Source organism: Meriones unguiculatus, chromosome 9 (assembly GCF_030254825.1).
Source record: "Meriones unguiculatus strain TT.TT164.6M chromosome 9, Bangor_MerUng_6.1, whole genome shotgun sequence".
NCBI lineage: Eukaryota > Metazoa > Chordata > Mammalia > Rodentia > Muridae > Meriones > Meriones unguiculatus.
In genome coordinates, this window is record NC_083357.1 from 69,621,412 (window position 1) to 69,693,500 (window position 72,089).

Genomic DNA, 72,089 nt, shown 5'->3' on the forward strand with positions numbered 1-72,089 from the left:
ATAACTAGGATATGATAAACCCTAAGAGAATCTACTGGTATTCTTTTGCTAGGTGGTCATGTTACTACTTCTTAATATTTATATTTATCCCCATAGATTTGTGCTGCTCTCGATCTTGGTCATAGAAACTACTTGTTGCAGTGTGTAGTGGTTAATATGAAGACTTCTATCTTGTCAAAGTTCTGAGAATCAGTGACTATGAGTGTTCATCCGTAGACAGAACTTCTGTATCAACTTCCCTCATTCAAGGCTCAGGAAACGTTGCAGAATAGTGGGTGGAAAGGATGTAAGAGCCCAGGAATGGGGGAGCTCTGAAATGTCTTCTGGGCACGACACAGATAATGCACACAGCAGCTCTTAGCGTCTATGGCTGTCTGTCTACACAGACCTGCAGGAGACCAAGCCAGCCAAAGTTGCCAAATGGATAGAGGTGGGGAGGGGGCTGTTCCCAACACCCTACCCTAGATGAGAAGCTGTTAGCCCTTGCTGGCCTCTGAGGAAAGAAGTCACTTTTCTCACTTAAGGGATGCGCCTATTTGTAGCTTCTCCATGCCTCAGTGGATGACTCGACACCCATATGCTTACGGGAAACATTAATTTCAGTCAGGACGCTATTGATAATAACAATAATTAAAAAAAAAAAGAAGAAGAAGAATGAAATCGGGAGGGACATAGGTTGGTAGGTCTCAAGGGGAGTTGGAAGGAGGTAGTTTGGGGGAGTCAAAATACATATACACATCTATCAAATTTTCAAAGAATAAATTTAAAATATTATTTTTAAAATACAGCAAAAAGGAGTATGAAGTACATTACAATTACCGAGAACATGAACTCTGGAAATTTAGATTTCAATAGTGGTTCTGTTGTTGGCAAATACAACCAAACGAGTTATTCCGTCTTAGTCTTTCTGTGATTCCTCAGTTTCCTCATCTGTAAAATATGTTTAACAATTTTTAAATTTTTATTCTTCTCGCATACATTACATTTCAACTGCAGTTTTCCCTTCTTCCCCTCTTCCCAGTCTTTCTTCCCACCCCACTTCTCCCCTAGATCAACTCCTCTTCAGTTTTCTTGAAGGAAGAAGAGGAGGAGGAGAAGGAGGGGGAGGAAGAGGCTCCCAGGGTTAATGACTGAATATGGTCTAATAAGACTGAGCACAAACCCTCCTATCACAGCTGGACATGGCAACCCAGTAGGAAGAAGTGGGTCCCAAGTGCAGGCAAAAGAGTCAGAAATACCCCCCACTCCCATTGCTGGGACTCCCACAAGAATGCCAAGCTACACAACCATAAGGTATGCAAAGGACCTAACTCAGACCCATTCAGGGTCCGTGTTTGTCACTTCAGTTTCTGTGAGCCCCTATGATGCCTGCTTGTGGCTTATGTGAGCTGCGTTTTAGCGGTGACCTCAACCCCTTTGTCTCCTTCAATCCTTTCTCCCCCTGGCTCCACCTGGCATTTGTCTGTGGGTCTCCACATGTGTTCCCATCAGATGCTGAATGATGCATCTCTGATGACAATGGGGCTAGGCATTGATCTATGAGCACAGCAGAATACCATTAAGGATCATTTCATTGACTTTTTGTCCAGTTGTCTTTGGTTCTATTCTGGGTCTCTGGGCTGTCCTGTCTCTGGTTCCTGGCCACCCAATCAGTGACAGGCCTCAAGCTGGACCAGTCATGGGCTGGCCACTCCCACAAGTTCTGCGCCACCATTGCCCCAGCACATCTTGCAGTCAGGACAGATTATAGGACAAAAATTTTGTGGCTGGGTTGATGACCGAGTCCACTGCTAGGGGCTCTGTATCCCCCATTACTACAAGACTTTGCTAGGGTAATTAACTCTCATAGATTACAGGGCATTTCCACTACCCTAGGTCTCTATATCATCCCCTAAATTCTCTCTCTCTCTCTCTCTCTCTCTCTCTCTCTCTCTGGTTTACAGTCTCAGAGGTGTAGTCCATTATTGTCATGTTGTCATGGTAGCATGCAGGCCGACATGGTGCTGTAGAAGGAGCTGAGAGTTCTTCATTTTGATCCACAGACACAGAAGTGACTGTGCATCAAACTGGGTGTAGCTTAAGCATGTGCTACCTCAAAGCCCACCCCCACAATGACTTGCAACCTCCAAAAGGCCACACATCCTAATAGAACCACTCCCTAAGGGCCATGCCCTCAAACACATGAGTCTATTGAGGCCAATTCTATTCAAACCACCTCACACAAAAGGCGACCATGAGAGTTAACATATACTGCTGGCATGGATTTTGTCTTGGTAAAAACCAGTTTGGAAAATAGTTGAGCAGTACTCAGAAATGTTATCATGAGCACATTCCTATGTTCAGGATCTGGAGACTACTTTTATTAAATGTGTGGGACTGAGACACGTATGGGAATATGTTCCTTAATACTGGCAGAGACCTAAGACTCAGAGCTTGGGATGTAGCTCAGTTGGTAGAGTGCTTGGTCAGCAGGCATAAAACAGGCATAATAGTACATGCCTGTAGCCTAGCACTTGGGAGGTAAAACCAGAAGATCACGAGTTTAACGTTAACCTTGGCTACACAGTGAATCCAAGGCTAGCCAAGGCTGAATGAGAACTTCTCAAAACAAAAGAAAATAAAAAATATATATATATAACAAAACCTTAAGTCCTCATTAACAAAATCATGAATGGTTAAATTGTATTAGTCATCCAAGAGGCAACGCCATGATTGGGTTTCAAACAAATGAATAACTAAATCAGAGTGAAAAAAACATTACTGTATCCTTCCATTTTCCAAAACAAAGTGCCCCACCATCTAAACAACGCAGTATTGCATGTGGGCATACATTTATGTGGTAAAATTATAAATAAAACCAAAAATAATATGAAATTGAGATTAATGATCTCTATGGCCATAGTCATCTGTCAATGACCATGGCAATACTAATAAAACCTTAGTCCTCATACTAAACAGTAAGAACAGAGGCCACTCACTACTTGATTCTTCTTTATCATATGTCTTTATTTGTGTGAAATACATTGTTAATAAAGAATGGGCGGAAGCTTATAGCTAAAATGCTCCATAAACTCAATTATAATTGAGTTTAAGGACAATTGTGGCTTATGTGAACTGTGTTCACATAATTAATAATTAATTAATTAATAATTAATAATTAAGGATCTACAGTTTAATTTACTGTAGATCCAAGCCCTTATTGCGCCAGTGGATGGGAAATTCAGTCTGGTCATTGGTGCCCTAGTGTGAAAGCTGGTGCATCCTAACTTGTGCAACTGAGGTATTCTGTGAGCCAGCTCTTCAGGGAGGCCTCTGTAGGCTTATGTTTTTCAACAAACCTACGTTATTTAGAGTTTTTAAACGCTTCTATTTCCCTTCCAACCCACGGGCCAGAGGTAGGGGAGAAGGAAGGTTATAGAAAAAGGGGGCCTTTTTAGATTCAGATGAGCCCACTCTTCTTTGTCTAGATACCAGCAGTCTCATCCAAAGGCCATCACCAAGCAGCAGCACGAATCAACATAACTCAGCAGAAACAGCAAGATTCCACTAAATCCTAAGGAGTAAGAGAAAGCCGCAAGACTCAGTTGGATTTCCCCACGAAGTTCTCTGTAGCATTTCTCTTTGTGAAGTGAAGTATCGAAAACTAAGACCAGTGCTGCAGTGATGTCGATCCTAAAAGGGTTGTCCTAATGTCTGTGGCCTTCTATATATCTCCTCTCCCCAAAGTCCACCCATGTTTTTGGCTGGCCAAAGTCACTCCCCTAGCTTGAGACAGCTCCCCTCAAAAACATCATGTTGTCTCTAACAAAACAGCTTCCAGCAAAAACATCACATGACACAACCAAGTCTTCAAAGGAACCAGAAACTTCCGCTTCAGGCCTCTCTGGTCATGGGTCGTCTGCTTCCCACGTAGCAGGTTGTCTTTATAGCCACCTCTGTGTCTACCCGTACTTGGAATGCAAAGGTACAGGGAGTTAGAGCTGGCCTTCCGTAGGCTGAGCTTTTTAGCTCCCCACAGAAATCATTCAGCTAACCCTCCAGAGACTTCTCCAACAAGACTAGCAGCTTGTGTCCAGGCTGTTTCTTTTCAGCTCTCTGTAGATGCTTACACTAGTGCTACTATGCTAGCAGAATGTTAAGATTCCTATCAGCATTATAACAATTTTTTTCTCGATGTACTGTCCTTGGTGACTTTCTTTAGCCTCTATCTAAGATGGAATGTTAGAATGAAGATTTCTCATCCCCATATTTCTTGGGCTCCCATTCTCCTCTGGCTCTCCTCTTCCAAATATTTTTCTAGGTAAAAAAGTGAACTCTGGATAGAAAGGGGCCATACTGGCCAGTCTCCTAACTCTTTGGGGTTTTTGTTTGTTTGTTTGTTTATTGGTTTGGTTTGGTTGGTTGTTTGTTTTTTGCTAGTTCAATATCATCTTTGCTTGAGAACAAACCGTGATCAAATCTAAAGCAGAGTTTTTATTACTCAACACAGATATAAAAGACAATGTCATCTAGTCCTGGCCCGGACTGAGAAAAGCGTTAGTACAACAAAAATCCTTTCTCCTGCTTGAAGAGTTTGCATGTTTCTTTGAAGAGACACCTAATGTCTCAAACAAAAAGATCTCTATCTGAAACCTCAGGGCACTTGGCCTTCACTTTGGCAAATAGAATGCTATTTTTGTCTTTTGCCTTAGAGACATTCTACCCTAAGTAAGAGGCTTTTTACTGCTAGCCTTTCTGTTACGCTTATTCTTGCTTCTTTAAAAACACAACATTGATTTAAAGGTTTCTATTTAATTTCACCTTAATCTTCACTTTATTCCAGTAGTACACATTCACAAATTATTCAGTTTGACATTTTTAAAAAATAAACGTACCCTCCCCCCAAAAAAAATAAATGTTCCACCTTCACCTCCTCTCCAGATGCAGTCTCCTCCAGGTCTTCTGGCTCCTTCTCTGGTTATTCACTCCCTCTCACTAAACAACATGCTATACAGCTGTTTGCTTCTCCCCAACTTTGGTTAGCATGAATTCTCTCTGATGAAAGATGAAAACCCAGGCTCCTTGGGCCTCTCCCCTTGCCCCAGCTCTCTCCACTCATCTACTCATTTCCAATGATGCTATCCTAGTGTCTCTACATTTGTGTCATCTCCTGTGTAAATATTCAGCTATGTAGTGTGTTCAAGTTATTATTCATGCTCTTAGCAAACACTTTTCTTCTAGAGCATCATAATGACTTGGCATCCCAGCTCTCCCTGCCCACTTGTGCTCCTTGAGTGGTTTCTTGTTCTTGGCATTATCCACCCTGCAGTCTCCTGGCATTCCTGCCCCTATCTGTATGAGCTGCTTTCTAATCCTCTTCGGAGTTGTTTTCCCTTCACCAGGATTCCTATTTTCTTGGTTGTCTGTCTCCTCCTCTTGCTTTGGAGCAGCACCCCAGTGCCTTCTGATACAAATTTAACAGTAACAAAATGTTGAGATCTTTCCTCCGGAAGATTTCTCCCTCTTATTTGTTGGTGACTTGAATGTCAGGGGTTTTCCACTGAAAATTGTGTGGTGATTAACCTGCTCATCATCAAGAGTGGGACTGGACTGGGATGGCTGGATGCTCTCTGGGAGTCAAGGGAATGTGTTAGATTGTAGGCTTCACTCTCAGGTAAACGGCAGAGCAGATGCCCTGATTTGGGGTTGGAGGTTTCCCAAGCATCTGTCAGCCTTTTCTCTAGAATAGGGGAGTCTCCCTGTAGGCAGATGTCTTAGGATCTTCCTCTGACATCTGTCTATCATTCAGGTAGCTAAATAATAAGGTCACAGAGTCTTTGTTTTATATAAACACTACTGTAGCCAACTCCAACTTCAGAGCACAACCTCTCTTCCACCAACTTGCCAGGGGTCAACAATGACAAGGAGATGATCTTGACTTTTTTTTTTGGGGGGGGGAGGAGGGTTATTTTTGTTGTTAAGAATTTTCACATGAATGAATGTTTTGTTTGCATTCATGTCTGTGTAATGTGCACGCCCACAGAGGCCACAAAAAGAATATCAAATTCTGTGGAACTGGGATTAAAGATGGCCTTGAGCCTCCGCGTCAGTGGTAGAAACCAAACCCCAAAGCATCTATCTCTCCATCCCCCAAACCTTGTAAGCATGAGAAAGGAATATGTGCCTGACAAGAGAGGAAGTTTCCATGCAGACTTTAGACAAGTGTTTCTGGAGGTTCACAAGGGGGAGGGGGAGAGCATCCGGTCAACATGCCTTCAAGGAGGCTTTTAAACTCCCGCTAGCTATGTAGGCTTGGACACACTTCTTGATTTCTCCATCTGTGGACTCTCTGTGCGTTCTTAGGAGGATTCTGTGGCTGTACTATGGAGCACCTGCTCAGGCTGCTCAGCCCAGGGAGCGGTGCTTGACACAATGGTCATGCGAATAATTGTTAGCACCTGTAGCCAGTCTCTGTGGCTATAAGTGGTCTCTTTCTAATATCAAGGATTTTTTTTAATACCACTTCTCATTTTCTGCTGGACCCTTTACCAAAGGCTCAATTCAAACTATAGTGCCACCTCTGTTATTTTAATTGTCATCCCAGTGGTATTTTTTAGGTGTTTTTCCTAAATATTCTCCCAGAATCTTGCCTACTGAAATGTGGCACTGGGGAAAATTGTTAAGCACTACAATGACTTCAGTGACATCAATCCAACCCCAAGTCTCAAAATTAGGTTGAGATGCACGTCCATGACTCTTCCTCTCCCCTATTCCAGAAGCAATTCCTATAGTCCCTTGAGAACTGATTTCAACATACCCCACTCCTCAGTCTTCCTCATTCCTGGGAAGAAAGACACAACAGGTACATTCTTCCACTTGGTTGCTAGTGACCCTTTCTTGGGGCAAAAATGAAGTTCTTTTTTTACCTCAACTTATCATTCACTCTCTTTTGCCTTCCTCCTTCTCCACCTTTCTCTCTGATCAACCTTATCCGGACCTTTACTTGCTTTGTTATAGGGCAGTCTTCCTCTTCAAATCAAGGTCTGCACCTGAGTTCTCAGCCCACACTCAGTAGGTTTGTTTGTGTTTCCAGGGCTTTAATAGGGAAAGGATTTGGAGAAGCTGGAGTGCTTGAATTCAAGTTAGGAATTTAGAATGTCAGACCTAGCATAGGATCTGATGCAAAGCATGGCTGACTGTGCTTGGCAATTTTTCCCGATGTCATGGTACAACATGCAAGATTCCAGTAGAATATTTAGGGAAAAAATTTTTTCTAAATTTCTTATTTAGTCCCAACCACTAAAAATAAATTTAATGAAATTTCTGAAATAGGCTTTATTAGCAAACGTTGTGGTCAATTAAATGTTGGGGACCAACATTTGTTGGTTACGTTGCAAACACAAAGTAATTTGGAGACCGTGAGTGGATGAAGGTGGACACGAAGATTCAAGAGCACACCTGTCTAACAGAACCCCCCACACACGCTTACTTCTCTTCTTTAGCTATACACGAAATGGAAGGCTGCACTTTGCCTTTGCTTTCTGTAGATGATCTTTGCTGAATATATCCCTTAATCGATCTTTAAAATTTTCCCCAGCAAAATAATAGAGAAAAGGATTGAAGCAGCTATTAGCTGCAGCCAAGGCCAGTGTGATGACCATGGCCTTATGTAACTCATCTCCACATGAATATTCATTCCATGTGACCAAGTGGAGGGTCCTCAGTGCGTGGTAAGGCAGGAAACAGAGGAGGAAGATGATCATGGCAATGATGATGGTGATCAGTGCCTTCTTATGAGAAGCTCGCAGACCTGATTCTGGAATCTCCACCTTTAACAGGACCCGGATGATCAGCAGGTAGCAGATGGTGAGTGTGAAAAACGGAAGCAGAAAGCCTGCCACTAATGCAATGTGGTTCATGATCAGGAGCTTATTAAACTTTTGGGGATTCAGCTCCAAGCATGATATAATGTTGTTCTTCTTCTCGTAGCCATTCTTCAGAAGCATCACTGAGGAAGCCATGATAAAGATCCATATGATTCCACAGAGGATCCAGGCACTCCTGACGCTGGTGACATGTAGCAGCTGGAAGGGGTGAACAGTGGCCAGGAAACGCACAACACTCAGCACAGTTAGGAAATAAATGCTAGTGTACATGTTGACATATAAGGAATAAGACATTATTCTGCAGGCCAGGTCCCCAAATATCCAGTTGGAGCCTCTGAAATAATAGTCAGCCCTGAAGGGCAGGGTACTTATGAACAGGAAATCTGAAATGGCCAGGTTGAGCATGAAAACATTCACAGATGTGGACTTCTTATAAGTCTGTAGAAAGACATATATGGAAAAGCCATTTCCCAAGGCTCCCCAGACAAATATTATCAGGTAGATGATGGGGTAAAACTCCTTCTTGAAGTTTTCTATTGTGCAGTTTCTGTGACTATTATTGCTGAAGGTCCCAGTTGCTTCCATTTCGAAATGGAGTTGGACAGAGGCTAGGACATAAGTTTTCTCTCTAGATTGGATTAAAAAAAAAACATACAAAATTACTTTGTGCAATTCCACTTTTCTTCCTAATTAATAAACAAACATTTGCCATATTCAGTCTCACATGAAGGGAAGCAAGTTTCTCTGACACCTTCTTCTGGCCTCCACAGGCATCAGGTAATGCACACAGTAGATGTACATGCTTACAGGCAAAACATCCACAGTAAAAAAATAAAAATGCGTAAGTATTTTTAAAAGGATGGCTAAATAAAGTTCCCCAAGCAGGAAGTGATAAATAAAAGAAGTAACCTTAGAATATCAAAAAAAATAAGTAAATAAAGGGAAAGAAAAAAAAAGCAAAAGAAAGCATGGACAACAGGTTCCTGTTGGTTATGGTGTTATGCATTCAAATGCTAAATTACCGGCTTCCGAGATCTGATTGCAGCTCATACTAGCACATCCTCACATACACCAAGTGATGTTGTGTAAACTTTGCTCACCAATATTCTCTGACAGCCTATAATGGGGCAGAAGAGAAATAGGCAGAGCTTAGGTTCTGGGCTTGGGATCAGATGGGGATCACGAGATGGAGGGAGAATCAGGAAAAGAAGCCAGAGAGAAGGAAGTCACCATTGGGCAATATAACTCATGAGCATGTGGCCATGAGGGCTGGCCTGATGGAACAGAAGCAGCCAGGCAGGAACAATTACAGATAGTGACTTGGGGTGTGTAGCTGGGAAATAGCAAAATAGCTTAGAGGGTTGCTATCTGCCCAGTTACTGAGCCTTAAAGCTTTTATAATTCTAAAAGGGCTCTGTCTTGATTATTTGGGAACTATCTGGGGTAGAGAAGCCCTCTCTAGTATAGCATCCTTTCCACAACAGGTTCCCTTTTCATTTTCAAAACTAAATTATATTTGATGCTTGAAACCAAAACTATCATACTGTCTGATGTGGTTTTTAAATGGATGTAGAGGAATTATGACTAGTTATACATGAAGGGAAATAAAGATATATGAAGAGGGTTAAGATGCTATACCACATTTGAACTGACAAAATTAAGCTAAGAGATTGTGATAAGAATATTTATATAATGTAATAGCATAAACTAAAAATTATACAAAGATATATACTAAAAAAAATTAGAGATGGTGCTTGCTTCGGCAGCACATATACTAAGATTGGAATGAGAAGATTAGCATGGCCTCTCAAGGATGACATGCAAATTCATGAAGCATTCTATATTTTTAGCCTATATGCAACAAAATTTGAAAATGTAAATGAAATGGGCAATTTTCTTGATAGATTCCATTTACCAAAGCTGAATCAAGATCAGGTAAATAAATTAAATAGTCCTAAATACCCCAAGGAAATAGAAAGTGTCATCAAAAGTCTCCCATCTGAATAAAAAGCCCAGGGCCAGACAGTTTCAGCGCAGAATTCTTCCAGACCTCCAAAGAAAAACTAACACCAACATCCTTCAAACTATTCCACAAAATGGAAACAGAAGGAACATTACCAAACTCATTCTATGAGGCCACAGTCACATTGATATCTAAACTGCACAAAGAAAGAGAACTTCAGACCAATCTCGCTTATGAACATTGATGCAAAAATACTCAATAAAATACTCGCAAACTAAATCCAAGAACACATTAAAGATATCATCCACCACAACCAAGTATGCTTCATCCCAGGCATACAGGGATCGTTCAACATATCAAAAATCCATCAATGTGATCCACCATATAAACAAACTGAAAGAAAAAATACCACATAGTCATCTCCTTAGATGCCGAAAAAGCATTTGACAAAATTCAACACCCGTTCATGTTAAAAGTTTTGGAGAGATCAGGGATACAAGGCACATACCTAAACATAGTAAAAGCGATATACAGCAAGCCTATAGCCAACATCAAACTAAATGGAGAGAAACATAAATCAATCCCACTGAAATCAGGGACAAAGCAAGGCTGCCCACTTTTTCCATATTTCTTCAACATAGTACTTGAAGTCCTAGCTAGAGCAATAAGACAAGTAAAGGAGATCAAGGGACTACAAATTGGAAGGAAGAAGTCAAAGTATCACTATTTATAGATGATATGATAGCATACATGAGTGACCCCAAAAATTCTTCCAGAAAACTCCTTCACCTGATAAAACACCTTCAGCAAAGTGGCTGGATACAAAATTAACTCAAAAAAAAAAAAAAAAACTGAAACCTTCCTGTATACAAAAGACAAAAGGGCTGAGAAATTAGGGAAACAACACCCTTCACAATAGCCACAAAGGACATAAGTACCTTGTATAACTCTAACCAAGCAAGTGAAAGACCTATATGAAAAAAACTTCAAGTCCCTGAAAAAAGAAATTGAAGAAGATATCAGAAGACAGAAAGATATCCCATGCTCATGGATTGGTAGGATTAACATAGTGAAAATGGCAATCCTACCAAAAGCAATCTACAGATTCAATGCAATTCCCATCAAAATACCAATACCCTTTTTTACAGAAGTTGAAAGAACAATTTTCAATTTCATATGAAAAAAAAAAAAACCAGAATAGCTAAAAAACAATCCTGTATCAAAAAAATATCTTCTGGAGGCATCTCCATCCCAGATCCCAAGTGGATCAAAGACCTCAACATAAAACCAGATACATTAAATCTATTAGAAGAAAAAGAGGGGAATTGCCTTGAACTCATTGGCACATAAGACAACTTCCTGAACAGAACACCAACACCACAGATTCTAAGACAACAATTAATAAATGGGACTTCATGAAACTGAAAAGCTTCTGTAAAGCAAAGGAGACTGTCATCAGAACAAAATGACAGCCTACAGATTGGAAAAGGATCTTCACCAACCCTACATCTGACAGAGGGCTGATATCCAGAATATATAAAGAACTGAACAAGTTAAACATCAACAAACCAAGTAACCCAATTTAAAAATGGGGTACAGAGCTAAACAGAGAATTCTCAAACAGAGGAATATCAAATGGCAGAGAAACACTTAAAGAAATGCTCATTGTCCTTACTCATTTGGAAAATGCAAATGAAAACAACCCTGAGATTTCACCTTACACCCATCAGAATGGCTAAGATAAAAAACTCAAGGAATGGTGCATGCTGGAGAGGACATGGAGAACGGGGAACCCTCCTCCATTGCTGGTGGGAATGTAACCTTTTACAACCACTTTTGGAAATCATTCTGGTACTTTCTCAGAAAATTAGGAATACTGCTATACCCCTCCGAGGCATGTACCTAAAAGATGCCCCACCATTCAATAAGGACATTTGCTCAACCATGTTCGAAGCACCCCTCTTCATAATAGCCAGAATTTGGAAACAACCTAGATGTCCCTTAACAGATGAATAGATACAGAAATTGTGGTACATTTACACCATGGAATACTACTCAGCAAGTAATAACAAGGAAATCATGAAATTTGTAGGCAAATGGTGGGAACTAGAAAGATCATCCTGAGTGAGGTATCCCAGAAGCAGAAAGATGCACAGGGTATATACTCACTTGTAAGTGGATATTAGCCACATAATATAAGATAAACATACTAAAATCTATAGCCCTAAAGAAGCTAGGCAACAAGGAGGACCCTAGGGAAGATGCTTAATCCTCATTCCTAAGGGCAAACAAGATAGACATTGGAAGTAGGAGAAGACAAGGAACAGCACAGGAGTCTTCCACAGAGGACCTCTGAAAGACTCTACTCACCAGAGTATCGAAGGAGATACTGAGACTCATAGCCAAACTTTGGGCAGAGTGCCAGAATCCTTATGGAAGAAGAAGAAGATAGAAAGACCTGGAGGTGACAGGAACTCCACAAGGAGAACAGCAGAACCAAAATACCTGGGCACAGGGGTCCGGCAGAGACTGATACTCCAACCAAGGACCATGCATGGAGAGGACCTAGACCCCTGTTAAAAGGAAGCCCATTGGTTGTTCAATTTCCAAGGTTTCCCTAGTGAGAGGTACAAGGGTTGTCTCTCACATGAACTCAGTGGCTGGCTCTTTGATCACCTCTCCTTGGGGGAGTGTAGCCTTACCAGGCCATAGAGGAAGATGATGCAACCAGCCTTGTTGAGACCTGATAAGCTAGTGTCAGATAGAAGAAGAGGAGGTCCTCCCTATTCAGGAGAGTAGGGAAAAAGCATAGAGGGAGAAGAGGGAGGATGGGTGGAACTGGGAGGAGACAAAGGAAGGGGCTGCAGCAGGGATACAAACAATAAATTATAATAAATAAATATATAATAAAATTCAATAAAAAATTAGAGATGAATGAAATTCTTAAAGAGTTCAAGTAACTAATGTGAAGGCAGGGAAAAGAAAAGAAGCAACATAATCAGAAAAAAAAAGGATTTATAATTCCAATATATTGATAAGTACACTAAATATCAGTGGTCTAAATACACAAATAAAAAGATGGATTAGAAAATTTAAAAGTACCCAGATATATTGGTCCTTGTGACGCTCCTGTCCTCTCCATGTCTTACTAACTCCCCCTTCTTTCATATGATTCCCTGCACTCTGCCCAAGGTTTGGTTATGAGTCTCGGTATCTCCTTCAATACCCTGGTGGGTAGAGTCTTTCAGAGGTCCTCTGTGGAAGGCTCTTGTCCTGTTTCTTGTTTTCTCCTACTTACAATGTCCATCCCACTTGTCTTTCTAAGTGAGGGGTCTTTTCTGAGACCGATTCTCCAACTAAAGACCATGCATGGATATATCCTAGAACCCCTGCTCAGACGTAGCCCATGGCAGTTTAGCATCCAAGGGGGATTCCCTAGTAAGGGGAACAGGGACTGTCTCTGACATGAATTCAGTGGCGGGCTCTTTGCCTTCCCCTACCCCCTGAGGAAGGAGCAGCCTTGCTAGGTCACAGAGGAGGACATTGCAGCCAGTCCTGATGAGACCTGATAAACTAGGGTCAGATGGAAGGGGAGGAGGACCTCCCCTATCAGTGGACTTAGAGAGGGGCAGGGAGGAGATGAGGAAGGAAGGGTAGGATTGGGAGGGTATGAGGGTAGGGGCTACAGCTGGGATATAAAGTATATAAACTCTAATTAATATAAAAAATTAAAATTAAAAAAAAGAAAATTAAAAAGTAAAAAGAAAGTACCTATTTATATACTTTCCACAAGAAACTCACCTCCCTTCATCTTGTGAAGCTATGTCTCAGTATATTCGATTGTTGATTGCTACACCCACAGAGCTAAGTATTTGCCAGATCTTGGCATTGTTATTTCTATGGCCCATCACTGATCTTATATTTTGTAAATACTCATTCTTCCTCACTTTCCTATTGGTAGTAATAAACATTTGACAGCCAACATCTGGGGCAGGAAGTGGAGGGTGGAACTTACAAAAGAAAAAGTGATGCTGGGAGGGAAAAAAGAGAGAGAGAGATTCACCAGCAGAGACAGAGATGAATGGATGGACCACAGCAATACAGAGAGGCAGAGCCAGCCACGTGGCAGGACTATTATTCAGATTAAGCTAGAAAGGTACCTAGAGACTGCCCAGCCAAAGGCCTAAGCTTTAAGCTACATTAAAAGACTCCCTGTCATTAATTTACCACTGGCGGTTCTGAGAAAGTCCTGCTATCCATCTCAGTTAGCATCATTGGCAGGTAGAAATAAAAAAGATACAAAAACAAGTTACTCAAATCAAAACAAATTAAAAATGGCTCAAGATTTAAGATCAAAGAAAATTACCAGGAAACAGAAGATAAAAGAAATAGTCTCTACTGATAAAATAACATCTCCACTATGAAGACATGCAATTGCCAAGTGGGATGCACCATGCAACAGAGCTGTACATATGTGAAGCAAAACTGACAAAACTGGTGAGACAAATCCAGTTACGTTAAGGGAGTCTTAAGACCCTCCCCCAACCAATGATAGAGAGCAAGTAGGCAAACACTTAGAAAGGACACCAAGAAACTAAAAGCATCTAAACCAACAGATTGAGCTGGCGTTTATAGAACAGTTCCTTGAACAAGAGCAGACTAGACACTCTTCTCAAGTACCCACAGAACTCATACATCATCCATACAACTGACCTTACCTACATTCATGTCTTGTCTTTTGTTTTGTGACCCACTGATTTTAACCGGGACGTTTGTGTGGCCACTGGTTTGAAACGGTCCATTTAAACCTGGTGAGTACACAAGTGGAAACAGCACCAACCTCACCTCTAGAATCCATCACTAGCCAATAGTTCAGCAGAGAGAAGGAGGGCCGTGAGTCCAGGTGGTGGTGAACCCAGTCTCCTGTAGGCCCTGTGCACCCGACCACACAGCTGCTCTGAGTTGGTGTTTCCAGCAGCCTTGCCCTGCCCAGAAGACGGTAATTTGTAGTCCTTCCTCCTTTTATTCCCACTCTCAGATGGTCCCACCCCCTGAGCTCACCCCCTCTCCTTCTCTCTCCCCCTGAGCTTCAAGCAGGATGCTGCAGTATCCTATTTGGGGCTGAGCACTCAGCTATCACTTATTCCCAGCACCTTGAATGGCCGTCGATCTCTGTTTTCACTGCAAAGAGAAGCTGAGTGAGGATGAGATTACCATCTCTTCCCAGCTCAGGTGGCTGGAGGGAGAGTGGGAGTATGCCAAACATTTTCAAAACACCAGTTATTTGGATATATGTGTATATCTAGATTTATAAAGGCATATTAAGAAAAGATCTGTTATAGATTGTTATACAAATATTGCACAAAACAAGTAAAAATTAGAATTTGGGTTTTTATGTAAAATAATTCTTATTTTATGCCAGTGAGTAATTTTTGTCAATAAAATATTGTTAATTTTGTCTTCTTACATATCCTTTTAAGTCATTTTCAGAAAGTTCCCTCACTTTCCCTAAAATCAAAGTTAAGTCCCTAGTAACTATTGTTAATTGTGATTTTATAATATTGCCAGTAACTATTTCTTGACTCTAGATAAGTAGGACTTACATCTTGTCTCTATCAGTCTTGATTCTTCCTTTCCCAAATTCAGGCCCCAAAACCAGAATCAAAAGGCCATTAGATGTCTTTTGGAGCTCAAATTCTTTTTGGGCTGCTACAAGTGGCTTCTAACAGGCCGTCTCCTTCATCCTAGGACAAGAAAGACACATGGATAATAAGATTTCTCTATATACTTTAAATTTTAATTAATTTAAAGCTAATGTGAGCATGCTTATCTAATGAACTTAGTCATGAAAAGCTGATAAATAAAAATGAAAGTTGACTTTTTTTTCATAGTCAACTATATTTAAGTAAAGTGTGCTAATAAAATATATTCCAAGGGTTATCCTTTTTGGTTTTTTAAAGGATGCATATTGGATGGAGAAAGAGTTCACATGGCCCTACCCCCTAGCTAAGAGTTATTGGTAATTGGTGATTAGAGAAGGGATGCTCAGTCTTCTTCCTTATGTTGCCCAAGCTCCGGTGAATTGCCTTACACTCATGCACGTGCAGACACTGTTAAATGGACTGGGTAGGCATTAAAAAAAAAGGGGGGGGGTGATTCTGGGAGATGCTAAAAAAGGAATGTGGCATATGGTCAAAATACACTGTATGTGTCCATAAAACCCTCAAAGAATAGATAATTAAAATAAAATACTAAAAGAGATAATAGAAGCATATTTATAGTTAAACGCCAAACATAGGTATTGTAATCGGCTATGTGCCAGAAGACTTTTTTTCTTGTAAGGGTCTAGGCTCACAGCATCACTTTTCTTTTCACCCAGGCAATGTCTGAACAAGCCTGCAAGGGTTATGACTGAACTACAGATGAAACATCAGAGTTTTGTATTTTGGTCTTTCCTTAGGTCTAGTGGTTCCTGTGCGCCTGTCTTGGCTAAGAGTCATATCTGCTGCAGCAGGATTTTCAGAAGCCTTAAGCCCACTTAACTGAATTAGCGTTAGGGCCCTAACTTAGCTTAGTAATTTCCCTGCTGCTTTTATTGGTCGAGAGAGGGGGCGCTCAGTCACCCCTCCTGTGCAGCTTTCTCTACTTTCCTTCATGCACTGCTGTGACACTGTAAATTCCGTGATCATACCCTTTTGTGTTTAAGAAAAAGATGCCCATGGTCCGGTACCTCTATTAGGAAATTACTGCCCCCTCTATGGACCTTCTAGAATCTCCTCGGATACTCCTAACTTAATTTTGGTTATTACTGGTCCATAAGTAAAAAAGAAAAACTAGAACTTGTTAAAATTATATTTTCGCTGACTTGAATTTGCTATTGAAATACAAATTTCTTCTAGAAATAAAGTGTTTGGATGGCTGAATAAATCATCCTCAGTTAGACCTGCCAGCTGAGAAAAGATTAAAAAGTATTGATGCTGATATAAGGTGTATGCATCTGGATGAATCCACGAATTCAAAGTAAGATCTTTTTAGGTTAAAATGAGCTATCCATCTAATCACAGGCTTGGAAGGCTAAAATGGGATACTTCCAAGTTTGAGGCCAACTAGGGTTACATAGTAAGACACTAGAAAGGGGCATAGCAGGTGAAAAGAGGCTCTTCAGACACTCTAAGAACCACTATAAAACGGTAAATGAATTGAAGAACCCTGAGGTAACTTGCTATTACAGAAGGAGCTAAAATAAAAATCGCATTTGGCAAAACTGATTCACAATATTCCCACAACCAGCAGCGGTAAATTAGCAACACCTCCCTCATACAGCCATAAGAGCAGACCATGAACAACTGATATCTGAGCATCTATCTCCTAAAGGTCTATGAAGTTACTCTGCCCTTTGTTTCTATCTGTATTACAGTCATAATGATCCTTATCTTTGCTGGAGAGCTGTGTCTGTAACAATTGTGGAAGCGGGGTAGCTTACTTTTATCTTTCCAATTCAGGAAGTTCCAAATCTTCTCTCAGCCAGAGACACATTCCTCCCTGGTAAGACTGTCAAAGAACAATACAGTTTTGTCTGCTACACAGAAACTTCTTTTTCATCACCATCCACAAACATCAGCAAAGAAAGGTAGTAAGAAGCAAGGGGATTCTAAAACCCTCTACCTGCTGCTGTCCCCTGCCCTGACGGTTTGAATGAAAACGACACCCCCATTAGACTCACAGGAAGTGACACTATTAGGAGGTGTGTCCTTGTCGGAGGAAGTGTGTCACCAGAGATGGGCTTTGAGGTTTCAGAAGCTCAAGCCAGGCCAGTGGCTCACCCTCTCTTCCTGTTGCCTTCGGATCCAGATGTAGAGGTCTCAGCTACCTCTCCAGCACAGTCTGTCTGCCACTGCCATTATGACAATGGACTAAACCTCTGAAACTGTAGGCCAGCCCCAATTAAATTGCCGCGGTGATGGAGTCTCTTCACAGCAGTAGAACACTGACTAAAACGCCTGCCCTGCCACTGGCTTTCTCCTGGAGAACTCACCAGTCACTTCCCTGTGAGTTCCTAAGATATGGCTTACTTGGCGGTTGTCTCCACTCCCGGATTCTATTCTTTTATGTCTCAACGGGAGGGCTATATGAGGGCAGCCTCTGCGTGATTTGAATGTTAGGTATTTGGTCTTTTGGACATTATGACATCAGAGGGAAACTCATGAATCTCCATGAAAACGACCTTAGGAAGGCTGTGGGAAACCAACACGGCCAAAATCCTTCAGTGTTTTAAGTTTGCGTCATGTTACCCAATAAAATGGCACTCGTAGCCAGATTTCTTGGAGTGTGTTACTTGAAGAATCCTCATGCTGAATGTTTGGGGAAATTCCCCAGTTGCTGAGTTTCAGAAGTGGACAGCATCTCCTATGACCTGTAGGACAGGCTGCTGATTGTAGAGACAGGCAGCTTCGCACAAGATAAAACCAGACACAAGTCCTGATCTTCCTCAGTCCCTCTACATCCGGCTTGTCCATTACTGCATTGTTTTCATTGTTATCTATTATCCAATTCAAAATCCTTTCTCCCCCTCTGTCATTTTAAGCCATTCATGGTCTTTTGCTTCTCAAGGGGAAGAAACCAAATTTTCTTTGTAATTTTTTTTTTCATATAGTTCATAGATACTATTCTGAATGTTATTGGTTGCTCACAAAGGTTAATTATTTTTAGAGGAAAAAGCATTCTAAAAATAAATTTTCTTCCCATGCTTAAGTTTATGCTGCATAATTAATCACAGACATCAGTCTGTTAATTTTTTTATTTATTGTATGTGCAGTCATGAATGAAAACATGTACAAGTGCCTATACACACACACACACACACACACACACACACACACACACACACACATACACGAATGCCATACTGTATGTGTGTAAGTCAAAGGGCATCCTGAGAAAGTTTGTTCTGTCATTCTACCACGTGGGTCCCAGGGATCAAACTTGGGGCCTCAGACTTGACAGGAAGCACCTTTATCTACTGAGCTGAATTACCAGCTGCAGACATCATCTTATTTTTAATTAATTTATTTACTTATTCTATGCTCAAATATTATATCCTCACTGTTCACCCCTCCCTTCTCTCCTCCAAGTCACTCCCCCCATCTCTCCATTTCCCCAGATCCACTCCTTCTCTGTTTCCTTTCAGAAAAGAGCAGGCCTCCCAGAAATATCAGCCAAATGTGACACAAGTTACAGCAAGTCTAGGAATACACTTCAGATCAAGGCTAGACTCGACAACCCAGGAGGAAGAGTCACAAAAGCAGGCAAAAGAGGCACTGTTAGGAGTCCCACAAGAACATCAAGCTATACAACCATAACACATATGCAGAGGACCTAGGTCAGACTCATATAGGCTCCCTGATTGTCACTTCAGTCTCTTTGAGTCCCTATGAGCTCTGGTTAGTTGATTCTGTAGCCCTTGTTCTTGTTCTTGACCCCTCTGGGTCCTATAATCCTTCCTGTTTCTCTTCCACGGGTTCCTCAAAGCTCTACCTAATGCTTGGCTATGGCAGACAGCATCTTATAAACATCATACAGTGGCTTCTCATCAACACACTTCTACTGAGATCTTTATGCCGTATCAGGAAATCCTAACTCTTTAGAAATGGGAATAAAAAATTCAGCCTCTATTGGGTTAAAAAAAAAATAGTCATTCCATTTCAACAATTACCCCACAAAGCTCATTCCTGTCATAAGCAATAATTGTTAAATTTCCCTAATAACACAGTCTCCATGCTGGGACAGTCCTTATGATACACATGAACTTGTCCTGTGAGTCAGAGAAGTTCAGATGTTCTAATCAGCACTCATTCCGTGAATCATGTTCCCTCATCTACTCCCCAAAGGATTCAGAGAACTCCCCCCCAAACCAGCAAGCACAGGGTACATGAGCAAAGCCATAGAGGAAGACCCAGACCCCTTCCATTATATATGCTAGGAGCAGCAGTTAGCCTTGCCAGGGTGATAGAATTAGGGGTGATCTTCCAAAATTTCTGTCTAACCCTAGGAAAAAAAAAAGTTATATTGGCTTTGTTCTGATTTTAAATTTGAGTTCATTAAGCAGAGCTGCAATGGGTAATCACATTGCCCTTGGTTTCTCTTCTTAGAAAAAAGAACTTCTGGCTGCGTCTGCATAAGAACCACAGAGCAGCCCCTGAGTGTGGAAAGGCCCCCAAATGGTTAGGAAGAACATACAGGCATGCACACACATACAGACACACACACACACACACACACACACACACACTCACACAGAGAGAGAGAGAGAGAGATGGAGACAGACAGACACACACAGGGAGAGAGAGACACACAGACACACATGCGTGCGCACACGCACAGAGAAACAGACAGACAGACACACATACACACAGAGACACAGATAGACAGACAGACAAACGCAGACAAATACAGAGAGAGACAGAGATTTACAAGGAGAGAGAGACAGACACACAGACATACTCACACAACTTGAGCAATGTGTACTCATTGCCCGGGTATTAGTTTCTAGAATCTATTACAGAACTGATGGCCACATTTATTTCTGCAAACTCTGTGTTCTTTTGTTCAGACGGGAAAACCCTCTGTTTATCTGATTAAACAAAAACAAAATAAGCTGCATAGGAACAGTGTTAAAGTCCAAAGAGACACAGGCTTTGTTTTAAGGCTGCAGTAGCTGATACAGCATCTCCTTGCTACTTCCGCAGCCTCCTCTGTGGGCAGATACATTCAGAAACCGGTTAGCTCACAGGAGGTTTGGAACGCTTCTCCACCAGCTCCTCACCTGCTCCTTGCCTGTCATGCTTGCGGCATCTTCTTTTCATTCTATTTCCAGCTGACCTCATGGCAGCGCCAAATCTGTAAGAATTCCTTTCTAACACTTTCTTCCTGAGACACTCATTTTCCAGCTGTTTAAATATAAGATGTGAGTATCCCTCCAACAATTAGAAGGGACACAAAATAGAGCTAAAAAGATTTGTTTACTTACAAGTCCGGGAAGCCACACACACCCCCAAGTCAGAAGGCACAGGTAGGGAGAGAGAGGAACTCACAGGAGAATGACCTGGTTGCTCCAGGGCTTCCCATAGGGAGCAAAGCAAAGCAGACCCAAGATCCAGAAGTAGCAATGTGTCTCTTCACAGTGCATGTAGAGAACAGGAGCCCGTGAGGACAGACAAGTAGGGTATATTAGCTGCCCTACAGGAAGCCGTCATCAGGAGGTGGGAGGCTGCAGCAGCTGTCTGGACTGCAGCCATCTGGGTCAACCACACTGAAGACTGAGGTGGTAGAACCAGAAACTTCTCACCGTGACTGAGTCCTGACTCTGATATGAAAAAAATTAAATATTTCTTTTTCCTAGTTTAATTATGTATTGGGGGGGTGTAGATGTGTGCACATGAGTGCCCAAAGAAGCCAGAGGCATCAGATCGCCTGGAGCTGGAGTTATTAGTGATTATAAGCCAACATGGGTACTGTGAGCCTAACGCTGACCTCTACAAAAACAGCACATACTCTTAACCGTTGAGTCATCTCTCTAGCCCTTGCAATTGAGTTTAAAATAAATTCTTGGGCACCATAGAATTAATAAGAATTCACATCAATAGTGTACACTCTCCCTTAATGCAAATCCACTAACCCCACTTTACTCAATTACAAGGCATTTTCATAATTCCTTCTGACTAGATGGCATTGCCCCTGAGAGTGCACGGAATAACCCGAAGAATAAGAAACATATAGGAAAGCATGATTTCAAGCTTCCCAGAGACAGAGAAACTAACTTCAACTGCAACAAGAATGTTGTCCAATTTTCCTTCAGACCTTCATGTAGAAGTGTGACTCATAAAAATAGTTTGGTTTTATTATTTTTAGAAGCACACACTTGTTTGAGATAAATTATCTTTATGAAACTCACCACTATGGGCAATGAATGAACACCATTAAAAATTTTAAGTCCTGAGAAAATTATGGTCTGAATATAATATAAAAAACTATGGTCTGAATATAATATAAAAAAAGTTTTTGTTTGTTTGTTTGTTTGTTTCTGCACTTCCCAAAGTACTTTGGACAGAACATGAATCCCATGAGATGCTTTGTCAAAGGAAAGACTCCCATAGCCAAGTCAGCCTGAGAAATACAACTCTCTACTCGCCCTCCCTTTCGGGAGTTTACCACGCTCCACAGGGCCCTGTAAAAGCAGAAGCCTGGCTTAGGCACGGTTTCTCTCCTTTTGTTTTGTTTTGTTGTTTTGTTTTGTTTTTTGTTTTGTTTTTCCTACAAAATATTTTTTAAAACATTAACACATCAACTATCCCACAGAACTGCTCATGTTATTGTTCAACTTCTCTAGAGTGTGACTTTGGAGGAAGAGGAAAGGAATACCACTTGGTGGAGGGATCAACCACTAAGAAAAGCTGTGTCTAAGCATTGGCCTCTCTGAGCACTCACCAGCAGGTAAATCAGCATTTCGAAGCCTTGAGTTTGTGTTCACGTCCTAAGATTATCTTAGCAAAGTACCATAAGCTTGGTGTCCCAAAACACCAGAACTTTATTCTTATTCTCTTATAGACCTGGTACCCGAGTTGTCAAAGGGGCTGTTCTTTCTTCAAATACTGGAAAGAGGAACTCTTTTTTGCTGTCTAGCCTCTGGTAGACACCCGGAATCTTTGGCAATTTGAAGTTCGCAGACATGCCATCCCAATCTGTGTGATCAGAGGGAGTTGTTTGTTGTTGATTTTCTGTGTCTTCACAGCATCTTTCTATATGTGTCCATGCTTCTGGCTCTTCTCTTCTTTGAGAGGCTTTGGCCATATTGAGCTTAGGGCCCACTTTACCTAGTATGACTTTGTCCTAGCTTACATTTGTCAATGGTTCTATCTCCATATACGGTTGCATTTATAGATAAATGGAGTTCAATATTTATGAGTGTTATTTTGCAGGATATAATTCACCTCACAACAGGGATCTATACTATCTGTCTCGTGAAATGATTGTAAAGAATATACAAGAGACAGAAAGAATCTGCTTCCAATGGCTCTTGACCCTAGGTTAAATGCTCCCCAACTCTTCCACCCTCATAAAATAATGTAGAAATGAGCTAACTTCAATCCCTGTCATCCTTGGTTACATGGATGAATTGCTCCATTGGCTTGAGGTGTTGGGAGTAGATTCTCCTTGGTGTTTGTTACATAGGGATACTCCATAGAAACAGTGATTACTCTCAGATTATTCCAACAAATTTACAGGGGAAATTTCTCAAAAACAATCTCTCCCCCTTTCCCTGAGTCTATTCCTTCTAAACTTCTTATGCTGATATTGGAGTCAGGATTCTGTGAAACAGCAAAGCCAATTCATAAGTGATGAGAGAAGGGTCTAAAAAGGTAAAAACAGATCTAAATGCAACCAAATCCTTAAACTCCTTTACAACAATGACTTCATTCTATCTAATATACAATGGACCTAGTAAATATGGTGAGGAACTGCCTGGAAAGTTAAGTCACAGCCCTGGCCTCCTTCCTCATAGAAGTGTGGCTAACTGGGCTTCAAGGACATTATTAATTACAATTACTTTAGGGAAGTACTTTCCATAGGCATAGCATGGAAGCCAGCAAATATGACCACATGCAAGAGATTATCAAAAAATACATATCCACCAAGGAACAGAGACGAGCAGATAGATACACCATGACACTAGCCACAAGGACTCCTTGAGCACTTAAGGGAAAAAGGCACAGCCCACTGGAGAGGTCAGTCTGCAAAGCAAACTTAACACTAGACCAAACCGGAAACAGATCACTGTGGAGCTACGAAAGGGTCTTGTCAGGGCAGGTAAATGAGTAGGCATGCAGACAAAGCCTTAGACACAAGAGACTCCAGTCCATGGTGAATGTGGGGGACCGTGTCCACCAATGAATTGGGAAACAAATCTCAAGAACAAAAAAGAAGGTTACTTTTAGAGCCATAGAGGGCACAGAGCCCTTGTGTTCAAAGATAAGCACTAGGGGAACCAGGAATATTAAAGACAGGGAGTTGTCTCCTGTGGGGATGTTTGTAGTTAATAGCCCAGTGATCTGTGCTATCTGTAGGGCCTGGCCACACCTGAATACCTCAAACTATTATGTTTATCCCAGAGCCTTCTTCCCTAGACCTTTCTCTTGAGCACTGTTTCATAGCCAATAGAACCCATCTTGAGGGAGAAAGTCACATATGCTTTATAGCTTGGTGATCTCTACGCTATCTGTATGGCTGAGACCACAGCAGAACATCCCATAGGCCCTTAGGCTATAGAACCCTTTTTTATGGTAGAGGCCACATGTAATTTGCAAAGGAGTTCTGATGTAGTCACACCTTAAGCATTATTGTGCTCATGGAATTGAAGTCGTTGTTACCAGGAAACCTTTTTCCAAAATGGTACTGTACTCAAAATGCTTATTAAAAAGTCACCTGTTCAAACTCTAGAAGTTTGAACCAGCTACTACATCATATTGAACCCGAGGGTATAAGTTCAGGATCAAATCAACACCCAGGGTACCACTGAGTGCCACAGCTACTTTGATTCCGCTCCCTGAATTGGGGTGGGTGTAGAACACCACATTGGAACAACTTTTCACTACACTGTTAGTGAAAATAAAGAGGGGGAAATGGGTAGGGGGGACCTGCCTGAAAGATGTGACTGTAGATGATGATGATGACAACAATGATGATGATGATGAGCCAATACAACAAAGTGACAGGAAGCTGAGAAATATATGAAGAAGTAAAAGGAAGAGAAATTGGAAAACCGATTGGCAACATAATTTCTATTGTCTCACCTGAGGTAGTGGAGGGAGAGCAAGCTCAATATACTCTCCTGACAGAGGAACTCAGAACTAAGAAAGAATAAAGCTGGCTCCCATAGCCTTACTGGTAGGTAATTAAACAACAAGGAGAAATCAGACACAATCAGGCAGAGGGGATGCCATACATGAGTCAGGAAAGCAAGCAGACAGGGTGGGTGGCCAGTTAAATGTTGGTGGGATGGGTAGCTTACAGAGGTGGTGACGGTGTTCGCCTAGTTCTAGCAAAGCTGCAACTGTTCAAACATTCATAGAGGTTATTTTATTTATACTTAGTATTGTGAACTGAAATGTCCAGAAAGAAAATAGCCACAGCCCTGTTAAAGATTCTACACAGCTAACAGGCTGATTGTAAAGAATTGGAGTATCATAGATTGCCTTGGGCAGTTTTTACTCTCCCCATCAACCTCATGGTTCACCTGTGACCTAAAATCCTTTTGAGGACTAGGTAAAATTTTCTGGACTGTATTAATTTAGCAGGCCGCTACTTCCCACCAACCCAGACTCTAAGAATATCATCAGATAGCATCTGAGGCCGACAGCAGAGATTCTCCCACTCTGTTGTATCCACCTATGGATATGGACAATTCCTTGAATTATGACTTCTCGTCTGTGTCTACCAAATTTCTCGAAACCATTTCCATGTTGGAAAATGCTGTTTGGGGCAACATGAACCCATGTTCTTAGGCCATGGTCATCCAAATATACCTCAAAAAAAAAAAATACACTACTTCTCTAAGATGAGATCTGTGGGTTTTGCAAGCAATTTGAGAAATTTTTATTTTGTGAAGATTTTATTTCGTTGTGCCTGGAATATGGAAAAGTCTGGAACTTTGGCTTAGGAAAGCCATTGAGTGGCGGAAGCAGAGCTTAATGGGCCATTCAGGTAGGAGCTTAGAAGACAGTGCTTGGAGACATATAGACAAGGGAAACCAAGCTTGTGAGTTTCAGAGGGAAAGAAGGACTCTCTCAGGAACTGGACACGAGCCACGTGATACATAGGCTAAGAAGCGTTGAGTTAAAGGTAATGGGCTGCGTTATTATTTATTTTACAGAGAAAATTTCAAGGCAGTAGAGCATTTTTTTCAGGTTGGTGCTGAAGAAGTAGCTATAACTAACGGAGACACCAACATGATCAGAGAAGCTTCCTGCATTGCATTGGGGCAACAAGAGTGTTTCCTTAGGGTCAGCACGTGTGCGTGTGTTTCTGTCTGTCTGTCTGCTCCTGTGTATGCAGGTGAATGTGCATGTATGTGGGGCACTCACTTTGTGCATGTCAACACACACCTATATAATGCAAACATTTTTAGGATGATTTTTTGACTGATCAAACTCTTGAAAAACAAAAAAAAAAAGTCAAGGTCTATTCTTGGACAATCCAAAATAAGATACAGCTTTAAAACTTATTTGGCACTAAGGAGAAAAATTGTTATTTTAAAACCCTCTTAGACTTCTCAAAGGCTTACAAAAAAAAAAAAAACAAACTTAAAGTTTACAGATAATCCCAATAAACATTAGATGGTTTCTTTTTTTTTTTTTTTTACAATGTATTTGGGAAAATTATTTATCTGTGCCCCTGCAGCTCTAAAGAGGGGTAAAATAATTTTGGAAAGTATTAATTAAATGGTGCTCAGGGTCCCTCCTAAGGCAAACAGGTCACTCAGAAGTAAAGGAAGAATTTTTAAAGGGTAGAGACAGAAAAACCTGGTTTTCATTCTGTTTCTACTTGGGTTATAGACCTTATTTTTTAAAATCCTATTTCAGAAAAAGCAATTTCTAGGTACCTCTTTTAATACTCACATTTTAAACACATGATTACCTTGAATTTGTATTAAAAAACACATTAAGTGTCACAACATTTAGACTATATAACTGTATAATATCAAAGATATAATGTGATGTTTTCAGTTTCCTGGGTTTTTATTTGGGGTGTGCTTATCTTGTCAAGGCAGAAAAAAAGCATTTCCTGAAATTTTTCAGCGAAAATAAGACAGGAGACCTCAAGCAAGGAAAGTGATATAGAAGGTACAGAGAGAAAGTATATTTTCAGTTACAGACAGTTCAAGAAAAAGGCAACACTTTCAGATAAGAAAGGATTTTGTGTGAAAAAATAAAATTTTGTCCTAAGATAAAGGATTGTTCCAAAATGGAAAATAAAAGATGACAAAAGAAGACAGCTAACGTATGTCTTCAAAAGCTTGTGAACACTAAAATATAAAGAAACAATGGCACATGTGTAACTAAGTTCACTCTGACAGGTTTGTAAAATTTTCTGTGGTGACAGTCTGATGTTCTGTGGTCAAACGGTGGCATTCTCTGCTTACAACGAAAAAGATGTTTTTCCCACAATTATATTTTTGTTAATTATTTGGAAATTTCATACACTACACACTGATCACACTTGCTTCCCATTCCTCTCGGTTTCACCCTCCCATCCTTTTACCCTTCCCCCCTACCTAAAACAAAAACAAAACAAAAACCCAAGTCAATTAAAAACTGAGTGGACAATATTATAAAGCGATCCCATAGGAGTCCCACTTCCCTTTCCTATTATAAAACAAGAAGTAAGATCTGGTTGCACCTACAAAACCTACGGATGCTGATTTCTGACTAGTCTGAGCTTCGTTTCTTAATGTCATTACTAATAATATTTAATACATGGAAAGATAATTTTAATGAAAAGAAACATACTGTAGCACTGTTCCATTATCTAATGTCTTCTATAATGTTACTTCTTATTTACTTCCCAAGACTAATATCTGATACAATTTCAAATTAATAGAAAGATCAAATTATTGCCTATAAGTGAGCACATGCATTTAATGCCAGAACTCAGAAAGCCAAGGCAAGAAGAGCTTCCTGAGCTCAAACAGTCTAGTCTACATGATGAGTTCCAGGACTACAGAGAGACATCCTGCTCATATCCTCTCCAGCATGTGTTGTCACTTGAGTTTTTGATCTTAGCCATTCTGATGGGCGTAGGGAGAAATCTCAGGGTTATTTTGATTTTAATTCAATCACATCATTAGGTTTTAACTGCTCCTTCGGTAAAAAGATAAAGCATAATATCATATTCTCTGAGCCAGTTTTTCTATAAAGATCACTGAGAGAAAAATCAATATTTAAGAAATCTTTCTGAAAGAGCATTTCCTTGACTAGTGGGGCTGGTCCTCTGGCCTCAGGAAGGCACGGCAGGCCCACCCTGTATTGTCACCACCTGCTGTGCCGGTGCTGCTGCTGCTCCTCAGCTTGCTGCAGAGAGGAGAGCACTGGCCAGTGGTGCTGCACAGGGTCTGCAAGCGCCGTGGCCATTCCCATTGCGACTAAGGTTATGTACAGCGGCCTGGAGTTCTGGTAGGCCCTGTCCAGGGGCGTGCTGCATCTGAGCAACAGCAAGATCTCTGAGATGAAGAATGGTTCATTTTCTGAATTAAGTCTCCGCGAAAGACTCCCCACGGTATCTGCTACCTCCAGAAGCCATGCTGATATCTATAATTCATGCTTCTCCCGAAAGCTTTGTTGATGTCCGTGGTTTGTGCCACCACTGGAGACCATATAGATGACTGTGATCTATGCTGCTGCCAACTGCTACAGGCAAGGAAGTTTCTTCTGCAGTGATATCGATGACTGCGGACTTATAACTGAGTATGAGAGACATTGAGGACTTCTGTGATCCTCCCAAGCCCCACCCCTAATAAACAGTCTAGACAGGAAGCTATTGAAGAGAGTCCTTAAAGATTGTGCTAAAGATGCTCTTCACAGCTGACAGCTTCTGTCAGGGGTCGGGGTGGGGAAGGACTCAGTGTTCTTTAAAGGGCTGGCCACTGGGAGTTTGACCTAACGAGTCCAACATAAATTGGGCTTCGGTTTTGTTTTGGTTTTGTTTTAGGTAGGGGGAAGGGCAAAAGGATGGGAGGGTGGACCTGGGAGGAATGGGAAGCAAATGCGATGAGTGTGTAGTGTATGAAATTTCCAAATAATTAATAAAAATATAATTTTGGGAAAAAAATCTTTCTCGTTGTAAATAGAGAATGCCACATCTACAAGTAAGAGTTATATTAAAGACCAGTATTTTCTAAACACTTTTCTATAAGGTTATAGCTTATGGATATAAAACCAAACTCTGCCAAACCCCCTAAAAATAAAAGATAATAATTTTAAATACTCCAAGCATCAATAAAATGTTTTATAGAATATAAATAACTGTAGGCACAGGGGAAGCCTAAAGTCAATCTAATTAAAGAGTGTGATTTGGGATTGATTTAAATGCCTTATCTGCTGCCTGTATTTCTTTAGACCACATGGTATTCTTGATTATTTAAGCTTTAGTTGCAGTACTCCTAACGTATTTATATGTCACACTTCGATGTTATGTCAGATACAAAGGATGAGAGAAAAACCATACCCAAATCATAGCAGAAGATAATTTTTCAATAATCCAGGAATTTTATTCCTTACTGGTCTTACTAATTATGTCTCTTTCTAAAAGACTGACTTGCTATCTACTTGGCTTCGTCTTCATCAGATTTCAAAAAGTGCCAAGGGTCGTAACGCAATATTTGGCCTTCATGTCCCTATGACTTGATTTTTGGCCAACAGGAGGAACTGTGAAGCGAAGGCTTCACCCCCTGTCTTGATTACCTTTCCTGTTGCTCTCACAGAACGCCCTAGCAACCGTGATTGCAGGGTGAAGGGGTTTACTTTGGCTGGTAATTCAAGGCTGCATCCTCAAGGCAGGCACTTGAAGCAGCTGGTGACACGGCATCTTCAGTCCAGAAGCAGAGAGCGATGAGCCCTGCTCCTCAGCTCATTTCTTCATTCGGTCCAGGGTCCAGCCCATGAAATGGGGCTGCCCACACTTAGAGTGAGGCTTTCTACCTCAGTTACACTAACCAAGAAAAGCCCTCACAGGCTTCCCCAGAAAGTAACCTTATCTACATAACTCCTCATTGACAGGCACAGAGGTTTCCTTTCTTGGTTGATTCTAGGACCTGGCTACTTGAAAATCAATATGCCATACCCATGCTTTAGACTTTATAAGGCTGATTAACTTGATGTTTTCACAAATATATTTTAAGTGTCTTGATTTGTTCTCCCACTACAAAAGCTTCACCAAACACATTGGAATATGGTATTTTAGGGTAACCTGAATCTGTGTTTCCCTGGCTATCATCTCTAATATTTGGCTCTAGAATAAACTGCCTCAGATTCTCTTTGAAGTGAGAGCCGTGATTCTGAGTCAACGCCAGGGAAAGTCGTACAACAAAGGACCTTGACAGCCTGGACGTGTCAGCGTTCTCGCTGCTTCTCACTTCCAACCAAGCAGGCTTCCCTGCTCAGGGGCCCTGACAAATTGCATTTCCTCTACAAGCCACCTCTACCCCCCATCCCAGAGATTCATCATGTTACAGGGGGTAGCCGGCGGCCTGTACCATGCTCACCACAGGTCTGGACCTCTGCCAGGCTTTGCCAAGCTCGGTGTGGCATAAACTCAATCCCTAGTAGCCATCGGTAGTCTTACTCGATAGCAATTTTGGATGCTCTGGTTTGGTCGTTTTACAGAGAAGGTCAAAATGCAGAGGCATAGAAGAGCTAACAAGCTCAAGTTCACTCTCCAGTTAGTGACAGGATGAGGGTTTGGCCCAGCTATCACCTCTCAGTCACAACCCTAACCTGTCCCACTTTGAACTGTGTATTCTACGCACTGCAGTAAAGAAAACGCCTTCTCTAACCTGCAGATGCCTCCGGAGTGGCCAATGAGTCAGACGCGTTAACCAACAGAGCTGTGAAATGAGAAGAGCCAGAAGGAAATGTGGAGTGCCGTGATAACGCGTCAGAGGAGAGGCAGCCAGCCTGGGTGTGAGGGCATGATAATGGAGTGTTTCCCTGATGTCCCAGCACATTGGCTAGAAAAAAAAAAAAAAAAAAAAAAAAAGGTCAAGGATCCCAGACAGAAGAACAGTACAAAGTTCCAAAGCCAAAAACACAAGTTTGGGGAAGTGTAAAGCCATACACTACTATCCAGGAGAAGCATACAAAAACAAGGCAGACAGCGAACTGTGCACGAAGAGCTTGTATCCGTCACAGGAAGTCTGGGTTTCATGCTCTGGGCAATGAGAGCCCTGCAATAGGTGGGGGCCGATGCACATTTCGGAGAGGTGCTCCTGGCCGCAGAAGGAGAGAAGTGTAGGGAACGGGTGGAAAGCCGAATCGGGAAGGAGCCGCAGTTGAGAATGTGACCAGAGTAAGCGGAGCGGACCCTCTTTGGTTCTGCAATGCCGTGAAGGATCTTCTGCAGACAGCAGCTGAGCCGCGGAGGGCGGACCATACCCTCTTTCTGAAGACACCTGGACAGATAATCTCAGGGCCCGAACTGACCAACAGGAAGGTGGCTTATACGACCTGCGCTCAACAGATGGAGGAGAGTTCATCTTGTTCAAAACATTTTAGTATGTGAGACTTGGGAATCATTTCTGGAATTTTCCAGTTAATTTTTTTTTTTTTTTTTTTTTGAACCACGGTGGACCACAAATAATTTAAAACCATGGGTAAGGAGAGACTTCCATACATTTCCCCTGAAGTTGAACGGGACTGGTTTGACTCCCTTTCCTTCTATGTTCTGCCTGTATGGTCTTCGCCCTCTGAGTTTGGGTTTCTACTTGAAAAATGAAGCTAATTCAGTTAGTCCCTCAGGACAGTTTTGGTTTAAAGTGAAATAGTGCGTTAGTTCTACATTCCACGTAGCTAATGCTAGTTTCTCCCTTTCAACAGTTCTGTGACCTGCTGCAGACAGACAGACAGACAGACAGACAGACACACACACACACACACACACACACATACACACACACTCCTAAAGCCTGAGGTTAGTTCCCTGCATGCTTTGGTAGACAGTTGCATCACACTGACCTTAGGAAAAACAGCCCCCTACAGACTGCATACTCAATTCTGCCAGGCCCCTGTTTAAGACATCTTGTTTAACTCCATCAGTAACCAATGCTTGTTGCCATGGCACGTCCTTAAAGCAAGTGTGTTGTTACCAACAGCAGTAGGAATCAATGGTCCTGGAGAATCATGTAGTCCCTGTTAGGCCTCTTCTTCTCCTCCCGTACATCGAATTAGCTGTGGGTTCCATTCCTCTGCAGGAAGAGGCTTCGGGTTTGGTAACACCCTTCAGTTCATAACTCCTCTCACAATTTTGCTTTTCATTCTCTCCTCAAAACTTCAGAACATAACTGGCTCTTAGCTCCCACAGCTACTGCGCATAGAGGGACATCTCGTTTTACAGTTCTTGCAAACTATATCACTTGCTTTTTTTCTTTCTGTGATACAAAGCAACTTAAGGACTCGGGGGTCTATTTGGGGCCACAGTTTAAAGCCCATCATAGGAAGGAAGGCATGACGACATGAGCACACACCTGGACACACTCAGTCCAGTCAGGAAGCAGAGAGCAGACAAGAAGTGAAGCCCATATAAAACCTCAAGCTCTGCCCCCCCCATGACTGAATCTCTCTAGCAAGACTCCAGCTATGGAAGCTTCTATGATTCTCCCAAGCAACACCACTAGCAGGAACCAAATGCAAATGCATGAGCCCATGAAGAACCGTTTTATATTTTAAATGGAATATTCAAAAGAGAAGCCAAGGCTGCATCTTCCTGGCTGAGGCACCTTAAACAAGTGGCTTTTCTTCTCTGGGTCTTGGTTTCTGAGTCTGCAAACGGCCATAGTGAATGCTGCAGTTGGCAGGAGGGTGAGGATTCCGTGGCATTTGCTAATATTTTCAATTCCAAATGTATGACTTAGGAAAAGTATTCAGTGGCCTCTAAGTAAACAAGAGGTCTGAACCAGAGAGGGCTGCAAGCTGGACAAGAACACACTCACCCCACCATCCCCTGGAGGTCGGAGGCATCCTGACTACTCTCAAATTGCATGGCTACATATTAACGAAGCCCCAAGCCCCCACCCAGAGAAAAAGTGACCACTGTCTCATACCATAAGTCATGTATGCTCCACTCCCATAACTATTAACTAAGCCTGCTTCCTCAATATACAAGACCTCCCCTTTCCTCTGAAGCCTTAAGAGTAGACACCTTGCTTTATCTGGCAGGACCGAAGCTATGGACATCAGACACCAACCACACTTTTTACTTCAGCATTGCTGAAGGATAATAGTCTAGCTAGCTCGTTTTCTGTTCTCTCCTCAAGTCTAACACTAAGGAGGCAAAATTTTCACACGTTGTACAAATATAAAAGCAAAGATAGACAGATCCCATCATGATTTACATTGTGGAAGCTGTGCTATTTGTTGACCTCCACAGTAAGAGAGACAAAGAGGAGAGCACTCACCCCAGATTGAATTCTGTCTTTCTATTTACTAACTCTATGGCCTGGGATGGGTAGTTTTATCTCTTGCCTCATTTTCTTATCAATGAAATGGAAGTGGTGATAATAATCCATACTTCATGGATTGGCTGGAAGGGTGCATATGAATGACACTTAGGCCAGAGTCTGGATCATAGAAAAACATAGAAAGGCTTACTGTGTCTGCTGTAGTCATTGCACAGGCTCCCAAAATGAATCCCCTGTTATTCAGAAAGAATGCTGCCCATCCTCCAGAGCAGAAAATTCCACAAACATATTTGTCTCTCCAAACTCCAGACAGACGGCAGAGTGCTAAACTAATATGCCTTTCAAAGCAGGAAAGAGGAATTGGGACTCTTCCTGAGGTCTAGGTTGCCAAGGTGGAGCTGAGCTGCAGAAGACACCAAAGTCACTGTGGAACTCAAAGTTTCATAGACCCTTCAGAGTTTCTTTTTCAAAAGATCGAAGCAAACTAAGCTATTGGAGATGAAAACAGAAATGCAGACAAAAATAACTGTGATCATGACAGTTTTTAAGTTGAGGAACCTGGCTAGCATCAGGACTTCCGGAGTCAGCTTAGGGTCCATTTCCACAGACTCACCACCCTGGAAGCTTTGGATGACTTGACTCTTCCGTATGTCACTCCCAGAGTGCCTCAAAGACACCCAAAGCGGAAGCCACTCCATAGGCCACCAGACTAGTGACTCTTGGCTTGCCAATGGCCATTTCTGTGCAGTCAACACCTGGGCCCATTGGGGAAAGATTTACTAGCAGCTCAGTTGGAAGCTGGAACTCATTAAATACACATGCGTGGCCCTGGAAGTCCTGTGAGGAGGCAGTCTTCCATGTCACTTTCTCTGCTTCAGAGACTGTCAACAGCTTTAGAGGGCCTCCTCAGATAATGTCCAGCGTCTTTCCCACAGGGAGACCAAAGTTCTCCCTCAGTGGCCTGTACACAGTTTGTATCTCAATTTTGTTTTGTCTTCTTCTTCTGCAGGCCACCATTAGTTCAGATATCGTATTTGGAAGTCATCAGGATCATCACCTCCTCTCTTGTTGGATGCCAACCCAAGGGTACTCTGACTTACCCAGGTACTTAACATAAAGAAATTTGTGATGTTATTCATGAGATAGCATGGGTTCCTGGTGTGGCTTTAAGCTCCTGAGGAGAAGTCTCTAAACCCATTCTGTTTCCCACCAGGGGACTCTCTGAGGGAATAGAGCATCCTTGAGGGGCAGGAGGTGGAGTCTCTAATCTGTAATTGCTCCAGCAGGCCAAAGTCCCTGTGTGGCTTCAAATGCACAGGGAAATTTCTTTCTTATAATTACCTCATCTCATCAGTTGCTCTGTAAGTAAAATTTCCATCTACCTTTCTTGAGAAAGGATTCCTCAGGAATCCACTGGGATTGGTAAGAGGGATGTTCTGAAGATTGCAGGAGATGTTGGGCTATCTGATTTTCATTCTGATCAAACTCCAGAAAAATGATCTAAGAAGATTCAAAAATCCCCAAAAATAATGTCCAAATTTCACTATTTTAGTTCTAATAACCAGGAATGTCAAATCATATGGCTTTAAGTTCCCTACTTCAAACCGTTTCTAAGAGTCACAGTAGTTGCGTGCTTAATGTCAGTGATCTCTTCCACCTACTGACCTATATTTGCGTTCAGCGTTTTCCTGCCTCTGTCTGCTTTTCTCTAACCCGTGAAAACATGTAAGTGCCACGAGATCCTCCCTTGCCTAAGCCAGATGGCCTTCTTGAAAGTACAGCCGCTCAGGTTGCATGCCGGACCTTGATCATACACAGCAGTGTGTCAACCTTCCACTAAAAGGAGAATTTACATCACAGAATATGTACAGTATCATGTACATATCATGTACCCTCTATAGCATACAGTGCAGATACAGACAAAAAAGACACCCCAAGGAGATGTATACTGCCAGAGCCACCTTTTGGAGCAAAGGTTTGTGAATGGGGCCTTTGAGATGCTCGGCAGGTAAAGGCACTTGCAGCCAAGTCTAAAGACCTGACATAGACTCCTAAGATGCATATTGTGGAAGAGAACCAACTATATTCCTCTAGCTTCCACACACATGCTGTGGCATATACACCCACACGCATACACACACATGAAATAAATGTAATAAAGTTATAAACTTAAAAATATCTGCGTGGGTGGAAAAATGCAGTTAGAATACATCTGCCCAAAATGTGATATCCCATAATTATCCATCCTGCGTTAGCACTTTAACAATAGCTACTCTTACAGAAAGGGAGTGGATTCGGAAGGAAATAGAGACAGGAAGGGACTGGGAGGAGCAGAAGAAAGGGAAATCATAATCTGGATATATTGTGTGAGAAAAGAACCCATTTTCAATAACAGAAAAAAAAACAATAGCTGTTCTTTTCATTTCTTTTGCAGAAACACACACACACACACACACACACACACACACACACTGATAATACATTTCTGAAGCCTCAACTTTCTTGTTTTCTGACCCACTCCATCAGTGCATTAAGGGAGACGGAGATAACCATTAGTGCCCAGCCTAAGGAAGGCTGCTGAATTATTCTGCATTGAGTCTCACTTACTGAATGGTCTGACTCCGAGGCAAAAGGCAGAAGATCAGCAAATTCCATATGTGAGAATGCTATGGTATACACGTTGACTTCTTAACTGGCATGGGAAGGAGGTCAGTACAGAGGAGGAGGAAGAGCAGGGAAAAAGAAAAAAGGGGAAGGCAAGAGAGGGGAAAGGAGAAGAAGGCAAGAAAAGTAGGAGAAAGGACAGAAGGAAAAGGGAGAAAACTCTCTTGTGGGCATGTACTCTGAGTGGTTTACCCAATCTCAAATTCTTGTCTAAACATCATTTCTTTCACACAGACAGAGGAGAGTTCTCTAAACCTCCAAGTCTTGGCTGCCTGGACTGCAGAGACTTCTCATCTTTGCAGTTATCCCAAAGGGTCACAGCAGCCTCTGTTGTATCCAGTCACCAGAGGGCCTGCTCTAGTCCCTCTGTAGGCCTACCCCAAAATGAGACACACAAACGTACCCAGATGGATGACCGGTGAGCCATTGTTTGCTCATTTTATACCTCCCAATAAAGATCTAGGGAGAAGGGGTGGAGTCCAAGTTTCTTTTTGAAATGAAATGCTGTTAGTGTGTTTTTCCTTATTAAAAAAAAAATTTTTTTTCAAAATTCAGGTCAAAGATCTGTGAGTAAAAATGCAAAGTCAGGAGGGCTGGACTCTGGCTCAGTGATAGAGCACTAGCCAAGAATGTGTGAGGTCATGCATTCAATTCCCAACACTGTCCAAGGGGAAGCAAGAACCTAAGGTGATGGACACTGGGGTAGGGCCCAATGCATTGTAGACACTGATGCTGTTGCTCCCGGGCTAAGAAATTATCTTTTGATTCTGTGCAGACAAGATCCCAGACAGAGATCTTGGCGCGTTGGCATTAGCAGCATGAGCCATTTCCAACCAGCAGCAGAGTTCCTAGAAAGCCAAAATATGGAGTACGGTGAAGAGACCATTTTCTGTAACAGGGTGCAGAAGAGGTGGCCTCTACCAGCTCATTGGAGACTTATATGGAAAAGTCTTTTTTTTTTTTTTCATGATTGAATAACAATAGAACAATTAATTCTAGATTAAACTCTTAAATTTTCTCAGTTTAATTAATATTTATTTAAGTTTCCAATATGGACATTCTCCCCTCTGTCTCCCTCTTCTCTCCCTTCCCTTTTTGACCTTCCTCTGGTTCCAAACCTGTTTGTTTATCTATCTGTTTTGAGACAGTGTTTCAACTTGCCCAGGCCAAAGACCACCTAGAACTCCTGATCCTCCTTCTGAGCGTGGCCTGAAGGGGCACCGCTCCACCACAACCCAGCTTATGGGACACTAAGGGTCAAACTCCCAGCTCCCTGCATCCTAAGAAAGCGTTCTACAAACCAAGCTACACCCAGCCCACTATACCCACTCAGTCTCCCCTGAGAACCTTAAGCTTCATACTAAAGATAAAAAAGGTTCTGCTCTCTGGATTGTCTCTTCCTACATACCTTTGAGTTTGGGGGTTCATTCTCTGCTAACGCTCCTCATGGACCCCTCAGGTCAGACAAACCAGCCCATACTACCACCACGTGACCAATCCAACGGGAGTTTTCCTTTAGATACTACATTTACTACAAATACTACATTTCCTCCGTGGGTCAATGAATTGAAGTTGGTAAGTGAAGGTCAACAGAGATGAGCGCAAGCTGTGACTGCAGTCCACGTCCATCCCATTTTCCTTAGTGGAGTCCCACGTACTGAGTGTAATGCAGAGACTCCATCTTCGGACTCTTTATGTAGTGCAGTGGACGAGAACACATAAATCACTCAGTAGTCCATGTGCTGAGAAACGCATGCACGGGACAGCAGGTTTCAGCAGGCTCTCCAGCAAAGACGAGCAATCACAGCAAAATGCTTAGCTTCCTCTGTGTTATCCAGCTTGCTGCTGCTGCTGCTGCTGCTGCTGCTGCTGCTGCTGCATTAGCCAAAGTTCTGAGCTGCACGATCCCTTATAAGTCCTTTCTCCTATAAACTTAGTTTGGGGAACCAGCATGTCTTTGATGCCTGCTGTTCAGGACAAACAAGAAAAGCAGGATGTATCCCTGAGTCTGCAGTTCACAGGAGGTGTTAAGTATTAACAGTTTTCGAGGGGGATTCTGACACTAAAGAAAGAGTCCTATCATCCTTTGTCCATACACCGGCTTAGTGGAGAGAGCTCCCCTTAGGCCTAAGGTAGGTAGAGTCAGGTTCAAGTCTCGGCTCTGCTTCTCAGTCATATTAGTTCATCCCTCTGAACTTCAAAACCCTCATCTGCTGAGAGGACTGAAAATAAATAAAGAAGATGGAGTGGCCTGATCAGCTTAGTTCCTAACACACAAAGTGGTTAGTCTACAAGCCACAACCACAACACGTGTGGCGGTCATGGACAAAACTCAGAACTCAATGCCAGTTGGCTGGAAAAAAGAGTTGGGTCCATTTTATCTGGAGAATTAACCAGACCGGCACAACCAATTCTATTCAGTTCTGTTTGATTTACATTTTGTTCTTGTTACGTGGGTTATATTAATTTAAGGTGGAAAAAAATAATAAGCTGACTCATGTGTAAATGACAAATTTTACCAACGAGACAAGTCTGTACATATACTTCTTTTTCTCTTTCTCCAAATACAATTAACTGTTTTGAACAAAAGAGGGTGCATATTACACTGCTGTTTTGTATCCTGTTTTTTCTTGTCACTGAGGCATGGCCATCTCTTTTTTTTTTCCCCTCAACTGATATAATATCAATGCCATCATTTAACTAGCTAATAGCATACAGGTATAACAAAACTTATGTAATCAACTTCACAAAAGAGTTATTATTTGGGTTGTAAGAACATAGCCATGTAGTCTGGGCTTACCTATATGGTTCTTCCTTGAGAAATATCCTATGATCCAGGGCTTCATTTTGCCATCAATCAAGTGAGAAATATACACTCTATAAAGGTTGTTGTACAGATCAAATGAACAGATATATGAAAACATGTTTCCACATAGTAACGTAATACATAAGTGCTTATGCTCATCAAAGATGCTAAAGAGACACTCTTCTCCATGGAATGAAAACAAGAAGAAATTTGTTTGACATACTGTTGATCCAACTAAGTTCAAGTCTATTCCTCTGAGAAGCTCAGAACTGAGCCAAGACTGAGTCTATTCTTTCTGAGGGGAGAAACCGGGAACAGCTTTGATATAAATTCAGTAATTTTTTCTCTTAGAGGGACATGGATCCAATGAAAATAACTTCTCTTGGAAAGTGGGGTAAGCTATTAGATCCTGTCTTAGCCTGTGGTATATATATATATATATATATATATATCTGTGGTATATTTGTGACTGGCCAGAAACTAAATGTCTATCTCTTGAATGACTTTGAAAGGTTAGAAAAAAAATATGACAGCCTTGGCAGGTAGGCCCACACACTGAACTTAATGTTTACATATTTAGAACCTTCTAGAGTTTCAACTTCTCTAGCTTCCACCTTCCCAAGCATTGATTAACTGACGCTTTCAAGCGGGTCTCAGGTCAGGAGTTGAAGTGGTTGAGATGGACGACAGAAATGTCTAAAATTCTTATATGCCCCACAAATCAGCTCTCTACCTTCAATTATTTACATAGTTAAGGAGAGACTCGCCTTTAGTTGTATCTTCTCATTTCTTCGTTCATATTACTCCCAGGTATGTGTTACAGACTAAGAAGTATTTCAAAAACTGATTTTTTTTTTTTAACTGGCCACTCACTAACATCACCTGGGAGATAACAGCAAACAAAACATATTAAATACTGGATGATCCCGGAACATCGGTTTTTGGTTATTTGAGGGGTTGTTTTCGTATCTCCTGAGGGGTAAGTGATCCTGAGTAAGGTGCATCACAGGGGAAAAAAACGCTGATAGGTGCTCCAACGCAAGCCGATTCTGCACGCACAGCCCTGCACACACTTTCCTTCTCATTGCACCTCTGAGCCACAGCACCTAACTGCAGCCTTCTCAAAGAGAATCTTCTCTCTCCCGAAAGCAAGTCTTCTGAGTAGGAAAAGGTCTTACGGAATTAAATTTGACCCCATTTACGCAAAATAGGAAAGACTCTATCTGGCCCCCAAACAGGGCCAATTTTAGTGCCTTATACGGCAATTTACAATCATGATTCTGCAGAAATCATGACAGCGTGGATAAAGCACAAGCTCTAAAGAAAGGAACGAATATAAACTTGCCCTTATTTTATCAAAACAACTGTGAAAGAAAGCTAAAATAATACGCAAAGACAACTACAAAGAAAAAAGAAGGAAAAACCAACAACTGCCAGCCAGTCAAGTAAGTCTATCTTGTGATGGTGTTTTCTTCCTTCTACATTACTTTGTATTTCCTTTTTTTTTTTTCAGTTTCCCAAAATGTAGTAGAACAAACGCTGAGAGCTGAACAAGTTAAGCTTACTTTCCACACGCTATCCCCTTAAGAACAGTCAAAGCACAATTCTGAGCAACAAATTAACAAAAGTGAAAAACCTACCTGTGGGTTCTGCCTTTCAGCTGCTCTGGCTCTGGCGTTTGGCTCTGCCCTACTCCTCCTGGCTGTCTCCCACATGTAAACACAGCTTGCTCATATGAAACAAAAGTGAAACGGCCGACTCTGTTTTATGAACAGCGTGAGCCAATAGCAAGGAAAGAAGGAACTTGGGTCAGCAGGTCCTCAGCTTTGTGGCACCATCATGAGAATGGGTGCTGGCTTCTCTCTTCAAAAGGCAGAGAATTTCCAGTTAGTCTCTCTCTTGTCAAGTCACCCAAGTCACCGTGAAATTTCCCTCCCTCTACAATCTGGGTTTGTTGTTGTCGGGAATTTTCTTTTCTTTTCTTTTCCTTTCTTTCTTTCTTCTTTCTTTCTTTTTTTCTTTCTTTCTCTGTTTTTATCAGCATCTTTCGAAAGATGTGATGGGTAGGGAGCTATGGGGAGGGGTTTAAGTAGCTTTCATTTCTCTGAAAGGTTCTGTTTCCATGCCAAGCCCTTCAGCGCAGCACTTCGTGCCGAGCTCTGCAGACTGCTCTAGAGAATTCTCATCACCCTCTGTCTGACCTTCTCACGCTCTCAGGCAAAGGCCTTACTCTCTCTGCTGCAAAGTCTCTGTAAAGGTCACCCATGGCCTTCCTTTCCCTCTTGTGTGAATAGTTAACCTTGGAAACATATTGACATGTTCCCAACCTACCTGGCTCTTTTTCCAACTTTGAGATTGACTCTCCCTTGCCTCCTGTGACTGCTTGAATGAGGAATGTCCCCATAGGCTTGGGTATTTGAAGACGGGGTCTCCAGTCAGTGGTGCTATTTGGGGAGGTAATGCAGCCTCTCAGGAGGAAGCATGGCACCAGAGGTGAGCTGAGAGTATATTCCCTCACTCCAGTTCAAATTTGCTCTCTCTACTTCTCGTTCTGGCCACCTGCTACTATACTCTCTCTCTTTTTCCTCTCTCTCTCTATCTCTCTCTCTCTGTCTCTGTCTCTCATCATAAAACACCAACAAATTCCTTTTTCCTTAAATTGCCTTCGGTCATGAAATTTTATTATAGCAACAGAATTGGACCTAAGACACCTCCTTTTCAGATTCCTCGTTTCCTATTAATTTTTTAGGTGTGAGCTTTTCCTGAAGATTTGTCTTCTGACCTCTTCATTTCTTCTTCCCTATGTATAACTTATCCTCAGACAAATCCATTTTTACACCCATACGGTATCTAAAATGACCTCTGAATAAAAACAAAGCAATCAAACTAGAAGTCTCAAACTTCATAATCTCAAACCAATACAACACTATAGCAATCATAACAGCATAATCAATGTAATTACAGACACATAGGCCAATGAAATAAAATAGAGTGTCCCAAATTAACCCTCCCATACATAGTTCAACTGTTTTAAGCAAGCTGTCATGACCACCCAATAGGGGAGAACAGTATTTTAAATAAATTCTATTGGGGAAAACATAACATAATCCATATATCAAACAATGAAGTTAGATGCTTACTCAGCACTAACACCCATATACAAAATATAACTCAAGTTGGACAAAAGGCATAAATATAAGAACTGAAACTATAAAAACCTTAGAAAAATCAAAGAAACATTTATGATTTGGAATTTGGCAATGATTTCTTAATTACGACACTGAAGTCACAGTCAAAGATATAAATACACAAGTTCAGTATTATCTCAGTGAAAACTTTATGGACTAGAAGTTACTAATAAGCTGTGGGGTGGGAATGTAGCTCACGGTACACTGCTAGTTTAAGCATGTGAAAAGCATGGGTTCCACTCCCACAGAACACATACAAAGACACTAACATCATTTTAAAAAAAGACGCTGTACATAAAGAAATATTTACAACTTCAATATGGAAGGATTATGCAGTATGTATAGAAAACTCCTCCTGTTTTTTCACACTTAAATGTAAAATGTAGAAACACTTGAAAAGCTAATTCTCAAAAGAAAAATCATATAAATATAGAAATAAAGCCTATAAAAAAGATACTACTCACTCCAGATTATGGTCCAGCTCATTCAACAATGACTGTCAATCAACCCAAAGTTCAAGAGTGAAGTAGTTATCATCCCATGTACTGAGACAAGTCTCAGCTTGTCTTCGGTATATGCCATATCCTGAAGAAGTAGGCTCTAATGCCAATTTTGAAGAAATGAACTTAGTAGCAAAAACAAGAGCAAGCAAAGGGAGAGCAAGCTTCCTTCTTCAATGTCCTCTACAGAAGCTTCCAGAAGGAGGTGTGGTCCAGGCTAAAAGTGGATCTTCCTTTACTCCTGATCTTTTGAGAGTATCTGGAGAAGCCAGGCATGCTGATGCAGGCCTTAATTCCAGAACTTGGGAGGTAGAAGCAGGAGTAGCTCTGTGAGTTCGAGGCCAACCTGGTCTGTATAGTGAGTTCCAGGACAGCTAGGACTATGTAAGAGAGGCCCTGTCAAAATAATAAATAAAAAATAAATAAATAAAAAGTTCTGGAGTAAAGGTATATCTTCCCACCTTAAAGATCTGGGACTTCATACTTCAAATGATTTAATTAAGAAAATATGTCTTACAGCTGTGTCCAGGCATTATGGATTTTAGTTAATTAAAACTGGACATTGTTTCCAGGATAATGACTGGCCCAACTTGAAACCCACCCAGTGAGAACCAAGATTTGACACTATTAATGATACTCTGCTATGCTTGCAGACAGGAGACTAGCATAACTGTCCTCTGAGAGGCTCCACCCAGCAGCATATCAAAACAGATGCAGAGATTAGACCCACATTAGGCGGAGCTCAAGGAGTCTTGTGGAAGAGTTTGGGGAAGGATATAGGGACCCGGATGAGACAAGAACTCCATAAGAAGACCAACAAAGTCAACTAACCAAGAATCATGGGGGCTGACAGAGCCTGAACCACCAACCAAATATTTTACATGTGTTTCAGGACCAAGGTCTCCTACACATATGAGCTGATAGGCAGCTTGGTCTTCATGAGGGTCCGCTAACAAACAATGTGCGGACTGTCTCTGACATGGACTCTCTTGCCTGCTTTTGATCACTTTCCCCTAGCTGGGATGCCTTGTTGGGCTTTAGTGGAAGAGAATGTGCTTAGTCCTGATGTGACTTGATGTGCCAGGGCTGGTTGGTGGGGAAAGGGGCTCCCCTTTTTTGAGGAAAAGGGGGCTGGGGAAAGGGAGAACAGAGTGGGAGGGTGAGGCCAGGAGAAAAGATGGAGGGGGACTGCAATAGGGATGTAAAGTGACTAAATTAAAAAAAAAAGTCCCATTCCAGTACTGAGAATGGGTTACAGCTAATTGAGTTGTTTGTCAAAAGGGTCTAATGGGACCCCTAAAGCTCCCAGGATGTTGCCATGGTTGGTTGTTCTCCACAAACGAATGGCAAGGTCCTATTGCTGAAGACAACACCTACACAATTCATTGAACATGGTAAAGTCGAGATAATGCCTACACAGAGACTTCACCCCTGCAAGCTAGCATCTTTGGTACAGGAAGTAGTCTGTGCTACCAAATTAGAAAGATAAACACCAACACAACTACAAACTCTTTGATCTACGATGGTGTCCTGCCCGCAAGATAAGCTAGTGCAATGGTGACAAAAAAACTTATGGGTGTAACTAACCAATATGTGATTTGACTTAAGGCCTGCTTCCTGAGATGGAACCTATACACTGCTCGGATGACCAAGAACCTGAGACTGGAAAGCCCAGGGATCTAGGGTAAAAACCAAATAATTCTGTTCTGCTGAAAGAGTACAGCAAGAGAATGTCTCCTAATGACTTCTGATATACTCTTAGATCAGTGCCTTAGTCATCCATCGTCAGAGATGTTCCCTCCTGTAGCAGATAAGAACAAAGACAAAGGACCCACACTCGGACAATAGGCAGAGAGTGAGAGACCTTGGAACATTCAGCCCTAAATGGGTTGTCTCCATCAATTCCTCCCCCCTCCCCAGGGCTCAGGAAATTATGCAGAAGAAAAGGCAGGAAGGGTGTAAGAGCCAGAAGGGATGGAGGACACCAAGGAAACAAGACACTCTAAATCAACAAGACACACATATGAACTCAACAGACTGAAGCAACAAGCACAGGGTTTGCACACACCTGCCCCAGACAGAGTCCTAGAGCTGAAAGGAGAAGTGGACACATGCCCCCATCCCTAAAAACAACAACAACAACAAAAAAGCAATCTACAATTGATAATCACTTGCAAGTGAAAAATTAGTTTCCTTCAAAAGAGTCGCACTAGAGAAAAAAACTACTCTTCAGGGTAGGTTTGCATGCCCAGAAGTAGGTAGCCAACAGAAAACGAACTCAGTGGCATCATTGGAGGTTCCTTGTCTCATAATATCATATCAGGGTTTATTTTATTTTATTTTATTTTATGTCTTTATCTCCATTTTAACCCTACAGGTCCTTTGAACATGCATTACGGTTTTCAGTTTAGTGGGATTTTATGGTTGTAGTGGTGGTGGGTTTTAGTTGTTTGTTTGTTTGAGACAGGGTTTCTCTGTGTAGCCCTGGCTGTCCTGGAAGTCACTCTGTAGACAAGGCTGGCCTGGAACTCAAAGATCTGTCTGCTTCGGCCTCCTAAGTGCTGGAATTAAAGGCATGTGCCACCACTGCCTGGCATCAATTTAGTGTTTTTATAGGATTCTTGAGTGAGCAAACGAGTGGTTCTCTGCATCTATATGTTTCTTGTTTCTTTTCTTGGGCTCTTTTTCTTCTGTTTGCTTGTTTTGTCCTATTCCAATATGTTTGCTTTTGTTTTATCATTATATTATATTATATTATATTATTATTTATTAGAAACCTATTTGTTTTCTAATGAGAAACAGAAAGAGGGTAGATCACTGTAGGAAGAGAGATAGGGAAGACCTGAGAGGAGTAAAGGGAAGGGATCCATAATCAGGATATATTATGTGAGAAAAAAAATCTATTTTCAATAAAAGGAAAAAAAGATACCATCAGTACTTCATTACCAATGATTATTAGTGAACTGCAAAACAAAACTATAATAAGATATTACTTTGTACCCATTGACTATTACTTTTTTAAAAAATCAAAATACCAAGTGTTGGCAAGCATGTGAAAAATTTAGAACTTTTTCTCACTGGCAGATCATAGACAGTTTACCTGCTACCAAACTCAGGACAGGGATTTCTTAAACAAAAACAAAAAGGAAAACCATATTACCTCTACTGACTCTTAGGCCTCTTGGACAGAAGGGGCTAGAGGAGGACTCTGAAGGGCTCTGAAGGGCTTAGCTCCAGGTTAGACCTGAGCCTGAGAGTGGTTCTATGCCAAATGAGACTATTCATTTCTTTCTAAAAAAAAGTTTTAAAAAGAAAACACTATTTTAGGCCTGAGAGAGAATAAAAACAAAACATCAAAGAGTTCAGTTGGATTGAGTCGATATTAGCAAACGCTTACTTAGAAAATAAACCAAAAAGACTGTGTTTGTTTTGCTTCTTGTAGCCTCCTCACGGAAACTAGACCAGGACATGATGCAAATGGGATATGTATTCACTAACATATGTATGAATTCTGGATTTGGTCTTTCTTGGCCTATCAGTCTGCTATCAAATCTTCTGTCTCCTAAGTGGACTGAGCGGTTACTCCCAGAGAGCCCTTTGATCATGGGACAAACAAACACAGCTCCCAGACACCACACTGTGAAGCTAGACTCTGGTTAGGTGAAGCATAGGCATTTTTAGCTTAGAACGTCCCATCATGAAAGCCCATCCAAACAAGTAGCCTCCGCCCTTTTGGAACAACCCAGCACCTCTAAACACCACCCAATAGGCAAGATTCTCACAAACAAGCATCTGTCCTAGTTTGCTTTCTGTCACTGTGATAAACACCACCACCAAAAGCAACGTGGGGAGAAAAGGGTTTATTTTTCTTAGACTTCCATATCACAGTCTATCTTTAAGGGAAATATGGCCAGGAGCTTAAGGCAGAAAACTGGAGGCAGGAACTGAAGCAGAGCTCTCTGGCGGGCTCAACTTACAGGCTTGTTCCCCATGGCTTGCTCAGCCTGCTCTATTAAACCACCCAGGTGCGGCACCACCCATAGTGGCTGGACCACCCACACCAACCATTAATCAAGAACGTGCCCCACAGGCTTTCCTACAGGCAATCTGATGAAGGCAAGCCCTCAGCTAAAGTTCCCTCTTCCCAGATGATGCTAGTTTGTGTCAAGTTGGCAAAAACAAAACAACTCATCAACACAGAAGCCATTACGCTCTCTCCTGCTATGAACAATATGGCCAGATGTTATCCATTGTTTCCTTTTAAGAAACAGGGAAAGGCTGAAAGAGGGGCTTTTCATTTCATTTTGCCTTGTTTTGGTTTTGGTGGGCCTGGGGATTGAGCCCATGTGGTAGGCAGGCACCCTACCCACTCCACCACTGACTCCAGAGGATTTTAGGTAACCCAAACAGCATTCCTTGGTAAGAGTAGGCCATGCCCAGGGCGTTACTTAGAAAGCTGAGGTAGAGCGTGTTTTGTAGAGGGCACATACTGAAGACAGTTTCTAATGAACTCTCCATTCATAATCCCAACAGCTCTACCTTGAACTCCCAACAACATGTGAATCTGAGAAGTGAACTTTGCAGCAAATGAACTTTTGAGGGACATACTCCAGCCACAGCAGCAGCATTCCAGAAAAGAACCACACAACTAGAACCTCAGCAAAACGCACACTATGGAAAAATGTCCTAAACGTGCCATAATTCATTTCAAATCTGTGCTTGCTCATCAGCCTCTTCTGGTTCCTTCCAGGTCCTGACTGTGAGGTCATGAACCCTGTTACTGAAACCATGGGTCTGCTCCTGAGATGCTATGTCTGAAGTGTGAGCAACTGAGTCCTTCACTTCCCCCCTCTGTGACCCTCAACCCAGGTAGAAGATAAGAATGAGCAGAGCTGGGCCGAACCTCTGAGAGACACAGAGACCCTTCCACAGACTTCTGCCTCCTGGGAACCTTCCATTCTCTGGAATTGGGGAGGGAAAACAAACACAGGGATAATTAAGACGACTTCCTGAAGTCAAGGGATTTCTAGGACAGGCATCCTGTCTTTGCATGAAAACTAATCATAGTAGCACCCCCCCCAACAACATGTGAGTACCCGTCCCTGTAGACATTTTGATGTGTTGTCACTTGATCATTTATTGCTTCTTCTGTTTGACATGAATTTTCATGCAGCTTTTTCCCATCTACTCTGTAACACAAACATTTCCCATGTCATCATAAATATTTTAATGAATCACATATTTGAACAACAAGACATGCTGAGATTAGGAAAACAAACTGCTTTTGTTGTTAAATGCCATCCCCCCATACATGAAGCTTACTCTGAATTTAGGGTAATGGAGTGTGTGGACGGCTTGGGGCTACCTATTGGAATAGAAAGCAAGCAGCACTGTGGAATGTGACAGCTGAAGGAAGAGCTCAAGAAGAATAACAGCAAAGGAGCTGTGCCCCAAACCTGAAAGTCACTCCTCATCGCTATGACCAAGTTATCAACATCAGCTTACAAGAGGAAGGCGGCTTTCTCAGGGCCTCATGGTGGAAAGGGCAGAGCAGGACAGCGCAGCTCAGTGTGGCAAGTCAGGACAGAGAGAAAAAAGGAATGCAGGCCATTTCTCTGTCGTTCTCCCCCGCCCCTCTACCATGTCCAAATCACAGCCCATGAGACATGCCACTCACAGTCAGTGTGGGTCCTTCCTCCTGTGAACCCATTCACACACTCAGAGATGGGCTTCAATCTAGGTGGTTCTAAATCCGGTCAAGCTGAAGATGAAGACCAACAAGCCCGTATTCTCCATTCTCTGCTTTCTTGGGGTTAGGACTTAGTTGGAAACCAGAATCTTAAGGATGAGTACAGGTGACAAAGAAAGAGGGCCCCTTTCTAATAACATACCCGATAGCCAGTCTTGTTCCCCAAGACAGCCTTCCAGGAATTTCCTCCCATCTATGGGCAGAAGACATGTGGACTATAATGCCAACAGACTTCACTCCGGGTTTCACCCCGCCAATGGTACACAGAAGCAATGATCACAATGACAGCCGGGGTGACAGCAAGTGGGACTACATTTGCGATGTCATCCTCTGACATCCACAGATAGGGTGAGCAGAAAATCTGGGGACTTGGAAACATAGGGAGGCAAGGGAAAATTTAGGGAGATGGGCAATCGGGAAAGTGATGGATTGGAAACAAATTACCACCCTAAATGAAGACTTTCCACCCCAAAAGGGCTTCATCTGGTACTTCCCCCACAAAGTGGAGAGTGTCCCAGAGCCTGGGTCTGTTTGTTCTCTGTTCCCTTCTTCACATGTCCCTCTTCCTCATTCTCTCTCTCTCTCTCTCTCTCTCTCTCTCTCTCTCTCTCAGAGAATGTAGGGAATACTACTAAAGCTCAGATTCTCATGTAGAACTGGGCATAGGAGAGTTGTAAAAGAAAAATAAAAAACCCAGAGCATTTCTCTGCGTTGGCTCTGATGACAGATGTTTCTGGGGACATCTGTGTGTCCTCTGTAGCTCCAGATGGCCAGCCATGGTCCCGTAGTGACTGACCATCTCCTGGGGGGAAAAGCTGTGTCAACTTTCAGTCTCGCTGTAGCCCAAGCATGGTAATTAATGTCTTCTGCTTTGCTAATCTCTGCCCCACCCCACCCCCGGTTGGTTTCGCAGCTCTGCTCTGATGTGTGTGGGCCATTGCTGTTTAAGTTTGCTGATCGAATCCATGATCTGTGGGAACTGAGGAGCAGGCTGCTCTGATGAGCTCTTTGTCGTCCTCGCCACAGTCAAATCCTCCAGCAGCTACCGGGTACTTTGGTGTGCCAGCCCATGCCCTCAGTGTTTTATGCCTTGTGACATGGGTTGTCAAGCCATGTGCGCTACATAGTATCCCATTTGGCCATATCTAAATGATGAAGAACCTACGTGTGTAAAACGGTTTCTGTCACTAGAAAGCATCAATGACATCGACCATAGATGCCAATGACATTAGGACTTCCATCTCACCGTATTAGGGAATTTCTCCTTACTGGAAAAGAAAAGGCAAAGCTATGACTCCTCTCAGCCTCTCTGAGCACTCATATAATGCTTGGCGTGGATTTGACATTTTCCATTATGCCCTAGTCAAGTTAATTTCTGAAACAGGAACCGTGGATTCCCTCTTAAACTGGGTGTGTGCAGTACAGTGTCCCCCACACCCCCATAATTAAAGAAAACAGTATCAGAAAATGTATCATGCGTTTGAGGTTTAAATATTTTTTTGTTTTTTTTGTATCTGCCTTAATAGCTGGAGGCCTCACTGTTCCGTGGAGCTCAGGAAATTACATTACTGCTGCCAAGTCACTAGGGAGGTTCACGCACCGAGCCATTTAGGGGCCATGCAGAGAAACCGATTCACTGTGTTTTTCACAGATGAGCCATGGGACTCCATCTGGGGACAGAGCAGAGTGCATCGAGTGTTGTCATCTGCTCCGGAGGGAGGGAGACAGGTGAGGTGGGTGAGGAGGGCCTGGCCTGGTAGGGCACGGTAAGTGCTTCACAAGCGGGAAACAGAGCATCATGCTTACAGCTAAGTCACTTCGGCATCTTGGTTGCCCATACTCTAGGGACGCTTCTCACTTCCTTCCTCTGGTACACACCAAAAGCCCCTTCTGTTTTGAGCATGCTGACTCATTAGAAGCCTAGAAGCGTGAAAGCCCAGAAAACTAGAAGGTGTTTTAAGAAGCCAGCTTAATGTGGTTTTTATATCGTTTTTGAACTATATATCTCTCACTTCTGTATAAAGTAATAGGGGGAAAAAAAAGAGTTTTTCTTTAAGGGCCATCTGGTGTGTCTTACATAGCCAGTATCTACACTGTGACTTATGTGTAGTACATGCTCAGTAAAAGTTTGTGTGAATAAATAAGAATGAAATAATTTTTCTACCTCAAGAGATGCACAAAGGGTCCTCTCTTCCTTCATTCTCCCTTCTATACATTTGCTTAATAGACCTAAAGTAGTGGTGTACTGGTACCATGCTAGATGAGTGTAGACTTTAACCCTGAAGGCCCTTAGACGGTCACTAGAGGTAGAGAAAGGGAGAAGGTGGTCCTTCCTTGTTATACCAGGTCCTGGGGGAAGGATGGTCATTCTCAGGGCTCAGACAACTTGCAGGTGCTTTGTGGGAAAAGTCCCTCTGTTTATTGGAATTTCATCAAAGTGGCCCTTCCTTTTTATCAGCCTGAGGCAGGCCTCACCAGTTACAAAGAAACTAAGGCTGATTTTCCACCCCTCTCCCGCCTTGGTCAAGGGCATAATTGGCATACTGTCTAGGCAACCCTGTTAGCTCTTCCTGAGGGAGAGTGCATCTGAAAGGGCATCTTAGGGGCAAATGGGCAGTAGCTGATTCTGGGGGAGAAGCAGGTTCCCCAGGGCAAGCCTTTCAGAATCAGGGGAATCACATGAGAAAAGTTCCAACCCTGCATGACCATGTCCAGCATGACTTTCCCTCACCACATTGGACAGCCTCTGTGGCCCCCTCCACCACTACCCCAGAATTCACATGTCAACAAGATGGTGGTATTAGAAGATGATGTCATGGAAAATGACCAGCTCACAAGAGTCGAGTCCTCACGCACAGAATCGGAGCCTTGTAAAAGCTGTCTCACAGACCTCCCATGCCCCTCCCCCATGTGAGGACACCATGAGAGGCTTGTGGTCTACAAACCAGTAAGCAAATCTACAACCTACACCAAATCAACCACCTCCAGAACTGGGAGGCTAAAGTTCCATTATTTTTAATCTACCAGCTTTTTGTGGTATTTTATGGTAATAGCCAAGACAGAATATGACTTTCTGAGACCCTTTGACCCCTGTGAAACGGTGGTAATAATTATACTGTGTGATAGTAATTACAGCTCAATGAGGTTGCTCTGAAGGTCAAGCAGATTTGTTCACGAAGTCCTTAGCACCATGCCTCATAATATGGTAAGTTCTAAGTTTGGAGGCAGAAGACAAAGAGAAATTCAAAGTAAAGTTTCCCAACAAATCTATAATCCTTTTATAAAAAGTATTGTTGTCCCCATTATAGATCTAGAGGCTTTGTTTAAAGTTATTTTGAGGGGAGGGTCATGATAGAGGTCAAGCTTGTAAGTCCTGAATTCATGTGCCCTAACCTGTCTTTGCTCAACTCCAGTAAACCACAGCTTCTATGTTAGTGGCCTGAAGCTGTATTGGGTTTTTTTTTTTTTTTTCAGAGAGCAGAGTTCAAAAAACTTTCAAACATTGAAATCACTTAGAAGTCTGAGCAGAGAAACCTCAGGAGTCAAAACAGCGGAAGTAGAGAGAGCCACCCATGGCTTTAGCCATTCTGGCGAATGTGAAGGAGGAGGTGACCTGCTTCGTCAGCCTGGGGCTCCTGGAAGCACCCCTGAGCACAGACTATGGGGGCAGCTCCTGCCAGGCCTGCACAGCACTGAACCGTGGAGCCTGGCAGAGAAGGAGAGCAAGTGCTCCGTGTCCCCACATCCCTTTCCAGTTTAAGAGCTCTCAGGCTAACTGATGTGTAACTAACACGATGTAGAGGCTCGCGGGGTCAGATGGAGATCCGAGGAGAGGCAGAAAGCATTATGACTGCACAAGCCTTGCAGAGAACGGCCCACTCCTCTCCAGGGAGGCCAGAAGACCTTGCTGGCTTTCTGAGCAGTCTTGGGTGCACTGTGGAAAGAAAGTACAAGTTCCTCACAGAGGGTGTTGCCCGAGAATACAGGGAGAAGCTCCACGGAGCTCAGGAAAAGCTGATGCAGGATGAAGAATCTGAGAAGTGGGGAGCTGACATCCAAGAAGAGAGAGCCCAGCTAGAGGCAACCACAACATTGTCAGATGCGCTTGAACACTGAGGCACCCTGGACTCTGAGGCGGGGAGTGAGCTGCAAAGCTAAAGGGAAGAAGGCATGCTGACTAGCCTGGTAGCCTCTGGACACTGGCTGGTCTCATCTCAGAGCTACGGTCTGAGTGTCAAGGGTCAGCGAAGAAGGGTAACAAGATGTGGGGCTGCTATCATGGGAAAGAGCGAAACCTGAGCACCGAAGAAGCCAAAAGCTGCTCCCCACCCCCGCCTCAGAGTGCTGGAGAGTGTTTCAAGATCCTGATCCAAGGGGCGCCAGTGTTTTAAGATGTCTGACACTCCTGAGGTCATGTGACACTGGCTCCAAGTAACAAGCCAAGGAAAAGGAGAGACGCCTGTAGACGGATAACGACTTATCCACGCCAGCGTTAGAACTGCCGTGAGGCTGTCCTGGGAAGCTAGTGACCTCATCAGAGAAAAACACTGGCAGGAAATAGTGGTAAGAAAAATGCTTGACTCCTGGGGTTAATGGAAGATGCTTCGGCCCAAGGCTGCCGCTGGCGTTAGATGAGACACAAATTACCAGCCTGGCTGTGGCTGCAGGTCTCTAGAGCTGTGGAGCAAACTTGAATGCAATGCTTTGGGGTTGTTTCCTGCCATTTATATTCCCTTGCCGTTGACCCTCTTTTTTTTATTATCCCTCTCTATCATGTTGGGGTTTCCCTAGGCTGTGTCATTAGAATGATCTCATCTTACATTTCAAACCACAGTAGCTCATCTATAAGTCCTCTCTCAACTCTCCTTTCCATATTTGAATCCTCCAAAATGTTCAGGGGCCATGGTGCTATGTTGGCCAGGCCCTTAAACCCTTCCTACTTCTGTGCAGATCCTCTGGCCACATACCCGATCTGGGTAGTCTGAACTGCCTTGTCCTCGCTGTGTCTAATCTTTGCATTTGAAAAGCCTTCACTACAATGCACACATTTCCCTGTGCTGTATTCTTCCCAATACCTTGCTTTATAATCCATCTTTTCTAATGCCCCCCATGACTGATTTCTAGTTAAGAGACATACATTAAGGTAGTACCCACATTCCTCTCAAACCTTCCCCCCCCCCATCTCCCTTTCTCTTTGGAACTCAATATGTGCAGTTTATGTGGCTGCTGGGTTCTGGACTCAGGTCCTCATGGTTAATCCTCAGCCACTCATCTTTCAACCCACCTCCCCTTACTTTAAGAAACAAAATTATTACATTGAAGAATCACAGATCTATTTTTATTTTAACCAAACTATGAATCAATATTGTTATTTAGTAAAAAACAAAAAACAAAACAAAAAAAAAAAACTGCTTCTCTTCAAAACAGAAATATGTAACTTAAATGGCCTTTCAGAATCTGTTCTGGAGCCTGTGCTATTTTCTATCCTTACCCTCTTCTTGCCCCCTAGCATGTTAGGGTTCAGGTTTGACTCTGACAGAGATAAAGGCAAAAAGCCTGCATCCTCTTAAGAGATGTGTTCTACTAAATAAAAAAGAAACAGAGCCTAGTAGCAAGAAGCTTAAAGTCTACAGTTTAAGAAAACATGTACATAACTGTCATGCTTCAGACACAGCCAAAGTTCCACAGAATTTTTCATGTTGACAGCCTTATGAACAGGTGGGATGCTTAATTTTTCTGACGGTTAGGGGGCGGGGCCTAGTTGTTATTAAAAACACATGTCAAATATTTGAGCCAGAGGTTTTTAGCACAGCAGAGACCCCTCCATAATGTGCATGAGCCTCAACCAAATTGATTGAAGGTCTTGAGAACAATAGCTGAGATTTGTCAAAGCAGGAATTTCTAAGACTGTAGCCCCAAGGTAAACTTTCCAGTCTAGTGTGTTGTGGGTTAGTCTGGTCTGATGTATTCAAATGCTAAATACTGGCCTCCAAGATCTGGTTTCAGTCCAGATGAGTATTCTCTCATACTCCAAGTGATGTTGTGTAAACCTGGCTCCCCAATTTAAAGCTGGTTGGTCAATAAAAAGGCTAGACAGCCAATGGCTGCACAAAAGAGAAGTAGTCAGAGCATAAGTTCCTAGGCTTGGTGTCAGATGGGGTCCACAATGCAGGAGGGAGAGGTAGGAGAGGAAGGAGTCACTGTGGGACAGAATAAATGCTGAACATGTGACCATTAGGGCTGGCATGAACAATTATGGCAAGTAACTTGGAGTGTGTAGCTGGGAAATAGCAAAATAGCTTAGAGGGTTGATATCTGTCCAGCTCTAGTGCTTTAAGGCTTATTATAAATCTAAAAGGTCTCTTTCTTTTATTCAGGAACTAAATGTCCTGAAGTCAGGTAGAAAGCCCAAATAGATATTTAGGAGCAAAAGGGGGTGTAGCAAATCCCCCCAAAAATTGTTATTGCTATACTAGTACCTGTGGGATCTGAACTCAAGACAACAGCATTCACTCTCACCAGAATGATCAACTTGATAGTATGTCTTATATTTGCCACATTCCATATTGCATGACCAATTCCTTAAAGAAATCTATCTGAAAAGTTGGGAATGGAGACGCTAAGGACAATGACCAAACCACCTAACTTAAGAAGCTTCTGGTGTGTGCCCTCCTCTACCTCAGTGCCATATGATACAGAGGAATGCCTTTCTAAGACTATAATTCCAAACACAACTCGCAAGGAATGCTCACTCTGAGCAAGAGGCAGCCAGTTTTATTTACTGTGTGGCACTCTGAAGCTGTCTGGGGTTATGGCGTGTGCTTTCCACCTTCTCTCCAGCCCCATCATTTGCTCTACATCATGGCTCTCAGCACCTAGCCTCACCCCTTGAGATCAGTAATTGCCTAATAGTTACACTAACATGAGTTGAATATGTTCACATTGCTGCATTAGGAAATGTTAAGCCCTACAAAAGGTGTGTTCTGGGCCAGCCCCAAGAACAGCAATGATAGAGAGACTGCTCCCTCCCTTTCTACTTCTTCCTTTCTCTCCTTCCATTAAATTTCATTCCTGCTTTGGTTCCCTCTGCAGCTGGCCTGGATTGACTAACAATTTACCAACAATTATAAGGGAGCCACTGATGGAGAGCCTTGTGAGGAAAAATGAGAACTCCAGGCTCTTGGCTCCTTGGTCTCTAGCTCCAATGATGACTTTCCATACCCACCTCAGTCATCTGTCCTCCTGTCTGTCTTCACTGACATCTACACCACCTCTGGGGTTTCTCTGCTCATCAGCCAGTTGTTTTCAGCCACCACCTCCTCACTTAGGTCCCAGTGTCCTTTGCTCCAGCTCCCTCCTGTACTCTGAGTCTCCTTTCACATCTCTTCTGCCATCAAATTTACCTGGAAAAACTCCAGCACTCCTAAAGACATGTCTGCCTCTTTAGTGCTCATTCTCCAGTTCTTGAAACAAGATGAAAATCAAATGTTTCTCCCACTGGTTACTTTAAATTCATGATGTTTTCTAAGCCAGAACTACATTTGCCTAAGAAATCTAATCCCTCTCTCAAGAGTGACTGTTGGGCCCTCTTCTCCTTCCTTAAGCCTCAGACAGCGTTGTTTCTTTGCTTTCAAGACCTCATGTAATAATTTACAGGAAAAAAATATATACTTCTAAGTAGATGTGCACTGTCTTAAGACCACCGCCAACCCCCACGCCTGTGTCTCAACAGGACACAGGAGTAAAGAACCTCACTACTTGCCAAAGACAACCTCTCTCCATCCAGCCATCTTTCCCAAATCAAGCTCCCTCCACCACAGCATAATGTCTCTCTTGCTGGGTCATCAAGCGGTATATTCATGTCTCCTTTGTTGGGTCATCAATCAATATATCCTTATACCTGCATATGACATTTAAGTACATTCCTTGTCCCCGTGACCCTTTTCGAAAGTCTGTCCATTTCTCTGTCCCTTCAGAGACAAGAACTTGACTCTCTTCCTCTAGTCCCTCACTTTGATTCTCTTTACAACACTCCTCTCTTGTCAGTCAACCAAGTGATCTTAATAACAGCATCACCAATGGCTCATTCTCAGCCCTATAGCAGACCATTCGCAGGGGCCTGCCTTCCTTCTCTATCTCCACTCTCTGGGGACTGTACAGACCCTACAGGACCCAGCCTTCCTCCCTCACCCCACAGCTTTGTGTCAGCCCCCAATACTGGAGGTACTCTCCACCTGGGAAGCTGGTGGCCAGTCTGCCTGGGAATCTTTACTCTCCTCTCTCTCCTCCATTGCAAACTTCCTAATTTCATCCCCAGTCCTCTCTGGCTTCACTCCCAGATGAATCTATAGATCCTTGTGGCAGACCCAGCTTTCCACCTTTTTGTGGACACTCACAGCCCTTGCTTTCTAGCCAGGGTTTCTTTCTGCCCTAATACCAAGAAACACATTCTTCCTAGGATCCCTAGGAGTCACGCCTGCAATGACACAGAAGCACTTTCTGCCAGGAAACCAACATCCACCACACTCTCTAAGATCCAGAAAAGGCAATGGAAACCAACGAACAAAAACCCACCCAACAAACACAAAACCAGATATAAACACCTAGAGTTATAATCATCCCAAGCCCAGATGCCTAGATGCCAACATAAAAACACAAGCAATTACAGCCAAAACAGTATGTCTCCACTAGTGCCCAACAACCACTGTAGGATCTGAGAATTCCAACATAGCTGAAGACAGGACAAAGACCTTAAAATAACCTTTATGACTATATCAGGGTTCCTTAAAGAGGAAATTAATAAATCCCTTAAAGAAATCAATGAAAACAAAAACATCGGAATGAAATGAAGAAAATGGTTTAGAACTTGCAAATAGAAATAGAACCAATGAAAAAAATTCTAACTAAAAAAAGATTGGAAAGGAAAAAGTTAGAAACTTGAACAGGAACCTCAGAAGCAACCCTCACTAAAAGAATACAAGAAATGGAAGAGAGAATACTTTGGTCAAAAAATGTTAAATTGAAAGCTATCTGGGTACAAAACATTCAATAAATATGGGACTCTATGAAAAGACCAATTCTATGAATAAGAATAGAGAAAGGAAAAGAATAAGGTTAAAGGCAGAGAAAATATTTTCAACAAAATCATAGAAGAAAGTTTCCTAACCTAAAAAAGAAGATGTCTATCAAAGTATAAGAAGTATACAGAACACCAAATATACTGGACCAAAATAATGAATCCATTGAGTACATAATAATTAAAACTCTAAACATACAGAACAAAAAAAAAGAATATTAAAAACTGCAAGGGAAAAAAAACAAGTAACATATAGACAGACCCATTAGAATAACCTGACTTTCCAATGGAGATTATAAAAGCCAGAGGGGCCTGGACAGAGGTTCTACAAACTCTGAAACCATAGATGTCAGTTCAGACTACTGTACCCAGCAAAACTGCAATCACAATAGATGGGAAAAGGAAATCATTCTGTGATTTAAAAAAAAGAAAATCTGTTTACAAAGTCATCCCTACAGAAGGCACTAGAAGAAAACCTTTACCCTAAAGAGGTTAACCACACATCAAAAAAAAAAAAAAAAACAAAGAATAAATAATCCCAGACCCGCAAATCAAAATATGTTAGGGAAGATGTTAGAGTTGTTTTTTTATAAAACTATGCTTGTTTCTCGGTTTCTCTCTTAACCTGACTATCACACAAATGATAGAGACTCTATTGTATTTTTTAACAAGATTCCAGCACAAGAACTGAGCAGTTTTAACTCTAGTCTTAACCCTCTAAACTAATTTGGCTTCCTCCCAGCATACATTCCAGAGATATTTGCACTTTGTAATTTTCCTTGCTGAGGTCTTCTCCTGGTCCCTCCTGATGGACATTTCCTGTGGATCAGTCTCCTACTTCCTCCTCTAACTCCTTCTCCCCTGGCTGGTGGGAAGTCCAGCCCTATTCTCTCCACTGCTCAGCAATAGGCTGTAAATTGCTTTATTGACATACCAGAAGATAATTTTGGCAGCAGTGTTTACACAACATTGAAACAGGACATTCTCAGACCAAGGATTGCAACCAAATATGGGTGGTACAGAAATCAGAATTTGAATTTTGTAATAACCATATGCCTACAGGAAAGCATTACAGCAAAATAACAGGAATCTACAAACACTGCTTATTGGTAACATTAAACATCAATCGTCTCAATATCCCCATTAAAACACACACACACATACACAATCAATAGGCTGAATTCACAAATAGGATCAATCCTTTTGCTGCATTCAAGAAATACACCTTAACATTAAGGATAGATATCACCTCAGAATAAAATGATGGAAAAAGATTCTAAGCAAATGGACCCAAGAAGCTTGCCAGTATAGCCATTTTAATATCTGACAAATTAGACTTCAAACTGAAAGCAATCGGAAGAGATAGGGAAGCACATCGCATACTCAAAGAAAAAATTCATCAGGAGAATATTGCAATTCTAAACACTTATATACCAAATACAAAGGCACTCAAGTTCATAAAAGAAACACAGTACAGCTTAAATCCCACATTGACCCTCACACAGTAATGTGGATGACTTCAATACCCCATTCTCTTTAACAGACATGTCATCCAGACAAAAATCTAAACATAAATGCTGGAGCTAAACAACATTATAAATCAAATGGAACTAGCATATGTTTACAGAACATTTCACCCAAACACAAATGAATATACATTCTTCTCAGCACCTCATGGAACCTTCTCTAAAATTGACCACATATTCAGATATAAAGCAAGTCTCAACAGATATAAGAAAATTGAAATAACACCCTGCATCCTATCTGACCCCTATGGATTAAAGCTAGATAGAAACAATAACAGAAACAACAGAAAACTTCCAAACTTGTGGAAAATAATCAACTCACTACTGAATAAAAAAAGGACTGCAAAAAAATTTTTAAACTTTCTAGAATTAAATAAAAATTAAAATACAGTGAAAGCTATTCAAAGAGGAAAGTTAATTACACTAAATCCCTATATAAGATTGGAACAATCTCATATTTGTAATTTAATGGAGTACCTGAAAGTTCAAGAAGAAAAAGAAGAAATAACATCTGAAAGGAGTAGGTGGCAAGAAATAATTAAAGTCAGAGCTGAAATCAATAAAATAGAAACAAACAAAACAATGCAAACAACCAATAAACAAAGAGCTGGTTCTTTGAGAAAATTGTTAAGATTGATAAACCCTTAGCCAATAACTAGCAGGCTGAGAGAAAAGATAAAAATTAGAGATGAAAATAGGAACATAACAACAGATACCAAAGAAATTCAAAGAATCTATGGACATACTTTAAAAACCCGTACTCAGGGCTGAAATCAATAATAGAAACAACAAAAACCAATACAAAGAATCAATGAAATAAAGAGTCTATTCTTTGAGAAAATTAGTAAGAGTAATAAACCCTTAGCCCAATTCACTAAAAGATGGAGAGAAGAAGATCCATGCTAATAAAATTAGAGACAAAAGGTGGAAATCACAACAGACACCAAGAAAATCCAAGGAATTATAAGGAAATACTTTAAAACCCTGTACTCCACAAAACCAGAAAATATGAGATAAATGGCTAATTTTCTTGATATAAAGTACCTACCTAAGTTAAATCAAGATCAGATAAGCAATTTAAATAGACCTCTACCCCCTAGTGAAATATAGTTACTCATTAAAAGTTTCCCAACCATAAAAAACTCAAGGCCAGATGGTCTTAGTCCAAAATTCTATCAGACATTCAAAGAGGAATTAATGACAATACTCCCCAAATTATTCTACCAAATATAAACAGAAGGAACTTTGACCTTCATTTTATAAGCTACAGTTATTCTGATACCCAACAGAGAAAGAGAATTGCAGATCAACTTCCCTTTGAACATAGATGTAATATTACTCAATAAATACTTGCAAACTTTTAAACAGTGCTGAGAGTGTGAAAAACTATGGGGACTTTTAAAAGTTAAACTAATTTCATTTTGTGTATTGATATAACTATAAGCCTATGAGTGCTAAGGAGTAAAAAGTGGTGGTTTGAATAAAAATCACTCCATAGGCTCATATATTTGAATGCTTCATCACCAGGAAGTGGTACTATTTGAAAAGAACTAGGAGATGGCCTAGTTGGAGTAGGTGTGGCCTTTTTGGAGGAAGTGTGTCACTGGGTAGGCTTTGAGGTTTCAAATTTTCATGTAAGGCCCAGTATCTATCTATCTATCTATCTATCTATCTATCTATCTATCTATCTATCTCAATCAGCATGTAGCTTTAAGCTACTTCCCCATCACCATACCTGCCATGCCTGTCATACCAATTACTATGTTCCTTGCTATGGTGATACTGTACTAAGTTTCTGAAACTGTAAGCAGGCCCCCAATTAAATGTTTTCTTTTGTTTGAGTTGCTGTTGTCATGGTGTCTCTTCACAGCAATAAAACAGTGACACAACCACTGTAGAAAGCAGTGAGGTAGTTAACTCAGGAAGCTGCAAAAAGATCTACCTCAAGCTACAGCTATACCGCTCTTGAGCATATACCCAAAGGAATTTGAATCCTACTACAGAGATACTTGCTCAACCATGTTCATTGGTTCATAATAATCAGAAGTTGGAAGCATCCTAGATGTCCATCAACCGATAAATGGATAAAGAAAATGCGGTACATTTATGAATGGAATATTATTCAGTTGTTAAAAAAATAAAATCTCCACATTTGGCTAAGGCCGAGGATCTGGCTTGCTTCCATGTATGTGGACCTATCTGCATTGCCCACGTGGCACGCCTGGGTTGGCTACCCAGAGGCTATTTAAGCTGTGGGCTGGCTTTCCCCAGGGTCCGAGGATTGTTCAAGGTTCCTGAATAAACTGCATTGAAAAAAAAAAAAAATAGACCTAGTACTAATGAAAAGACAAAGAATGCCTACCAGGAAACATTTTAATTTCCATTTTCCGCTAATTTTAATTGCTCTGTGGACTATATTTCATCTGATTTATTTTTATTTAGTGTTCAAATACTCTAACTTGTTTGAGTTGGTTTTGCTTGAATTTGTGTCAATTAAAAATGGATTTTAGTTGATAAAAAAAAATTAAAAAAAATAAAATCATAAAACATTCAGGTAAATGAATGGATCTAGAAAAAAATCATTGTTAATGAGGTAACCCAGACTCATAAAAACAAACATGGTACATACTCACTTATATGTGGATGTTATCTGTCAAGTCTTCAGATAAACAGGCTACGATCCATATTACCTTTGAGGTTAGGTGTAGAGGAAAGGACTAGAGGGGAAGGAAGGATCTCCCTAGGAAGGGGAGATAGAATAGATAGTTATGTATAAATGAAGGTGGTGGGAAGACTGGAATGGGAGTTTCAAATAGGGAGGAGGATGGAAGAGATGGGTAAGAGAGGAAATATAAGGAGAAACAGCTAAAACGAAGGGCCCTAGAGGGGTTGTATGGAAACCTAATACAGTGAAAGCTTTTTAAAGAATATACATATGTGAAAGAAATCTAAATCTGAATAACGGGAGAGAGAAAGCTTCAACTAGGCATCTCTTGCCACCATGTGAAACCTCTACTGTTGGGAACGGGTTACATCTAACCTAGTTGTTGGCTAAAGGGGCCTCATGGAAACCCCAAAATAGTCCAAGCTATTGCCAAGGCTATTGGTTGCTCTCCACATGCAGATGGTAAAGCCCTATTGCTAAAGACAACACCTGCATAATTCAGTGTACAGAGAGGTTGAGTTAGTACCTACCCAGTGCTTCCACCACTACTGACTAATGTTCATGATATTACAAGGTACGGTGTACACTACCAGAGGAAAAAAAGTAAACACCAACACAGCTACAAATCCTTTAATCTGACCGGTCTGTAAGATATGCCAGTGCAACAGTGGCACAAAAGTGTGGTAGTAACCAACCACGTTTTGATTAAAATTAAGGACCTCTCCATGAGAGGGAACCTATGACTGACACTGCCCAGGTATCCAAGAACATGAGACTAGATAGGTCATGGACCTAGAGAAAAACCAAATACTACTGTACTTCAAAAGGGATATAGTAATAAAATAACTTCTAATGACATTGAGCTGTACCCATTGTAGTGGTTTGAATAAGAATGGCAGCCATGGTCTCTTATATTTGAATGTTTGGTCACCAAGGAGTGGCACTGCTTGAAAGGATGAGAAGGACTAGAAAAACTAGGAGAAAATGTGTCACTGGGGGTTGGGCTTTGAGGTTTTCATCAGCCTCGGGTGCTCATGGGCTCTCTCCCCCTCCCCTCTGTCTGTCTGTCTGACTGTCTACAGATCAGAATATAAAGCTTTCCGGTATTTCTCCAGCACCAGGCATGCCACCACTGTAATGATAAATGGGCTAATACCTTGCTCAGCCATCATCAGAGAAGCTTCCCCCCTTGCAGTAGATGGGAACAACTACAGAAAGCGACAACTGAACAATCTACAGAGAATGAGAGACCTTGGAACACCAAGTTCTAAATGGGATACACCCATCCAATCCTTTCCCTCAGGGCCCAGGGAACTCTGCAAAAGAAGAAACAGAAAGATTATGAGAGCCAGTGGGGACAGAAGACACCAAGGAGACATGGCCTTCTAGTCACAACAGAACTGACACACATATAAACTCACAAAGAGTGAGGTGGCCTGTCAGAACTAAGAGGGGAAATGAACACAAGCCCCTATCCCTAAACCAGAAGCTATCTCCAACTGATAACTGCTTACAAAGACAAAATAAGTTTTCCCCAACAAAATCTCACCGGGTATGAAGAATACACTTAAGGGCAGCCCCACGCCCAGCAGCAGATGGCTAACACAAAATGAACCCAATGGTATTTCGGGAGGTTTTGTGGGGTTTGTTTCATTTTGGTTGTTTGGGTTTTGTTTTGTTTTGAGTTTTTGACCTTACAGATGTTTTGCTTAAAATTATGGCTTTGTATTTCGTGTTTATGGGATTTTTGTGTGTGTGAATGTGTGTATCTCAGCGTCTGTATGTGGTGTTTGTTTGTTTGTTTGTTTGTTTGTTTTTTGCTTTGGCTTTGTCTCTTTTTCTGTTTGTTTGTTTTGTCCTATTCTGATTCATTTGTCTTTATTTTACTTTTTTGTTTTACTTTAGATACCTGCTTCTATTCTAAAAGAGATAAAAGAAAAGGGTATGGATTGGGGTAGGTGGAAAAAATGGGAAGGATCTGGGAGGAGTTGAGGGAGAGAAAACTACAATCAGAATATACTATACAAACAAACTATGTTCAATAAAAGTAATAGTAACATCACCAATGAGCAATGTTCTGTCAACCCTCAGTCTCCGTCTTCTTTCCCTTCCGTGCACTGGATGTTGACCCCTGGTTTCACGACATCAGAGATCCTAGCAGTCATTTCATTTGAGTGATTTACTTGTTTTTTTTAATTATGAAAATTTTGAATATATAAGAAAGCCTGCAGAATAGTGGCATGAACTTTCATGTTCATGAGTTCAACTCATGACCAATTTTGTTTCCTCTCTCCTCTGCTCAGCTCCCCCTCCCAAAAATGTTTTCAAGTCTGAGACATATTCTAACGCCCATATTACCTGTATCTCATGCATTTTTGAATAAAGACCCTTTCATAGGAAACATACCATACTATTGTTTCCAGCCATCACCCCTCAATAGCATTCTTTAATGTCATCAGAATCAATAGTTGATTTCTTTGCTAGCTCTCTGCTTAGACCTGACCCTCACAGATGTTAGAATTTCAAGCTGTGCCCAAGTTCTTTTCTCTTTTAGTACTCTTTCCACGTGTGACTGCATCCAATCACAGGCCTTTAAGTGCAATCAGTATATTGATGAGTCCTCTGAGTTCCTGTTTGCTACAATCAATGGTTAGTCTTGAATTTCTAATGATAATTTAAATTTCAGCGTGACAAAGCAAGATTCCTTGCTCCTTTTCACCCACATTATCTCAAAACCTGCTCCAATTCCAGTCTTGCTCATCTCAGAAAACAGCACCTCCACCAGTAGATCTTACTTATGTGCAACTCTGTTTTACCTGATTTCTTGATTTCACTTCTAACACTCATGTGATGGCTGCTATTTTCTCCACCACTTAATCTCTTCTTTCTCCATAGTAACTGATTTTTACTGGACATGTGTTTGGTCAGAATTAAAGGTTCTACAAGTAATCCAATTAAAAAATGGGGAACAGAGCTAAACAGAGAATTCTCGACAGAGGAATATCGAATGGCAGAGAAACACTCAAGAAATGCTCAACCTCATTAGCCATCAGGAAAATGCAAATCAAAACGACCCTGAGATTTCACCTTACACCCATCAGAATGGCCAAGATGAAAAACTCAAGTGACAACACATGATGGAGAAGTTGTGGAGAAAGGGGAACCCTCCTCCACTGCTGGTGGGAATGTAAACTGGTACAACCACTCTGGAAATCTATAGTGCTTCCTCAAGACCCAGCTATACTACTGCTAGGTATATACCCAAACTTTGCTCAAGTACACAAAAGGGATACTTGCTCAACCATGCTTATAGCAGCTTTATTTGTAATAGCCAGAACCTGGAAACAACCCAGATGTCCATCAATGGAGGAATGGGTACAGAAATTGTGGTATTTTTACACAATGGAAATCAATCAAAAAGGAGGAAATCAAAAAGGAGGAAATCATGAAATTTGCAGGCAAATGGTGGGATCTAGAAAAGATCATTCTGAGTGAAATATCCCAAAAGGAGAAAGACAAACACGGTATATATTCACTTATATAGACCTATAAGATATGACAAACATATTGAAATCTATACACCTAAAAAAAGATAATCAAGAGAGCGGACATGGGGTAAGATGATCAATCCTCATGTAGAAAGACAGATGGGATGTGCATTGAATGTATGACAGGAGTCTACTGAGCGCATCTGAAAGACTCTAACTAGCAGTGTTTTCAAAGCAGGTACAAAGACTCATGACCAAACCTTCGGCAGAGTACAGGAAATCATATGAAAGAAGGGGAGTTAGTATGATGGGGAAAGGATAGGAGCTCCACAAGGACCAAACATATCTGGGCACAGGGTCTTTTCAGAGACTGACATTCAACCAAGGACCATGTATGGATATAACCTAGAACCTCTGCTCAGATGTAGCCTGTGGTAGCTCAGTAACCAGTTGGTTTCCCATAGTGAGGGGAACAAGGACTATTTCTAACAGGAACTCAATGACTGGCTCTTTGACCTCCCCACCCCCCAAGGGAGGAGCAGTCCTGTTAGGCCACAGAGGGGGGCTTTGCAGCCAGTCCTGAAGATACCTGATAAAACAGAATCTGATGAATGGGGAGGAGATCCCTCCTATCAGTGGACTTGGAAAGGGGCACGGTGGAGATGAGGGAGGGAGGGTGGGATTGGGAGGGAATGAGGGAGCGGGACACGGCTGGGATACAGAGTTAATAAAATGTAACTGATAAGAAAAAAATTAAATTAAATTAAAAAAAGAATTAAAGGTTCTATTTCTCAGACTCTCTTGTGGCTAAATATGGATTAATGATGTAGATCTGTCCACTCAGATGTAAACAGAAGTGTCAGTAGCACACGCAAAAAGCAGAACCGAGGTCAGAGCCTATGTCTCCATATACCCACTCACATTATCTTTGTATTTATGACATAACTTTTAAATTATTGGACTCAGTTTTACACAGCTAGCTCTGATGGATCTAAGAGCAAGTACATGCTACTTGCCAGAAATAAGTTCAGAAACTTGAACCCAAGACAATCCACACACAATGTTCAACTAGTCACAGGTAATGGTGCCTATGATGGCTATTCTTGGCTGTCAACTTGACTATATCGGGAGTTAACTAAAACTCAAAAATGGAGGAAACAACTGTGAGGTATTTTTGCTTACCTGAAGTAAGAAGATTCACTTCTAATCTGGATCTTTGAGATAGGAAAACACACCTTTAATACAGATTGTTTGAGATGGGAAAACCTTCTAATCGGTTGTTTGCCTGCTTGTTCTTACCTCGCTACCAAATCCATTCCTTCCCTGGCATTAGAGCCTACTTCTTTGGGATTCCAGTATCTGCTGAAGATCAGCTGAGACATCCAGCCTTGTGGACTGAGCAGCTACTGGATTTTTGGACTCTGTATTTGTAGCCAGCCCATTGTTGGATTAGCTGGACCACAGCCTGTATGTAAGTCATTCTCAAAAATCCCATTTCGTTATATAGTTAGAGATTCATTCTACAAGTTCAGTTACTCTAGGGAACACTGCCTAATAAAATGCCTATATCTGGCAGGTGCTAAAACCTTAAGTTCATGAGATATGAGCAGAAGCATGTTGAGTTATTCTGAGAATGTTTCCTCACTCCTCATAGAGTTCCACATAGAAAGATCAAATACTAGACTATGCAACTACATGGGCCACAGTCTTGTACCTGTCTCTTGACACCAGTCTTCAGATGAATCAGACACAGAGAAGAAAATAAAGCCAAGACAGTCTCAGAGAAATGTGTCTATGTATATTCATGTGTGTGTCTGAGTGTCTGTGTGTGTGTGTGTGTGTGTGTGTGTCTGAGCCAAAGGAAGTTGCAGAAGATGGCCACAAAGCCAACGTGAGGAACAATGCAGCCTCTGTCCCTTGAGATATGCCTGGAATAGGGACACTTCACAGCAAGAAAAAAACTGCCTCTCTAGAAATATTTTTTATCCTGTTTATCCAGTAAAATCTGTAAGTTTAGGTTGCCAAGGAAATGACAAGGCAAATTCTCAAGGTCTCAGCCACTTCTCGGGAACTTTCAAAGTGTGCCTCTTACTTGGTCTGTTTGTTTGTTTTGCTTTTTATTGCTTTCCTTGGAAACCTGTCCTAGTGTCTAAAATTTCTCATAGGGGCAAAAATTTCTCATTTCGAATAGAGAAAGGGGACTGGGTCCAGAATTTGATGCTACAACACTGATTCCACCAAAAGAGTGGCCATTCTCCCCTTTTGTTCTTTACTGATCTTAAGGATAGACATGAAAAGGGAAAACAATGAAGATAAGAGTCAGTCACACTGAGGCCTGTAGGGGTTGGAATGTATTTTTCCCAACTTCTTGAAGTCTGGCCTTTTTTTTTTATTCTTTTACACATTCATTTTTTTGTACTTTTTAATTTTTTTTATTTTTTACTCACTTTACATCCTGGTTGTAGCCCCATCCCTCCTCCCCTCCCAGTTCCACCATCCCTCCTTTCCCCCTTCCCCCTCACCTATTCCTCAGAAAAGCAGAGCTCCCTTTCCCATCCACCTCAGCTCATCAAGTTGTATCAGGACTGAGCATGTCCTCTGCCCCTATGGCCTGGTAAGGAAATCCTGCCAGGGAGAAGTGATCAAAAAGCTAGCAAGTGAGTCTGTGTCCAATGCAGTCCCCACTTCCCCTACTAGAGAACCCACATGAAGCCTAAGCTGCCCATCTGCTACATCTTTGTAGGAGTCCTAGGTCCAGTTCATGCACTGGACCTAGTTGGTTGATGCTTCAGTCTCAGCAAGACCCTCTGGGCCCTGCTTAGTTGACCCTTTTAGTCTCTTCTGTGGAGCTCCTGTTACCTCCAGGTCCTTTTCTCTTTTCTCTCACTTTTTCACAAGACTCCCTACCATCACCCAATGTTTGGCTATGACTCTCAGCATCTGTTTTGAGGCACTTCTGGGTAGAGTCTCTCGGGGGATAACTCTAACAGGCTCCTGTCTGCATTTGCTTAGCAGAGAATTGGTCATAGTGTCAGGGGTTGGCACACTCCCATAAGGTGGGTCTTTGGTTGAGCCAGGCATTGGTTGGGAATTCCCTTAATCTCTGCTCTATCCGCTCTATCTTTATCCCTGCACATCTGTAGGCAGGGTAAATTTGGGGTCAAAGTTTTTGTGCGTGGGTTGCTACTAGGATGCTAGTCTAGTTAGAGGGTATCTTCTTCAGTCTATGTGGCCTCTGCTACTAGGAGTCTCTGTTTGAATCTCCCTCATGTCCTCCCAGGAGCCTACCCTGACTTAGGTCTCCATCTTGTCACAGAGATACCCCCATCCTCAGTTTCTCCCTTCTCTATAGGCCTTCTGTCCTCTCTCCCTCTCTCTCTCCCCAGGTTTGATCTCCACCCTCTTAACTCTCTATGCCCCCCTCCTACCATGTTTCCTCTCTCCAACCATTACCTCTGTGTTTTCTGTCTCCCCTTCCAAGTGAGATTTATGCATCCTTCCTTGTATCCTTCTTGTTATTTATCTTTTTTGGGTCTGTGCCTCCTAGTATGCTCATCCTGTATTATACGGCTAAAATCTGCTTATAAATGAGTACATACCATATGCATCTTTCTGGGTCTGGGATACCTCACTCAGGATGATCTTTTCTAGTTTCCACCATTTGCCTGTAAATTTCATTATTTCTTTGTTTTTAATAGCTAAGTAGTATTCCATTGTGTAAATATGCCACAGTTTCTTTACCCATTTTTTGGTTGAAGGGTATCTAGGTTGTTTCCAGATTCTGGTTATTATGAATAAAGCTGCTATGAACATAGTTGAGCAAGTGTTCTTGCTGGATGGTGTAGCATCTTTTGGGTATAAACCCAGGAGTGGTATAGCTGGGTCCTCTTGAAATTGAAAAGCTTCTGTAAGGCAAATGACACTGTCAACAGAATGAAAGATTTTCTCTACAGATTGGGAGAAAATCTTCACCAATCCTACATCTGACAAAGGACTAATACCCAAAATATATAGTGAACTCAAGAAATCAAATACCAATAAATAAAATAACCCAATTTTAAAGATAGGGCACAGAGCTAAAACAGAGAATTCTCCACACAGGAATCTCAAATGGCTGAGAAATACTTAAAGAAATGTTCAGCTTTCTTAGTCATCAGGGAAATGCAAATCAAAACAACTCTGTGATTCCATCTCACACAAGTCAGAATGACTAATCAAAATCTCAAGTGACAGCCCATGCTGAAGAGAATGTGGAGAAAGGGGAACCCTCCTCCATTGCTGGTGGGAAATTGGAAATCTGGCGTTTTCTCAGAAAATTGAAAATAGCTTTACCTCAAGACCCAGCTTTTTTCCACTCTTTGTAGCTCAGTCAAAGTGTCTCCTGCTTAGAGCAGCCTATCCCATCACTGAGTAGAGTCAAAAAAAAAAGTTCTGTAATTATATTCTAGCGATGGTTACATGACTTTGTAAACACGCTGAAGCCATGGGACTGTGTATTCCCTTGAAGAGACTCCACCGCCTTTGTGGAATGTGGTCATTGTCACAGGTTGCTGGGGTGCTTTTTGGCATATACACACATTTGCAAGAGACTGGAACCACTGAAGGTTTTATGATTGTATGGAACTTGTCCTCTCTATATGTCACAGACCTCAACTGAAAACTCTCGGTCCCAAGCCACCCATCCATCCCTCCATTACTTTTTGAAAGTTTTTACGCAGGGAAGCATGCCTGGAAGCAAATGGCACACATGGTCCCTACAAAAGCCTCCTACTCTTCGCTTTCTTGGGAGAGCACTAAAGACAGTCCTTAACCACAAAAGCTCCTCTTTTCTCCGTCTTTACAGACATACGCACTGCTTATTGTTTCATTTCCGTCTCTGACACCTGCTCCGGGCATCTCCCTGGCAGCTGAGTAAAGCTACATTCCTAGATGTCTTGGGGACTCATAAGAGAAGCCATTGGTGTGTCTTTCCAAGGACACCCTTCTACACTTGAGAAAGAGAGAATAGAAATATCTTGGAGGTTTTTGTCCACGTACTACCCTCACATGGGAAACTTCCTCCCGCTTGCAACCATGTTTTATTTCCCCAGGCCAAGAGACTCTGGCATCAACTTTCAGCTCCGAGACCTTCTGTGGAGTTGTGAAATTCCTGGAGGACAGGCGGAGTGGCCAGGCTGGAATCTCTTGAGTCTGATCTGCCATAATCACTTGGCCCACCTGAAGGATGAGCCCTGGTAGGACAGGAAGATGGTGTCTCCTCTTTCAAATAAGAATTTTGAAAAGAAATAAGTGAAGGTATGCCAGGCTTCCATCTCACAGACCCTCTGTGAGCTTGGGAGGAGCCATCGAATCTCTCTCACAGAGGAAGGTTGCAGACTCATGATAGAGGAGAAGCCTCCAAGTGCCACAGACAGCTGAAGCCCACCACGGGGTCACAGAGTCCCAGATATCTGCAGAAGGATAGCATATTCTTTTAAAGTCAACAGGATGTTCACCATTTATATATCCAGGATTCCCAGTTGTGTAGTCAAAGAACCTTGCCTTAGGTTACTCAGACATCAGAACAGATCAGAGTACATTAAAGTCATCTATCTATCTATCTATCTCATCTCCCATGCCCTCTCCCTAAACAAACTCTAGTTTCACTTGCTCTCAGTTGACCTAAAGATCACAAATTTGGAAGTCACGCACTGGGCTAATTTCCCGTTGACTCTACAGAGTCCACAGTGGTTGGAATGGCAGTTGCCAAGGTTACTTTTCAGGGCCCTGAAGGCTGCTTTTGTTAAAAACACCGACTCTTTCCTTGGATCTGCAGACGTCTCGTGGGTGACTGGAATGAGAAGACTCCACACCTCTACCTGCAAGTTGTGTCTGCCGTCCTTTGAGCCCCAAACTTTGAATCAGATTCTAGTCAGCTGTTCATGTAGACATGTTTTTTGAACATAATGAAGGGGTTAACTTGACCCAAATGTGCTCAGTTTCTCTTCCCATGCCAAGGTTAAAGACACCTACCAACTACCATGAATAGAAACACATAAAAGGAGGAAAAGATGTGCCACCTGAACTTGTAGATCTCCAAAATCTCAGGAATATCTCACCCCTTTATCACACTACTCTTTGTTTCTTTATTCCTACCCTATATTAGTGGGCCCTCAATCTGCCTTCCTGGGGGTGAAGAGGTTAAGTGATAGGTTAAAAAAAAAAAACTCTTTTCCATTATTTGGCCTCTGAATAAAGTTTTTCCTTCTTCCCCACGCTCATTTCTTGGAAGTTACTTTTCTACAGGGTAAAGATTATCTGCTCCTCTTGGATCCAGTGATGCAGCATCTACAGCCCAGACCTCTCCTGTGAAACGTCACAGATTTCTTTAGGTTTCTCTCCATTTGATTTCATGTTGACTATTGGTTTGCTGTGTACTGCCTTTATTATGTTTGGGTGTGTACCTTGTATCCTTGATCTCTGCAAGACTTTTAACATGAAGAGGTGTTATATTTTGTTAAAGGCTTTTTCAGCATTTAATGAGATGATTTTTTTCCCTTCAGTTTGTTTATAGGGTGGATTACATTGATGGATTTTCAGATAATGAACTATCTCTGCACCCCTGGGATGAAGCCTACTTAATCATGGTGATTGATGTCTTTGATGTGTTCTTGGATTCAGTTTGCAAGTATTTTACTGAGTATTTTACCACAATGTTCATAAGGGAAATTGGTCTGAAATTCTTTTTCTTTGTTGAGTCTTTGTGTGATTTAGGTATCAGGGTGACTGTGGCCTCACAGAATGCTCCTTCTATTTCTATTTTGTGGAATAGTTTGAAAAGTATTGGTATTAGGTCTTCTTTGAAAGTCTGGTAGAATTCTGTGCTAAGACCATCTGGCCCTGAACTTTTTTTGGATTGAGAGATTTTGACTGCTTCTATTTCCTTAAGGGCTATAGGGCTATTTGGATTGTTTACCTGATCTTGATTTAACTTTGAAAAGTGAAATCTATCAAGAAAATCATCTATTTCATTTAGATTTTCCAATTTTGTGGACTACAGGTTTTTGAAGACCTGATGATTCTTTGAATTTTCTTGGTGTCTGTTGTTATGTCCCCCTTTTCATTTCTGATTATTGTTCATTTGGATACCATCTCTCTGCCTTTTAATTAGCTTGGCTAAGGGTTTGTCTATCTTGTTGATTTCCTCAAAGAACAAGATCTTGGTTTTGTTGATTTTTGGTATTGTCTCTTTGTTTCTAATGTGTTGATTGCAGCCCTGAGTTTGATTATTTCCTACCATCTACTCCTCTTGGGTGTGTTTGCTTCTTTTTGTTTTAGAGCTTTCAGGGGAGCTTTTAAGTTGCTAGTATGCGATCTTTCCCAGTACTTTATGTGGCAC

The 72,089-nt window shown here is 41.8% G+C and overlaps 1 protein-coding gene, 1 long non-coding RNA gene and 1 pseudogene across 5 annotated transcripts; 2 read left to right on the plus strand and 1 right to left on the minus strand.

The window, feature by feature from the left end:
- Positions 1 to 7,289: 7,289 nt before the first annotated feature.
- On the minus strand, positions 7,290 to 40,673 carry Cysltr2 (cysteinyl leukotriene receptor 2). 4 transcript variants are annotated; one of them, XM_060391432.1, is made up of 5 exons: positions 40,160 to 40,673; positions 17,312 to 17,379; positions 15,432 to 15,572; positions 8,888 to 8,982; positions 7,290 to 8,493 (listed from the first exon to the last, which is right to left on the minus strand). In XM_060391432.1, the coding sequence occupies exon 5, from the start codon at positions 8,448 to 8,450 to the stop codon at positions 7,482 to 7,484; it is 969 nt and encodes a 322-aa protein (XP_060247415.1). In that variant the 5' UTR covers positions 8,451 to 8,493; positions 8,888 to 8,982; positions 15,432 to 15,572; positions 17,312 to 17,379; positions 40,160 to 40,673; the 3' UTR covers positions 7,290 to 7,481. The 4 variants fall into 4 exon arrangements, with proteins under 4 accessions (XP_060247415.1, XP_060247418.1, XP_060247417.1 ...); XM_060391435.1 differs by lacking the exon at positions 17,312 to 17,379 and adding an exon at positions 30,431 to 30,604; XM_060391434.1 differs by lacking the exon at positions 17,312 to 17,379.
- LOC132656766 (U6 spliceosomal RNA) lies at positions 9,616 to 9,713 on the plus strand (annotated as a pseudogene).
- On the plus strand, positions 39,839 to 47,483 carry LOC132656508 (uncharacterized). The gene is made up of 3 exons (XR_009594257.1): positions 39,839 to 39,964; positions 43,816 to 43,891; positions 46,741 to 47,483. It is a non-coding gene; the product is annotated as an uncharacterized LOC132656508 (long non-coding RNA).
- Positions 47,484 to 72,089: the final 24,606 nt, after the last annotated feature.

Coding starts and splice junctions, on each gene's coding strand:
- Cysltr2 (XM_060391434.1), bottom strand. CDS start 8,450: ATGGAAGCAACTGGGACCTTCAGCAATAATAGTCACAGAAACTGCACA.